The following is a 71414-nucleotide window of genomic DNA, read 5'->3' as shown; positions in this document are numbered from 1 at the left end:
GGCTGCAACCGCCATTGATATAGACGAGAGAGTTAGGCCGAGTCCAATGCGTTTCAAAGAGAAGCTTGATGTTCTGTTGATATTTTTGCCAAAGAGTTCATATAAGGGTATGGAAGCGAGAATGAAGATGATAGTGATGGCGTTGAGTGAAGGTACGGGTATCTCGAACGAAGGAGATATCTTTCGATTCATGGTCATGCCTTGTTGTACTGTGAAGGTCAATAATTGTGCCACACAACTATTCATGACAATCGTGCTCAAAAAGATTGGTAGGAGACCGAGAAATGTTCTTGTTTCTTCAACTTGTGTTCTTGAGATGTTTTTGTTCAGCAATGCTTTATCTAAACACCTGAACCAAAAAGAAAAGGAATACTTATATATTAGTACTGGTCCGTATTGTTAGTACAAATATATTAAGTGACTTACTTTAACTTGTGGTGGTGAATGTTGTTGTCCGTAGATGTAAGACTTTGCAACATCTCTACATCCAAGAAAGAACCATTTCGATATCTTGCGGCAGAAATAAACACATTTGCAATTCTTGTTAACGGACTTCCACTAGGGCGTTTTAATCGGTAAAATGGTAACCCTAGTACGAAAATGCATAGGGCGACCGCTAGAAGCACGATTGATATATCGAATATATTTTTGATCCACGCCATAACGGTTACAGCCATGAGCCATCCAATGCAGATAGCAAAGTAGTACCAACTGAACAATTTTGAGATCAGTGTCTGGTGTCCTCTGTCAAACTGATCGCCTCCGTGTGCAAGCAACGTGGGTCTAGTACCACCCGTACCAAAAGAGATCGCATAAAGTCCAGTGATGAGAATCATTGATTGAAGAGTTGAAGGTGTTTTATTTCCTTCAGGTTGTAGATTAGGGTTATGAGCTTGGAGTGTCAACACAATCAAACCCTATATCAAAAGATTTAACTTTAAGTTGATTGGTTTGTTTCGTTTTCAGATTAATGGAGTTTTTTTAAAAAAAAAATTATATTACCAAGATATCAATAGAACAGAAGATAATGAAAGTGGTGGAGCGAGTGAAGAACGAATCGGCCACGAAACCACCAAAGAGAGTGACCAAATGCGATGTTCCAATGAAATTGGTCACCATGTTCGCTGCTTCGGCTGGAGAGTAATGCATTGATTCCATGAAATATAAGACCATGTTGTTTCCAATAGCTATGGACACCATGTTCTCCAATAGCCCCACAACTAATCAACACTCACCAAAACACATATCTCAACTTCTCTAATTAAAAGCATTATTATATTATATAAAAAAAAAGTTTTTATTGAGTTTCAAGAAGATTTAATTTACCGCAAGCAATAGAAGCAGCTCTAATCCCACCATGTTTGCCAGGAATAGTCTCCCTCCCTCTCCAATCTTCAAACTTTTCTTCCATCTCATTTTCCATCTTGACGTACGTTAGATTGGACCTTTTTTGAGTTGGTATTGTATTTGTATATGTTGAAATTTAGATGTTCGTTTTATATTGTACTAACAAAAACATTTATAAAAGCATAAAAATGTTGAGATGGTGACATATGTCAAATTTTGTTTGAAAATAAGGCAAGTTATATATAACAATTAAAAAAGTAATCATGAAATCATAAATTATATACAATATTTTTAAAATATTTGAGATACTAGATTACTTATCTTAATGATATGTCAATTATATACCACAATTTAATATTCACATCCATATTTGTGAATGGCATGTATATACATTATATAGATTATTAATGTATCATATCTAACAATGTTTAATTTTTATTTTATCAGAGGATTAACATATTTATGATACAGATATGAGGTGGGTTGACAATGCTATTTGATTTCTACCATTCAATTTATTTCATGTCACACTTTTATATTTATCTTCAATAATATTAATATACACTACTCATTTTAGAAGAAAAAAACAAACAAAATAAATCTTAAAAAAAAATTGGTCATATATTTTGTTTAAATTATTTAGCCCAAAAATCAATTTATTATTAATTTTTATTCTGTCAAAAATAATTGATTTAAACTTCACTTTGGACTTGGGAGGAATTGGATTTCAAAATTGTGGGGATACGCGGGACAATATCGGAAGCGGAGGAGGACATGGCCATGGAGATCACAGCTGTGGCTCAGAAGCTTCTTTTACAAGTAAGTCAGCCATCGATCTCTTCTCCTCCGTTTCACCCCCTCTCTGGAAATTCTCCGTTGTCATGTTTTTTCATAGGGTTTCCGATTTGCGCAGTTGGTCTCGTCTGCTTTTGAAAGATGCCGTTTATCAGAAGATCTCTGTAGATTATCAGTTCTTCTTGATCAATCTACTGCTACGGATCCTCCGATTACATCTATTTCGAGTAATTTTGTCACTCTCTTTTATCATCCCTAATTTTGTTTTCCGATTCTGGGTTCGCTCTCGATTGATGCTAAAATTGGTCTCGTTATCTAATCGATTAGATGCTTTTGTACAGTTGCGGATACGGGAATCGGATGCATTTTGGAGCAGTTTCAGGATCTGAGGTGTCCTAGAGACTTCAACGGAGCGAAGATTTGGGGTCTCTATTGATTTGATTTGATTTAATTCAAATTCTCTTTAAGTTTAAAGCGATTCTGACTGGTGTGAGTTTATGTGATGCAGATGGGTTACTCTCTGTCAAGACCACTTGTAAGTTTTGGTCCCTCTGATTGATTCTGCTTATGGTTTTTAGATTTGCAATTGCATATCATAAGTTCAATAAGGGGAAACATGTTGAACCACTGTGGAACTTGTTTATTGTTCTTTCTCTTATTTGTTTCCCCATGTGCTTGTTGGGAAGTGTAGGCTTTACTGATGATGAGGTATACTTTTATCATATAAATCTTGATGAGTATATATCAAACAAGAGACTCAAAAGGCAACCTTCTCAGTCTAAGAATGGTGTAAAGTTTAGGTGTGTAAACTCCTCAATCTATGTTTTTTTTTACTGATTTTAAAGCTGTTGTGAGTGTCTTGACTTGTTTGTATATTCGGTTTGTGTTGTTTTCCAGTGGGACGGAAGTATCCTTGAGTGTTTTTGGGAGTATGGATGTTCTTGTGGCACCGATACTTGGCTTCTTTCAAAAGGTCTTCCTTTCTCTTCTTATCTTTTAAATACTGATTTCAACTGCACTTAGGTATGCTTATTGGTAGTAAAGTGTGACCAAAAATACTGCTGACAACTTGTTATAGAACCAAAGATAAAGAGCATACATATCCCTTATTTATGGGAGAAAAATTCCAATGGCAGTTGGTCATTGTGAGATGACAGTTTATGTTTGAAGTCTTTGAAAGTCGCTCTTTAGTTAACCAGTTGTTAAATACTGCCTTAATTAGGTCAAACAATGACTCGGTGTCATGAATTACCAAAGCTTGTTTAGTTGTTAGATATATCCTGCAGAGCTTTGGAAATTGATGATCTCGTAGATCTTTTAAATTGGTACTGTCAGCCTCCTGACGCTATCACTTGAGTGTTGTCATCGTCAAGTTTAGTTCCGTCACGATTGCTTAAGGTATCCTGTAATGATATTTGTTTCCTGTTATCTTGCAGATGCTTGTTCTGCATATACCTGTAAGTTCATGTTTCTCCCTTTGCTGACAATTTCATCTAGAAATTATTTTCCGTACACATGATAAGTTAGTAACAGACTGACAAATCATGGAACTAAAAAGCTGGTTCATTCTTTCTCTCAGAATGTCACAATGGATCTAATGGTTAAACAAGGTGCTTCTCCTAGTACTCAAACTCAATACGTCTTTGCAGTGAACGCTGAGAAAACTCCATGCTTTACTGCCTCCAATCTTGAACGGTTAAAGTTTGGTCTTGAGGACTATGTATTAAGGCATGGGAACTGTTTGGATACAATGTGTGACCATTGCTTCTCTGATAGGTATATAATATGTAACACTATTCTTGTTTCTGGCACACTTAATACATAACTTAGTTCGTTTCTACTAATTGAAGTGTCTGTTAAGTTCTTCTACATGTTAAGTCTGAACAATCTGGGTATATTTTACTTTCAGAGAGCATCTAAAACTTGGAAGTGGAACTATATGCCATGAAGACAAACAGAAGAGAGTTGGAGGGACGGTTGAAGTGGTGATTGTGATAAGTGACTTGCTAGAGACAACTCAGCATTGCAGCAGATCATGCGACGGCAAAACAAAGGTTTGTTTAAGTCTCAAAAAAATACAGTAGCTCATAATGAGATGTAACGTACGATTGGCTGATCTTAGATGATGAATTTCCCCAGGTTTTATACTTCGACAACTTCGCACCTTCCCCTGTTCCACATTTTGTTCTGAGTGCATTGAAAAAGATGGACTGGAAAAGTTACGGTTTGATCCTGGCGAATGTGAATGATCAAGATGGACATGTGTTTCTCGAATGGGAAAATTTTCCTTCATTTGTGCAAATAGAAATAGCCCTCCATTGGTACTACAGTCAACATGCAACAAGACAGAAGAATGGGCCTGGTATAAATCTTGTGAAAAAGGGAATTAAAAACGCATTGGATGAATTGAAGGCTAAACATGAGGGTTTTCTTCTAAGCTCACATGCTCGTAAGGTGCTCTATCGGTCAATCTCTTTTGAACTGTTAGTGTCAATCGCTTAAATTTCGACAGGTGTGACCAAAGATTTTGCTGTTGTTGGTGTTTATCTTTCTTAGATTTGCAGCTATGTCCCTGACCTTGCAAGATCAATAGCTGGCCTAATATTCTCCTCTACTGACTTGGACTTCCAAGGAGATTGCTTATCGGTTCTTGGCTTTCAGCCTCAAGAAGTTGAACGTGAGGCTGTTGAAGACTGTATCCAGAGAAAGATCGTTACGGTTATAGGAATGAATGAGAGGAAACCTCAGAAAGACCAAGAAGCTGCTCCTTTCCTGTTTTTCGATGGCGATTCTGAGACATCATACTTTGAAGAGGAGGAAGTAGAAGGTGAGTATTACTCTACCTCACTGGAATGATACATCTGATTTTGACAACGGATATATACTAGTTAGTCGATGTGTGAAAATTGCATCTGTTATTAGCTTCAGCCATGGTTACAAATTCTCATGGTTTTGAGAAGAGCTGTTCATAGAAACCTTACATGATCTGTTTAAGAATCTGCAACTTGTTATGTTCTTGAGATAGTTTGTCCAAAGCCAATAACAGTTATTTACATCCCTTGCTGATCTTTTTGTTTTCAATTTATGTTCGGATCGAAAACATTCCCCGGAAACTAGAACCAAACTTTATGCAGTTCAAAAGTCAATAGTCAATAGGTCACCTTGTAATTACTAGGCTTAACAGATTGGACATGTGTAGTGTTGTCTGTACACAAATATAGCAATACAAATACTTCATTTCATTAGACATTAGTAGTATAACACCTTACACACTTTAGCAAATAATATTGAAAACCTCTCGGGTCGAGAAAGGGCAGCTAAGAACTGTGATTCCAACTCACCAAGGTTTCTATATCTTCTTATACTATTTCAAACTATGTTTACGTGTACAAACGAAAATAGATAGAGGAACAAACCAAGTCTTGTGCCCTCCCCTGCAATATATCTCAAGCAGCGGAAGGTGCAGGAAAGTAGGTAATTTCCGGTTCGAGTACCGAAGCTAGGATGCTTGATTTTGTAACGGTTTCTTCCACATCTGCAGGGATTTTCGATTTGAAATCGAGAGTTTTATCATTATATACATCCCACCATTTATCAACTAACATCTTGATGTCTTCTCTGTCCATGTTAGTTTCTTCTCCAGTGTACCTCCATGGCTTGGATCCCTATATTATTATCGCCATCCAACATGAAAAATATCAAGTTTCAGCAATAAGCTAAACCGGATTTGTGAGCAAAGAGAGAACTACTTACAGCTGCACAGTAATGAACAACTTTGACCTTCTCAAGCTCCACGTTCTCAGGGTGACGCCAAAGCATAGCCAGAACCAGATTGTATACTAAAGGGATCGGTTTGTACACTTTCTCAAAGAACATATTGAGAAAATCCTGTCCAATCAAAGTTACAAATAAAATATCATCAAAACCACAAAACCAGGTCTTGTTTTGGATTTGAAGCATCATAAACCGATGAACTAATGTAACTCACTTGTTCTGCAAAAGGTGAAGGCGGTGTGATCTCCAAGGTCTGAAGGAGACTCTCATAAGTCAAAGGACTAGGCTCAAACACAAACATACCGGCGTTGAAATACAGAGGTGGAGGAGGAGATTCCATATCTTCCGGCCATGTGACCTTCTCCGGGCACTGTTGACAATACCCAATCGAATACTGCAGCGAGTGGCTCCATGTTTTCTCACAGAAACAGTCCATCACTGCATGAAAGTACCCATCAGGCAAATCGAAGAGGTTATCGATATTGTCAAAGACTTGGATATCTGCATCAAGGTATATCATCTTGTTGTACTCTTCAAACTGCAAGAAGTTTCAAAGGTAAGAAAAACCATAAAGAGCTTTAAATACTTAGCTAAGTTTTGTGAAGAATCGAAATACTTTTTTTTTTTTTGAATAATGTTAAAATATATTCAAAAAATAAAATAATGTTTTGTTACATATGAATGCCTGCCTACGTGTTTTATTTTATAAAAAAAGATCCCCTAATATTCTACTTGTTATTCAATCGTGATGCAAACAAAGTTTGGATCCCACATTCGTACTTCGAGCCTCCAACCTCCCGAATAGTGCTTAACCGGTTCCTGATATTCTTGTCTATGAGTTTGAGATCGAAATACTTACGTTCCAAATACGCAGTTTTGAGTAGTTGAGAACGTAATACGCCATGGCAAACTCGACTTGGTTGTCTGGAGGATGAACAGGCTCGATCTCGCGCACAATGCAGCCTTGAGACCTCAAGATCTCCCTATGTTCCTCAGGCACATCAGGCAGCATAGCAACAACAAGAGGATAAGCACTTTTGACCTTACGCAAACCCTTTGCTAATCCCACCACTCCTTTCACGTAGTCTCCATTTCCTGCCAAAAACGTCACATAAGCTCTCGTTGGAGGTGCTTGATACGCCTTTTCGGATACATAGGTCGAGTTTACGGGAATCTCCGGGGCCATTTTGGGCAAAGAAAAAGTATTAGGATGGGTTAAGAGGATAATTTGAAAAGTTCTCTTGTGTGTTTGAGAAGTAAACTTTTAGTTTGGTTACTTCGGCCTTTGGCTTGTGAGTAATTTCATGAAGGCTACCACAACGGTTGATTAAATAGACGTAGCAAGGAGGGTAAATCCGGAACAAATTAATGAATTAGTCTTTTTTTTTTTAATAATTGTTTTCTGCTAGTTGCATTTTTATAACTTTTACTATAGAAACTAATAATTTCACTTTCAGTTATGAAACTTTAACCTTTCTTGTATTTGCCATTTGTTTTTTTAATCGTGGGGGTGACGAAATGAAAGCGCAACTATTAGTTTAAGTAAATTTCAAAAGGAAATTTTTAAAAAGTTGATGTGAAAATGAGTTAAATATATAAAATCTTTGTGCAAATCGCTTTCGCAGATTTTAAAAATATATATTTAAACGTAAAGGCAGATTCAAAAGGGGTAGTAATATAATAATTTTGGAAGACGAGCATGCATGAAGTACTCGTGGAAGGTAGTTACCTCCAACTCCAAGGATGTGGCATATGTATGTGTCAGGCAAACGTACGTAGAACTTGGCAATTTATGTTAAGGTAAGGGTAAATGATGATTTTTAGATTATTCTTTAATCGATTTACCAGTTAAATTATATTTTGTTTTGTTTAGTTATTCAACTTCTGTTTGTTAAACTAATGTTGTAAATTTTAACTTTTAGCTCTGGATTAAACGACTTAATAATGTTCATAATGTATGTACACGGTACACATCCCATATGTATGTACATTTCACTTCATGTCCGACATGGCAAAATGATAATTTAATACGTACATGCAAAAGTGATAAACCTGAAACATTTAGCACAAATGCACAATAATGTGATATTCCATTACATATCAAAAATATTGAAATTGCTATTTTCCTAAAATTCTCATTTTGTTATAGTATCCTTTTTTTTAGCCTAAAATTCATATTCAAGTATCATTCAAAGATTATTGAAGTATTTTCATATTTTTTCAAACTTTTTGAATTAATTATTTTTAACAATTATGAAAATGACTACAATTAAATAGCTTATATGTAATAAAATCATTTGATGAAATCAACATATTTCTAGATAATATGTAAATAACAATTTTAAAGTTTGTGAAGTGATCTTAGTATAGTGGTCAATGGTCAGTCCAATTATAAAAAACACCATCACACAAGAGATCGAGACCTTGCTCCTTACGAATATAAGGATATGAGTTCGAGTTACACTTGTAAACGTAAATATTTTTAGTACATTAAACTGTTAAAAATAGATGGATGCTATTTACTGTTAAAATATGTTGTCCCTCATGCCTTGCTTTGAGCAATCTCCTAAGGCAGAATTTCATCCCTACTATGGTGTAAGTAGTTAAAGTAGTTAAGTGGACGTCTATCTCGAGGATTCAACTATCGATCTCAAGGTTTAAACAAGATAAATAGTTTCGTCCACTTAACTACTTAGATTATACTTGATTATATTTAACGAGATAAATACTTGATTATATTTTTTATAACCAAAGTTATACTTTGTAATATTTTTAATTTGTTAAATTCTTCAAATTAAATATAAAAATTAATTTTTTTAAAAAAGTATGTGTTTTAGCTAAAAATATTAAAAATTTGGACACTTCTTCTAGATAAGAAACAAACAAAAACGTTGTATTCAATCTCAGTATTTTAGTAGGTAACCTTTTCTATCTTTTTATCAACAAATGAAAACAATGTGCCCAAATTCCACAATTATAATGCTATTTATATAAACGCTCTTGTCGGATTGGCCAAGTCTTTCTTCTCTTAGACTACTACTATTTTTTATGTCGGCTGGCTTTCCTATAGCTATTTTATATTTTTATATAATCTCAACGTATGGCTGTCTGTCACGTAGCTCTTTAGATATGATTTTGTATCATAGTGTAAGATAAAATAAAATATCACTATTTAGATTTTGTAATTATAGAAAAGATAAAATGAAATATCAAAAAAAGTAGTATTGGTGTGGAACTTGTGGGTAAGATCTACAATCTCTTGCAAAAGAGAATAAAATATATACGTAGGCGAAAAGAATAATTAAGTGCTTTATGACATTCAAGAAAATAAACAGGATCATCTAATTCTAACGTCAACATGGCGTGAGAGAGCTTGAAAGGATAAGAGTTTGAGGCATGATAGCCCATAACATGAGAGCCTGCTGAAAAAAGACTAAAAGAGTGTACGTAGGAGAGCCATTATATTTGGACTAAAATGGTGTAAGAGCATGAGGCGTGAGAGCATGTATCTTTAGAAACTAAAATGGCATATATATGATGAGCGTGCGACGTTTAGAGCATGTGGCATGCTCATATGACGTAACGGCCAAGTTTTAAAGGTTGTGAAAGTGATCCTCAAAAGCCATATATGGTTGTGAATTGTGACCATCGTCGAGGATATGTTGATGGTTGTGAAGCACTCTAACCGACCAGAGAATAAATTTTACCCAATATCAATACATCATCACTTTTTATTAAGACTTTTCCGAATAATATATAGGGAATTTATCCCAGGTTAATAAAAGATATAGAGAGACACCATTCTGCCGTCAAAGAAAAGATAGAGGACCATTCAAATATTTTACAGTTTCAACAAGAAAGAATTGAAAAGAAAAAAATAATTCGTTTAAGTGTGTAAAAAAGCTTCGAGAGACTCCTTTTGCTTACAACATCAAACACATAGTGCCTGATTCGGTCATGATCATGACCTTGATATATACAATACAACAGGAATTTTAATTGGAAAAATATCTTTAATGTATGGTTAAATAATTGGAACTTTGTTTTCTACCTATCGACATCCTTTGATTAAAAAATTTATAACGTAAAATAGTAATTTAGAACCCTACACCTTGGCATCACGTATTACACGCGTTTAGGGTTATGGCTTCTTACCATTTTATTAGTGCATCACGTTAAAAATTAATATATAAAACAATTATTCTTTCTATTTTATTTATAACCATAAAATTCAATACCAAAATGTAGACTACCTAACTAAGACGTTTACAATGAACAAAATCGTGATAAAAGTCATACAAGGTGAGGGTGGTTTGTCTCAGAAAATGACACTATTGCAGCAAAACCTCTTTAACCGAAATGAACTTAGAAAAACTAAACATGAAAGTTTGACTTACTTTTACAATTTTTGTAATGTAGAGATATGTAGATTGTGAAACCTCTACTTTGCTAAAACTAGTTATACAACTTTTTACTGAAACCTGTTTTTCATCTTAGATGTGAGCGTAGTTTAGAGTGTATTGCATAGCAGATCTACACCAAATGAGGGATAAATTAGAGCATCAACCACTTAATATGGTTTTTGTATTCAACTGTCTCTACATTGAAACTTCAACAACAGAAGCTCTATATATATATATATATATCAATCTTTTCGTTATATCCATAAATTTTTAAATCAAGAATAAACGAGAAAACGAATCAATTCCAATATACAAGTAAACATGCATTTTGTTTTGTGACTATCAATTACCGAAAGATATGAGGCAATTCCGTAATTATCGAAAGATGTGTGGAAATTTCGTAATTACTGCAAGATGTGGGGAAATTTCGTAATCAGGGAAAGATGTCGGAGCAAATTCGTGATATCCAAAATATCTGGGGCCGTTTCATAATTATCGAAAGATGTAAAAGCATTAAGTTTCAAGGTTATTAACGAGATTATTTACAGATACAGTTTTCACAGCGGGTGTAAAAGACAAGAACAGAAATCAAACCTTCTGGTGTATTAACGTGAGGAAAGTAAATGCATCTACATTTTTTTTTGATGTGTTAAACACGGTATCAGTTAAACTCTGTGGTTTCAACGCCAGTATTGAGCCCATCTGTGTATAGTTTCAACCATTTGTGGGAACAGCGCGCTTACACTTTCATTTATCAGGTCTTGAAAGAAGTGGATGCATGCTTCGTCGTCCATATCAAGCCTAAACTTTTCTTGGAGCTGTATAAAATGACAGCATTTACGAGAATGACAAAGGAGATAGCAAGAGCCAATCTATTTGTGAGAAGAATGGTGGGTTTCGTTTAGTTTATATAGTTTAAGGTGAGAGAGATAGTGAAAGAAACTTACTTTGAGAATGCCCTTTTCCGGGTCTGAAGCTATATCGGGAATAGTAGAACCCGCCATGAGATGAAACAGATTCAGAATAAGGTTGCTCGATTTCCGGAGAATGTTGTATGCTTCACAACAGTAGGATTTGAACCTTGTGTAGTATTGGCTGCAACACAATGATAGCCAATGATAGCCAAATATTTCAAGTCTCATTTTACAATTCTCAGAGCAAAATATTCATGGAATTATGTAATTTCCTGGTACCTCTCTGCTCCGCCCATGGCTTCCACCATCTCTTTGCAGAGTTTCATAGGTGGAGGGAATGGTTTAGGATCTCTACCGAGAATGAAAGCGAAATCAACGTGGAAAAGACGACCATCATCTGTAAGGAGGAGGTTGTCCAGGTGTCTACACATCAAAATCAGGCCATCACAATTGGATTCAGAGTTAGATTTATAAAGCAAGAAAATTGGAAAAACTCCTCGAACACAACCACTAGAAAATGTTTTGCACCCTACCTGTCTCCAATCCCAAGTATATATGTGATCACAGAATAGCCAGCACAGCTTTTTATAAATGTATCAAGACAAGTGGCTGTTATCCCGAAAGGTGCATGCTCATCAGGATGAAACTTCTGCAGATAACTTGTTATGCTTCGGTGCTCTGAGAGGATCTGAACATGCAAAGGCATATATCTTAGGATAACTAGATTATTTTGTCTCAAAATTATAAGAGAGGGAGACCTGCGGGGAATGAGTTTAGATCATACACCTGAGCCAAAGAACGGGATGGTATGAATTCCAACATTCCTTCGTCGTGTCCAGTTGCTAACACCTTATAAGGCGTTAGGCACAGATCAAGATTTTCCAGCTTAAGCAGTCTATCCATGAGCCAAACCATTTGAACAACCTATGGAGGAAATAATTCAAAAAAAACACAGTGTCAACAAAATAACTAGATAATAATATGATACAATGAACCTCGATTTACCAGTTGGTCTTGCCGGAGATCATCTCCCTTCTTAAATATAATTTTGCAACTTCCTTCATCTTCTGTTCGGAAAGTAAGGCGCAGAGGATGCATTTGACTTTTAAAGAGTGTTGATTCTCCTGCCACAATACCCTTTATGATAACACTAGGGGTAAGTGGTGATCGAATAGGCTGGACGAAAACCAAATACAAAAAGGTTAGTAGACACTTCGAAACAGAGACACAGAGACACTTCGACACAGAGATTCTTGGATAAACATCACTTTTAAAAACATTAGTTACCATTTAAACCATAGTGAAAGTACCTCTTCAAAGTAGGTGAGTTCGCTAAGAAGTCCACCTAAAAGCTGCCTGAGCTTCTCAATTTTTTTCTGGGTGTTTCCACGTACATTTCTCACTTCTCGTGTAATGGAACATAACTGAGCAGTCACTTCTGTTTGACGCACCAAACTTTGCCACAATTTGAAACCATCTTCTCCGTTAACCCCAGGCGGCAGCTGACATTAAAGAAAATATCATTCTCAAGCAGCTAAATACATCTCACATGATATGCTGTAGCTGCACAATCATATATATGTAGTTTGAGCACCACTACTCCTCTAACTAAAAGTTAGGACTAGCGTATTCTACTCGCTGGGAAACCTGACAGTGCTAACCATAACCCACATCCCAAGTTCAAAAGGCTTGATTTCACACTATTACAAAGAAACTGAGGCAGGAGAAAGATCCATTACGTATTCATCTTATCTTAAGTGAAATAAGGGGGGGGGAGAAGGAAAGAAAGATAAATATTATGTCCACACCTTGATCATGTTCTCCTCGAGTAACTCATATGTGCTGTAAAATCGCTTGGCATAGACATGGTCATGAAGTTCCACAGCGACATACCAACGGAGAAAACTGGCCAACTCAATATTCTGTAATGCTAGAAATTTGAAAGAAAATAGCAGAAAACAAACAGTCAATTAACCAATATATAAACCAGTTTTAAACAGAAAATTCAACATGATTTCATGTCTAGATGTTCAGCACATACCCCGTTGGACAAGAAATTGAGAAAGGCAAGATCTATCAGAGCGTTCAAAACGGAGAGCCTGAACCAGTTGAAGCAAGTAACACTGAAGCTCTTCATCGTCAGCTCTTTCCAATACACTAACAGCATAAGCTCGAACCTATCAGTATGTGTAGTGAGAGATTAGCCTACATTTCAATATACCAGGACGCCAGTACGGAGATCGAGTACACAATTAGAAGACCAGAAGGGAAGTAAATTGGGTACTCGTAGTACCTCTTCACTCTCAAATAGAGGAGACAATAGCTCCAAAGCATCACATACATCTATCATTTCCCATTTGTGCATCAGTTGAACTGCTTGCTTTGCTTCCTGCCAACATCGGAAGCTCATGCAACTTGAAAGAATAAGAACCATGAAAATAGATCTCCAAGCAAAAGATGTACACTTACCTGAACATCACTCCACTCCACACAGCGAAGAAATTTGGTTAGAGCTCTCTTTTCAGACATTAGAGAGAAACGAAACTTCCAAAGAAGTTGTCTTTCATCTCCACTCAATGTCCTTGTTGGCGGATATTTCAGAACTCTTTGTATGGATCTTTAAACAATAGGGGCAAACAAAGAAGAAATCACCTACCCATGAGATTATAATTTTATGACTATAATTCATACATACAATCAATAATAAGTGACAGGAAACTGTTTCTCTAAAGACACTTACTTCCGCTCGATATTGCTTGGCTTGAGATCCCTGTCAATTATGCCACGATCCAAGCTCCTTGCCAGCTTAAGTTGTTTGTTCTCTGAAGGATTAGTCTTTCCGAGTTCTGTATCCCAGACAGTAACAAATTCGTTTGTTGAACCAATTGGGGCAGTTATGAACAAATTGGCTCCAGACTCCTTGAAATCAAAAGCAGATCAACATAAATCCACTGGTCATTTCAGTATAGCAAGACACACATGGAGACATTTTCATATTCAAATATATGAGGTCACAGAGAGATCTAACTGCAGTAAATATCGCACCTGAAACACAACTCGATGCTCAAAACTACAGAAATCAATAACCACGAACAGATGCGAGCTTCCATGTTTGGAGCTTTCTTGTTCCTTGATCTTATCCAAGGATTTCAACATAAGTCGATCCAGCCAATCAATGCTTTTGATCTGCCCCCTCTCATACTTATTCATGAGCTTCTCCAAACGCTCTAGCTCCCCGCGCTCATGCCGTGGAACCTATAGTATGAAAAAAAAATCCAAGTAAGTCGTCGTCAAAAACAATATTTCGGATTATATATCCAGAGTTGAGAGGTATGAGAAACCTTTCCAGGAGTAGAGGTTGGGAATGAACCATCCGCTTCTTTCCCCTGCCAGAGCCTGAGCTTCTGCTTTCCTGATTTCATTTGGCCTTTGCTATTAAATAAAAGGACTGTTGCTCCACCAATGAGTCCCTCAGTTTTACCACACGAAACATCCCATACCTGATAAAAACAAAAACTTTCTGATAAGCATAAAAAAGGAAGAAGAAACCAAGAAGGTACTACCATAAAAACAAGCAACGGAGGCAGAGCTCTATTTACAGTGATAGCAAGTTGTGAATGGGCAGTCAAGTCCCGATATTTAGAACTGAGAGTAATGAGTTCGTTCCAGCAGTATGGTGGTCCTGTAGTTTTCAATCTGGGAATTAAGAAGAGAGCTAGTATGAAAAAAAAAAACACAATAAAGCACTTGGACAAGAGTCATCAACATCATCAAAACAGAAAGAAAGAAAGAAAGAAACCTTGTACTCATGGGAAGGCCAAAAGGAGCTCCATCAATATACAATGCACACTCAATGTAAAGTTCTGGTTTTTTCTCCTCTGCCACTGAGACAACACCTAAAAACACACACACAAACTCATCTCAAGAACTAAACCCATTTGCAATTTTTGGGTCTTCTCCTAAAGCAAGATTCTAAAATTCCCACAAAGCAATCAACCAAATTAGAAGAGATTCAAATTCGTTTACCCGAATCCGTAGATTTGTTGACGGGGAGGTTACCATCAAGCTTCTCGATACGAAAAGTGACGGGAGAATTGATATCGCAGGAGAGGAAGAAACGAAACTCGCTCGCGCCCATGTGCGATTTTTGTTTCTTTAAGGATCAACAAAAAAAAATTAGGGCTTTTCAATATCTGTTGGAGAATTTGAAAACCTGGAAAATTCGAATCCGTAGAATATGTGTTCGAGTCGTCGAGAGGAGTACACGAACCGACTGAAGCCTTTCTTCTTAAATTTTGTCCCGAGTCTTAACAGTAGACGACGGGCTCAGGCCTCAGGGGTAACTTTGGCCGTAAACATAAATTAAAAAAATATTTTACTAAATATTAAATTAAATAAATAAAAATTTGCAGCAAAATACATTTTAGAATTTTTCTAAAAAAAAAATGTTGTTCAATTTTAGAAGTTCTAATTCGTGCTTTCCTATAAGTACATCATTCCTCAGAATATTAGTTTCATTTTTTTCTGGGGCATGTGCTCTTATTTTTACTTTGAGATTGTTTCGAGACATGCAAATTCTTACATTAATTCAGTAACAAAGATATAGTAGAAGCACCAAACATAAGTATATAAAAGGTTTTGTGAAACAAATCATTCTTGAAACCTGAAAAGCTTTGTTGTGAGAAAAGATTGAGAGCTTGTACTTGTAGTTCCAAAATACCTCCAAGCTCTGTTAGGATCTCTCACCACTTACCTTTCCGATTCAAACAATTGCACTAAGAAACTTACCTTTCTGATTCCAATTGATACAAGAACGGGATCGATTAAATCGACTCCATATTCAACCCGCATCCATCTCCAACTGTTAGTCGATTCTTTCTTCGACGATTGGCTTCCAAATCACCGTTGCTACTTATCTCTTTCTCTCCAGTCCTTTCAAATCCATACCCTTCCTTTGATTCCAGGTCATTCGATTCAAACTTCAAGCTTCAAGCTTCAAATTCCATATTCATCGATCGTTTCGTCGATTAATCGCAACCGCGAGAGAGAAAGAGAGAGAGAGAGAGACGAAAAAAAATAAATGAGGAAATGTTTTTTTTTCTCTTTTGATTAAATCTTTCAGCCAATACAAAAGCGACACGTATCGCCTCTTACACAAAGAATCGGTCTCTTATATAATGGGAGATCTTACATTTTTCCCCAATTCTGATTAATTTTTTTTACCCAAAAACCTAAGAACTCTATCATCATCTCCCCGATAAACAAGGTCTTATCTCGTTTTCTGAGAGATCCATTCCAAACACAGTAATTGGAGATTTCCCACCCATATATGCATGTAGGCATCATATCGATGTTTTGTTGCAAATTGGGTATCTGCCTTGTAGTCGATACTAAGCTGATCTAACATTGAGAAGAGATTTGTGTACATATACACCTACCTATATTTTCTAGCAGAATTGGAGTCATGTTCCAGATTATTAACTAGAGAAGACATCGGTGAGAGCAATATTAGAATTATAAGTATATGACATATCCTCTGTCCCCATACTAAGACATGAAGGAATGGATCTCCAGGTTTCTTAATCTCTTTAGGCTTTTATATATAACCTTCAAACAAGATTCTTCTTGGTAAACAAGTAATGATAACATGATATACAACATGGCAAAATATGACAACATATATCAACACGTTGATGGAAAATCAGAGAAAATCCTATATATATCCAAATGCAATCATATCAAAAAACATATTGCTTTCGAGATTTTGAAAAGATAAACAGAGAACCACAATCATGAACCAGTCTACCAGATAAGAATATCAAAGAGAGTCGATCGACACCTTCAACTCAATCGAGTTTATCTTTATTAACACTTATGAATTGCAGCTAATTATGATTATAAAGATTATACAAGTAGACGAAATTTTTTGTTTTAATGGGCAAAATGGGGAACTCTACTCAATCAATCTTCACTAAACTTGGAACATAAGAGGAGCACTCAAGTGGGAGCACAGGATGTATCTGAACTCGTTCATTATTCACAGGTTTAATGTATCCATCTTGTCCAATGATGTGAGCTGTTTGGTAGCAAAAATTCCCGGTCGATATGTCTCCGACAAGATCGAAAACAACAGCGACTCTCTCCTCCTCATCAATGAAAAAGCTCCGAAGACAAGGGTGTAGCAGAAAACGCCCAGTGAACACATTCGTCATGTCCACTTCCAAGAAGTTGCTCCACGACACTTGACCGTGATGAATCTTATTCGTAACCCAAATCTCCATTATATCCCAACGTTCATGTAACACAGCAAGTTGCTCGTCTCTGACACAAGACATAGACAGAGGCTCTCCATCAGAAGAGTAAAACGGAAGAGACAGACGTGGTCCAAATCTCTCTGATGTAAAATCAAAACAGAGCAAAAATTCTCCAGTCTCTGCTACTCCTCGTTGCATGATTATCTTCTCCTCAGCACAAAAGTAAGCATTCTCATTCAGAGACTGGCCATGTCGATCGTCGGTGAGAGACCGTATTTCCCAGTCGGGAGTGACATCAAGAACCCTCCACGATTTAGAGCTAAACTCATAGATCTCGGACCCAGAAACAAGCTCGCCGCATCGATAATAATCAAATATCCTCAAGATTTTGTGGTTACGGCTCTTGTCATACCCAAGAGCAAACCAATCATATTGGTCAAAATCGTTTCTGGGTTGGATCCAGCTGGTGTGCCCCAGATATGGGTTCCATACCAAGAGCCTCGAGTAGTCAGTCCTTGAGGATGCATAACAATAAACCATCACATTGAAAGGTTTGAGATACCTCGATGTGGTTAAGTAAACTAACATAATTTTAAAAGTTTTAACGTCAATATCGATCGTTGACTTAATTATAGAGACCATTTAAACATATCGATATCCTACATTAAATACGAATATACAAAGTTTCATGAACAGTTTTAGTGATATGTCGCTACAATGAGGTTGTCCAAATGCATTATCTGCCATAATAGAATTTCCGACTAAGTCAAAAATGCTTAAATGATGAAACGTTTAAACCCCACAATGAATATCTATTCACTAATCCAAGTTACATATTCTTTTAAAATCTCATATGTTATTTGCAGATATAATTTTGTGATGCAACCCCACCTTTGTCTTCTAAAAAAAAACATAGTGTACTTTAAATATGTTGTTTTTGCCAATGTTTTGGGTTAAAAGAATTTGATAATATATATATATATATTTATAATATTGTAGCTCCACTTGATAATATACCTTATGAGATATGCTACACAAATCACATGCCATTCTTTTGTAATGGCTTATATATAATTTTTTCTATATTTCCTGACCATTGATTTTTTTTTTTTATAGATTATTTTTTCAAAATTCTTTCATAGTTTTCCCAAAATAAAATGTGTCCCTTACACTGTTTTTGTTTTAGATCAAAACTTTTAAGTTAAGTTAAGTTTAGTAATTAATTAATCTTTTCTTTCTTATAAGTAAAATTTAATAATAAATCTTTATGGTATATGTTTCTTAGAAACTAATTTTCACTTCCATTTTATTTTCATGTTTTGATTTTATAAATACAATTACATAACTTGTTTTTTTTACTCCACCATGCATTAAAATCTTACTTACATTTTAAAACTCATTAACTCATTCTAAATTTTAGTATATTAATCATTTTTTGGTTATAATTTTAATAATAACATTATTACTAAAACAAATTTACAGTATTATTTTTACTATTTTAAAATTTTCATTTATTTTACTTAATTCATTTTTAGATAGTTATTATTTTTATTATTTACTAAAAATTATATTATTGTTTATACTATTTTAAAATTTAATTAATTTTCGTTTATTTATTTATTTATTATTATTAATTATAAGTAATAAATATGCGATGAATGAATATTAAAATTAATATCTTTTATGCAAAAAACAAAAAAAAATTGATTAAGTGGATGCTGATGTGGAGAAAGGATAAGTGAGAAAAGTTAATTTTATATATATAAATATATGTGTGTGGTGGTTGTTATATCTACAATTTATAAATTTTTTTATTTATATAAACGAATCTTTTCAGACATAACTCAACTCATAAAAAATCGAGTTGACGTACGGCAGGCAATATATATGTACCTTCAACATCGTAAATCCTAGTCCTTCGTTTAACAAGAATCAAGATCGAAGAGTATCTAAAACTGGAGCTTTTACATTTTTTTTAAAAAAGGTTAGAAGCCTGAACCAAAAGACATGAATAAAATTTAATCGATACATATAACATATGTTCATCTATAAACATGTGTTATGTGTATATATTTTAATCTATGATAAATTTTATGTAAAAGCTACTCTGAACCAAAACACATGAATTAAATTTGATCGATACACGTTCATCTATAAATACCGCCATTTGGCTTCAACCAATTAATTTCTATAACTTAAATGGATTGTTTCTTCATCCCAAACTCAGTTTTAAGGTGCAATTTCTCCTAATTTCTGTCAAAGAAGAAGCACCTGACTACATTTTTTTTTTCCATCAAACACTCCATTATATTAGATTAAAGGTTTACAAGCTTCCGTTGGAGAGGAGCCAAATACACCAATAAACTTATACAGGAGGACAAGATAAACTACAACCAATAATCTTAAAACGTACATAAAACAAGTTCTAAAACTTGACTTGAAACCATAAAAGTTACAAGATAAACAAAGAGGACAACAAGTCCTGAAGGTAAAGAGTTGTCCCACAAAGTGAGGCCACTCGTGGTGAAGGATGACCGACCACTGCCACATAGTCAGCCACTTTGATAACTGTTGCCGCAGACGTTGCAAAAGAACGAACACGGTATTTGGATTCCATACGTGCGCCAAAGGTCTCTGGAAAGAGTGGTCACACGTTGGACAAGACGAGAGTCTTGAAAACCAAGAACCTAAAAGGACACTTGGAAAAAGTGTTGTATTGCATAATTGCCATTGTATTGCATAAAGCTGTAATTGCCATTACTAGGCCTTCCATAAGACACAATCGGAGAGGAAAAGAAACAAATTCCTTAATTAGTTGTAAAAACCATATGTCTACCATTATAGTGGCTTTCTTGAAGTTTTTCCTAAAAAGATGGATACACGCTCTTCCACCTGAGGTATAGAAGAGGTATAGAGGCACCCGACTACATTTAGCCAACCTTTTTCTCATACAAATCTGTCACGCCTTGTTCTCTCTTGCAAGACTAAGTAACAAACTTCTAAATTGTAATAGAGGAAAAATACTTCTTTCTATACAACCCACTAATTCCATATTTTCCAAATATCCATGACTCATTTTCTAATGTTTTATCTTTTCGAAAGCATCTTCCTAGATTTCTCTAAGTCGCACACACAAACTCATCAAGATTTATTGTGAAATACGCGTATGTAGTCACGTCGATTTTAGACCATGTTCTAACATGTTATGTTCCCACATATTCATTCCATCAGCTAAATATATACTTTAGAAATTCCCCAAGTTAAAGTCATCATAAATTATCTTCAATTCTTCATATGTTATGTTGTTTTTATAGTTAGTTATAGAAATAAATTAGATTTGTATAGTAGATTTGCAAAGTTATAGAAATAAATATGTTGCAAAGTAGATTTGTGTCCAAGATATCAAAATTTATACTCGATAATTATCAAGACCAATCTTTCAACTCATAAAGTACCTGAGTGTTTGGTTTCATGTCAAAAAAAAAAAAAAAACCCAATCTTTAAATACTGTACCGGCCCATATATCTTTGAATTTGCAAAGTGACTAAATTGGTATAAAAAAAAATGATAACTATGAAAAATTTAGGCAGTCCGTTTATGTATCCCTAATCTTTGTGGAACATGAAAAAATCCCAAAAACCTAAGTTTTTAGGAGAAAAAAAGATGTATTATTTTTCGTTATGTTTTTATTCGTTTATTTCTTCTTTTTTTTTGCCTATAATTCTAAACACCTGTTGTTAAAAGAAAAAAATATTTATATAGCAAGTGTTTGTCATAAGTCGACAATCAAGTATACAAAAATAAAAAAGAAAAAAAAAATTGTTGGAATAAAAAAGAAATCAAAGTTAGAAAATGTCAGTATCAAAACAATGGAAAAAAGGGAAATAGTATCTAAGGAATTATCCAAAGCTTCAAATCCCGAAAAGGAAAAGATTATTTCAACATACCTCTCGGCTCTATATACTCTTAGCCCCCTTCTCAACTTCTCACCAAACAAATTCATTACATACTTTCATATCTCTCTTCAAAAAACTTGTTTCTCTCATTCCGAAGTTAAGAACCAGAAACACGATCATGCTTTGATTAAAAACAACATGCTTTTCACTTCATTGTTGATTTTTGTAGCTCTTTTTGGAGTTGCGGTTGGAGGAACCATTCACAAGGTCGGCGATTCGAATGGATGGACTATGATGGGAGATTACGAGGCGTGGGCTTCTTCAAGAACTTTTCAAGTTGGAGACTCTTTGGTGTTCGCATACAACAACAATTTCTATGATGTCACTGAAGTCACTCACAATGGTTTCAAGATGTGTGAATCGTCTAAACCGCTTATGAAATACACAAGTGGATCTGACTCAATCACTCTAACCAAACCGGGACTCCAACAGTTCATATGGGGAGTTCCTGGACATTGCAAGTCGGGACAGAAACTTCAAATTCACGTTTTACCGACCTCGTTGGGTCCCGTGACTGCTCCGGTTTCTAGACCAGTCCGATCACCGAGCTCTTCCTCGTCTCCTTCACCAGCCAATGCTCCACAGTATCAGCATCAGATGGCTCCATCACCTCTTCAAAGTGGTGCCTCGAAGTCAGCTTCTTGGATCGGCTTTAGCTTGTTAGCCTTGATCTTAGCATTCTAGTCTTGTCTTTTACTATTACATCTTTGTTTTTATTAGCGAGTGTCAACGTCAGTCTAATTGTTAAACAGTGAAACAACAGATTCTTTTTTAATTTTTGCATTACTGTTAGGTTTTGCTTCTTTGTAATATTTAGTTTATTCATTAATGAAATACTTCTTGGGATAGTATCACCACTAATTCACCAGTATCGATACATACACATCCAAATTTGAATTTTCAATGAATTATTGAAACAAAGGATGTATATATGAAACATTCACGCAGATGAACTAAAGATGTATCTACGAGCTTCCCTCTGCCAGCTAAGTCTTTCGTTATAGCTTTCAAGCATACTACCTGAAAATTTATCAAACGTCCCCATAGGAGAATTCAGCCAATTAAAGGCAGCCAAATATTGATAAACACACATATAATATAGGTTTAAGATAGACTTTTTAGCTTCAACTATGTGCTAAAGAGGTGCAATTATGGACTGGATTAGGGATTTTTATAGTTCCAACGTGCACACGTTACTTACATCCTCTTATCTCAAACGTTTAATTCTTTCGTATATGTACACTCACTACTCATTCACAAGACCTTCTAATCATATATATAAAAGTAGAATTTCAGTCTCTCCTTATTGGTCCACTTGGCAATGCAATTTTAACAAAAAAAAAATTATATTAAAACACAAATTTAAAACAATTAATTTTCACATTTAACTCACATAATATAAAACTGAAATCTTTATAACTTCTCCCTATAAATTATGCATTAACTTTATTTCTCCACTAAGTTGTATTAATCAATTGTAGTAAAACAAAACAATAAATTAGAATTGTAACTCTCATTTTTCTAAATGTAATTTTTCATCATTTCTCTTCCTATAAATACTCATTATCTTATTCTCTTAGTCTATCACTCATTCATTCTCTCATCTTCTTCCACTACTCTCAAATCTCTTTTTTGTTTTGTTTTGTTTTGTTTTGTATCTTTTTTGTTATTGTTGTTGTATGGGTTATAAAAAATCAAATCAAATATCATTGTAAAAGCTTAGTTTTAGAGTTTGTATGATATGTATATCTTATATATTTATTTTAATCTTTTAAAATGTTTATCTCCATTTTCTATTTTATATTAACATCTTATAAGTCATTATTTTTATACTTCCTTACAATATTCACCACACAATAAGATCATAAAGTTGAAATAATCCATATATAATTATCTATTATGTCTATGGTTATCTCACATATTCATATATCATTTTAAATAATTTATAAAGATCAATATAATTATCCATTTATCCATTTATAAAGACGATTTTGTTTTGTGATCCAATTGTTAAATATGCAGAGATCAATATAATATATATATATTTTTTTATGATTTGGGGTTTTTGAAAACAAAAAGAACATAATTAAACAATTGGTTTTTTTGTGTCTTTAATCAAAATAAAAAATGATCCAAAAAACAAAACATATTCAACTGGAACTTAAATATAAAAATAAAATATAATTTTAAAATATCAATTCACTAAATTCTCTAAAGATGAAACCATTAGTATGAAATCTAGCACTATAAATTAAATTGATGAGTGAAAACCAAAAAAATATAAGTTATCCTTGGGATTTTAAAAATTATTGAGATTGAAGAATTCATATAATTTTATAAGAAAAAAAAAATTATACTAAAACACAAATTTAAAACAATTAATTTTCACATTTAACTCACATAATATAAAACTGAAATCTTTATACCTTCTCCCTATAAATTATGCATTAACTTTATTTCTCCACTAAGTTGTATTAATCAATTGTATTAAAAAAAAACAATAAATTAGAATTGTAACTCTCATTTTTCTAAATGTAATTTTTCATCATTTCTCTTCCTAGAAATACTAATTATCTTATTCTCTTAGTCTATCACTCTTTCATTCTCTCATCTTCTTCCACTACTCTCAAATCTCTTTTTGTTTTGTTTTGTATTTTTTTTGTTATTGTTGTTGTATGGGTTATAAAAAATCAAATCAAATATCATTGTAAAAACTTAGTTTTAGAGTTTGTATGATATGTATATCTTATATATTTATTTTAATCTTTTAAAATGTTTATCTCCATTTTCTATTTTATATTAACATCTTATAAGTCATTATTTTCATACTTCCTTACAATATTCACCACACAATAAGATCATAAAGTTGAAATGATCCATTGTAATTATCTATTATGTCTCTGGTTATCTCACATATTCATGTATCATTTTAAATAATTTATAAAGATCAATATAATATTTAAAGATCAATATAATTATCCATTTATAAAGACTATTTTGTTTTGTGATTCAATTGTTAAATCTGCAGAGATCAATATAATATATATATATATTTTTTATGATTTGAGGTTTTTGAAAACAAAAAGAACATAATTAAACAATTGGTTTTTTGTGTCTTTAATCAAAATAAAAAATGATCCAAAAAACAAAACTATGATTTCACTAAATTCTCTAAAGATGAAACCATTAGTATGAAATCTAGCACTATAAATTAAATTGATGAGTGAAAACCAAAAAAATATAAGTTATCCTTGGGATTTTAAAAATTATTGAGATTGAAGAATTCATATAATTTTATAAGAAAACTAATTTAGTTTGTCACTTAAAAAGTAATATTTTTAATTTTAAAATATTATGTGTAAGTGTTGAGTTTATATCAACAAACAACCAAATCATGTGAATTTTGATTCAGCCACTTGGTATTCCTTTTATTTTAAGTTACAAAAAATTAAAATATTTATTTATAATTAAAGACATGTAACTTCATTTAACTCAAATGTAACTCCTATCCAATAATTGTACATTAATTCATTCCTCCTACTAACTTATTATCTTTCAAGAGAAATTATTTTTGGTTAAATTTTAATATTTTTTATTTATTTTTGTTGGCTAAACTTATATTCATATTTTGGTTGTTCTCATGTAAAATTATTGTTTATAATATATTTCTCATTTCAAAGTTTAAAGCAATGTATCATATATATAAAAGTAAGGTTTCGGTCTCTCCTTATTGGTTGATTTTCATTTAATGTTTTTTAATTTTTTTTTTATTTTTTTATTTGCTTTCTAATTGCTTTAAACAATACTAGGTGCTTCCCCACGCAACGCGTGGGTTGTGGTGTAGTTGGCACTTTCTTGTTTTTTTTGGTCTTTATCGTATTCTCTTTTGTATTATTTTGTTTTAATTAGGCATATACGGGCTTTGCCGTCACTTTTATTTATACACTATATGTTTATACCATTTCGTTCAGATGTGTATAATTGTGGCATTTATTTTTTATGAATTATGAAGATGTTGTTTCTTGCTTTTGAGGATCCAATCTTATCATTGACTGATATTGTTTCCAATACATTTTTTGTATTATAGTTTTTCTAATTAACTGCTTATGTAAACTCTTCATACGTTGATGTTGCAATAATAAGTTATTTTTTTAAAATATCTTCCGTGTAAGTGATTATGTTTGTATGCCCATGTTTTGGTCTAATATCAATAAGATCGTTTCTGTTTTTCTTTAGTTGGCTTTGAAACCAATATTGAGTTAAGCAAATAATGGGTCGAATTATGGTGTTAATAAGTAATATAAATTCTTATGTATATATATTGTATATATGTGACTATAAATTTAGCTAACTAAAAAATTATGTAATATTTAAATATAATTTTGAACATATATATATATATATTTATTTGTGGGAGGAATGTATGAAATTATTGGATAGAAGTTATTTTTGAGTTAAATGACCTTTAATGTCTTTAAAGTGAGTTAAATATTAATAAATTTTTATATGTGTCTTGACTTTTTTAAAAAGGAATACCAAGTGTTTCCTTCCAAATTTGAAGTGATATAGTATTTTAGTTTTCTAATATGATTTTATGAACTTCAATGTAAAAGTTTTTCAAAGTAATAAGTACACTCACTGATTGAATTATAAAATTTGGAGAAATGTTTATTTCGTTTAATCATCTGCTCTTTTAAATAAATTAAATAAGTATGTTGTTATTCCTACAAATAGGACAACATATATTATAGTTTAACCATGAAGTTAAGCAATGGAAATGAAACTTATGATTGCAAGACAAAATGCTTATATGTTACACATTGATCGTTTAAAAATGAATAGGAACATCTAATTCTCAAATAAAGTTGATTGTTTTGTTAAAACCAACATATGTGAATTTAAATTTAACTATGCAAATTTAAAAAATAAATATGAATAGATTAGAAAGGCAAGAAATATAAAAGAAATATTTTTTATATAAATAAAAGAAAAATTGAAAACAATGTTAAATATATATAATACTTTCTACATTAAAATATAGAATCAAACTCTTACAAGTTACAACACATATGAGATATAATAACATTTGATATTGGTAGGAGAGGAGGAGAGAATGTTTACTATAAGATGGTAATCCAAATTAGATAATGGAGATGAATCTTTAAAAAATAGAACAATGTAATATCTATATATATATAATACTTTCTAAATTAAAATATATAATCAAACTCTTACAACACATATGAGATATAACAACATTTGATATTGGTGGGAGAGGAAGAGATAATGATTACTTATAAGATAATAATCCAAATTAGATAAAGGAGATAAATCTTTTAAAATAAGAACAATGTAAAATATATATCATGTAGTCTCTAAAATTAAAATTTAGCATTAACAATGATATTTCATTTTTTTTACAACCCATACAACAAAAATAAGAAATCAAAAATAACAAAAAAAAAACAAAAATGATTTGAGGTATTGTAGAAGAGAATGAGAGAATGTGAAAATGAGATAGTAAAAGAATGTCAATATGAGAGAATGATATATTGAGAGAATGCTTATTTATATGATAACAAATGATGGAAGTTACATTTAGAACTATGGAGTTACAATAGTAATTTACTGTGTTTGAATAAAATTGAGTGGTAGAATATGATTAATGCATAATTTATTTTATTTTCAGTTATAATTTTATTTTAATGTGTGAGTTAAATGTATTGTGTTTATTGGATCTTAAATATTTTTTAAAGCAATTAGAAAGCAAATAAAAAAATAAAAAAAAATTAGAAAACATTAAATGAAAATCAACCAATAAGGAGAGACCAAAACCTTACTTTTATATATATGATATATTGCTTTAAACTTTGAAATGAGAAATATATTATAAACAATAATTTTACATGAGAAATATATTAATTTAGCCAACCAAAATATGAATATAAGTTTAGCCAACCAAAATAAATAAAAAATATTAAAATTTAACCAAAAATAATTTCTCTTGGAAGATAATAAGTTAGTAGGAGGAATGAATTAATGTACAATTATTGGATAGGAGTTACATTTGAGTTAAATGGAGTTAAATGTCTTTAATTATAAATAAATATTTTAATTTTTTATAACCTAAAATAAAAAGAATACCAAGTGGCTGAATCAAAATTCACATGATTTGGTTGTTTGTTGATATAAACTCAACACTTACACATAATATTTCAAAATAAAAAATATTACTTTTTAAGTGACAAACTAAATTAGTTTTATTATAAAATTATATGAATTCTTCAATCTCAATAATTTTTAAAATCCCAAGGATAACTTATATATTTTTTTGGTTTTCACGTATCAATTTAATTTATAGTGCTAGATTTCATACTAATAGTTTCATCTTTAGAGAATTTAGTGAAATGATATTTTTAAAATTATATTTTATTTTTATATTTAAGTTCCAGTTGAATATGTTTTGTTTTTTGGATCATTTTTTTATTTTGATTAAAGACACAAAAAACCAATTGTTAAATTATGTTCTTTTTGTTTTCAAAAACCTCAAATCATAAAAAAATATATATATATATATATTATATTGATATCTGCAAATTTAACAATTGGATCACAAAACAAAATAGTCTTTATAAATGGATAAATGGATAATTATATTGATCTTTAAATATTATATTGATCTTTATAAATTATTAAAAATGATACATGAATATGTGAGATATCCATAGACATAATAGATAATTACATATGGATCATTTCAACTTTATGATCTTATTGTGTGGTGAATATTGTAAGGAAGTATGAAAATAATGACTTATAAGATGTTAATATAAAATAGAAAATGGAGATTAACATTTTAAAAGATTAAAATAAATATATAAGATATACATATCATACAAACTCTAAAACTAAGCTTTTACAATGATATTTGATTTGATTTTTATAACCCATATAACAACAATAACAAAAAAATACAAAACAAAACAAAACAAAACAAAAAAGAGATTTGAGAGTAGTGGAAGAAGATGAGAGACTAAAAGAGTGATAGACTAAGAGAATAAGATAATGAGTATTTATAGGAAGAGAAATGATGAAAAATTACATTTAGAAAAATGAGAGTTACAATTCTAATTTATTGTTTTTTTTTAATACAATTGATTAATACAACTTAGTGGAGAAATAAAGTTAATGCATAATTTATAGGGAGAAGGTATAAAGATTTCAGTTTTATATTATGTGAGTTAAATGTGAAAATTAATTGTTTTAAATTTGTGTTTTAATATAATTTTTTTTTGTTAAAATTGCATTGCCAAATGGACCAATAAGGAGAGACTGAAACTCTACTTTTATATATATGATTTAAGATCCAATAAACACAATACATTTAACTCACACATTAAAATAAAATTATAACTGAAAATAAAATAAATTATGCATTAATCATATTCTACCACTCAATTCTATTCAAACACAATAAATTACTATTGTAACTTCATAGTTCTAAATGTAACTTCCATCATTTCTTATCATATAAATAAGCATTCTCTCAATCTATCATTCTCTCATATTGACATTCTTTTTACTATCTCATTTTCACATTCTCTCATTCTCTTCTACAATACCTCAAATCATTTTTCATTTTTTTTTGTTATTTTTGATTTCTTATTTTTGTTGTATGGATTGTAAAAAAAAATGAAATATCATTGTAAATTGTTAATGCTAAATTTTAATTTTAGAGACTACATGATATATATTTTACATTGTTCTTATTTTAAAAGATTTATCTCCTTTATCTAATTTGGATTAATATCTTATAAGTAATCATTCTCTCTTCCTCTCCCACCAATATCAAATGTTGTTATATCTCATATGTGTTGTAAGAGTTTGATTCTATATTTTAATTTAGAAAGTATTATATATATAGATATTACATTGTTCTATTTTTTAAAGATTCATCTCCATTATCTAATTTGGATTACCATCTTATAGTAAACATTCTCTCTTCCTCTCCTACCAATATCAAATATTGTTATATCTCATATGTGTTGTAACTTGTAAGAGTTTGATTCTATATTTTAATGTAGAAAGTATTATATATATTTAACATTGTTTTCAATTTTTATTTTATTTATATAAAAAATATTTCTTTTATATTTCTTGTCTTTCTAATTTATTCATATTTATTTTTTAAATTTGCATAGTTAAATTTAAATTCACATATGTTGGTTTTAACAAAACAATCAACTTTATTTGAGAATTAGATGTTCCTATTCATTTTTAAACGATCAATGTGTAACATATAAGCATTTTGTCTTGCAATCACAAGTTCCATTTCCATTGCTTAACTCCATGGTTAAACTATAATATATGTTTTCCTATTTGTAGGAATAACAACATACTTATTTAATTTATTTAAAAGAGTAGATGATTAAACGAAATAATCATTTCTCCAGATTTTATAATTCAATCAGTGAGTGTACTTATTACTTTGAAAAACTTTTACATTGAAGTTTATAAAATCATATAAGAAAACTAAAATACTATATCACTTCAAATTTGGAAGGAAACACTTGGTATTCCTTTTAAAAAAAGTCAAGATACATATAAAAATTTATTAATATTTAACTCACTTTAAAGACATTAAAGGTCATTTAACTCAAAAATAACTTCTATCCAATAATTTCATACATTCCTCCCACAAATAAAAAAATATATATATGTTCAAGATTGTATTTTAAATATTACATAATTTTTTAGTTAGCTAAATTTATAGTCACATATATACAATATATATACATAAGAATTTATATACTTATTAATACCATAATTCGATCCATTATTTGCTTAACTCAATATTGGTTTCAAAGCCAACTAAAGAAAAACAGAAACGATCTTATTGATATTAGACCAAAACATGGGCATACAAACATAATCACTTACACGGAAGATATTTAAAAAAAATAACGTATTATTGCAACATCAACGTATGAAGGGTTTACATAAGCAGTTAATTAAAAAATCTATAATACAATAAATGTATTGGAAACAATATCAGTCAATGATAAGATTAGATCCTCAAAAGCAAGAAACAACATCTTCATAATTCATAAAAAGTAAACGCCACAATTATACACATCTGAACGAAATGGTATAAACATATAGTGTATAAATAAAAGTGACGGCAAAGCCCGTATATGCCTTATTAAAACGAAATAATACAAAAGAGAAAACGAAAAAGACCAAAAAAAAAACAAGAAAGTGCCAACTACACCACAACCCACGTGTTGCGTGGGGAAGCACCTAGTATCTCTATATACTAGAAAAAATCTTAAGCGATGCGTTGGCAAAAAAAAAAATTATACAATATTTTATAATTAATATATATTAATATATATTTAGTGCTTTTAAGATTCATTCAAAGATAATTAGCAAAAATATTGTAGCTAAGATATATTAATTTTAAATTGAAATTTTATCAGGTTTTATGAATGATTATCTAAAACTAATTAGTATATTAAATTTTTATCAAAATGATCAAAGAAACAACTTATAGTATGAATATACAATATAAACCTTGTGTTTTATTTAAATCTGTGAAAATCATATGCAACATTTCTTTGATTGTTAGATTTCAAATTTTAAATTGTATATATTTTAATGATTATAGTATGTGTGTAAATTTTAAAACTGTCAATACATTCAAAGTTATCATTTTGAGAATGTTTTGATTAATTAGTGAGTTTAACATTTATGAATGAGTTATTTTTTTATTAAAAAACATACAAAGATGCGAAGTCACGTATATATATTTAGTACACTTTCTTCTCACTCTCTCCATAGTTTACTATTTAACACATAAGTTTTTTTATTTCCTTTTGTGAGGAGCAAAAGTACATATATATGTTATCTAGATTTGCAAAGATTAAATCTTTTAAAACTTGACCAAAAAGAAATCAGATGTGTACATATATGAACAATGTTTGTGTATTAGAATTTTAACACTAAATGAAAAAGATAAAAAGAAGTAATCACACATTAAAATAAAAGTGAATCTGATATTAAGCAGCGCCAACCTAGAAAGAGTTTGTGTGTCCAATAAACATTTGGTTGTTTATGTTTATCAATTGGTTGAGTACTCACTTTCTGCCTTTTTGATTTGGAAACTAAATTACTTCTAAAAACTAATGTGAATTTTAGCAACTTATCAAAATAGACATGCTAAACAACATTTGCAAACCATAAAACATGAATAAGAAGTTAAAACTAAAGGTAAAGAAGATAAACATATCTTGTGTTATACATTCTTCATCTAGCCATATCTAAGGGCATCTCCAACCCCACTCTATTTTAGAATCAAAACTCTATTATAGAGCAACATTTGCTCCAACCCTACTCTATATTTTACTCTAAAATAGAGAAAATGATAGGATTGCTCTATATATAGAGCAACTCTATTCCACCTCTATTTTTTTACACTAACTCTATTTTCAACTCTAAAATAGAGTAATACATTGGAGGAAAACAATGCTTTATTTTAGAGTTACTCTATTTTAGAGAAAAAAATAGAGATATACATTGGAGATGGTCTAAAGACAATCCACATTTCACATGTTCAATTATGCATATGCTAAATATAGAAATTGTTATTATAAAATTAAAAAAATTACTGGAATGATAGAATATGATGTTTGATGGAGACTTTTTTTTGATATTTATAGAGAAACTTTTCATGGACTAATACTTCATTGGTATCATGAAAGATTTTTCAATTTTTTTTGTCAAACATCATAGGAACTATGGTTACATTTCCAATATTAAATATAAATTGTGTTGCAATTAATACATTAAAGTGTATTAGTATATTGAGATTTTTTCAAATATCAGGGGGTTACATTTTAAAGAATTAATATGCAATAAATTGTGTTTATAATTATTATTAAATCTTGAAATGATTTTAGATTACAAAATAATTTTTTGGCTCAATATTGTGACATGTCATATTTTTAATATCTTGGACTTAATTTATTTTCTAAATTGAATTCAGTTTAATTTGAATCTTTGGTGCAAAAATTAAGAAATATCATTTCAGTTCAAAATGAATTGATCTTTGGTGCAAAAATTAAGAAATATCATATTCTTTTATATTTTTAAATTATCTTTAAAATAAAAGGAATTGATCTTTTTTTTTTTTTCAACAAATGAATTGATCTTTTGACGTAAAAAGTTGTGAAATATTTTGGAATTAATTTAGTTTATATATTGAATTCAGTTAGACTAAATGAGTCGATTTTAAATTATCTAAAATTAAATGAATTGCTCTTTTTAACGTAAAAAGTTGTAAAATATCTTGGAATTTATTTATGTTAGATATTGAATTCAGTTAGACTAAATGAGTTGATCTTTTGGTGCAAAAATTAACAAATATCATATTCTTATATCATTAAATTATTTTGAATAAAATGAATTGATTTTTTGCAGTAAAAAGTTTTGAAATAAATATTATTTTTTTACCAACGAAGAAATATTATAATATTATAATATATTTATATCTTGATATTATTTAGAGCGAAATTAATGAATATTTTGAATATTAATATTTTATTATTTAATTATATAACTACTAAAATGACATTAAAAATAATGAGAGATTTTTTTGGTATGAAAATATAATTAAATTTAGTAATTACAAAATAGTGTATTTAAATATGAGAGAAATGACACATGTTCAAAGAAGATAATATCACTTGTCAGTTTATTAGAGCATTAGTTTAAAGAAAATCTTACTTTGCATATCGCTAAAAAGAAAAGCAAGTGTTTGTCATATAATTAATTACTAGGTAACAACGCTCATTATGTGCAGGATAAATCGATTTAAAGAAAATTATTATAAGTAAAATTATTATCCAAGAACCAATATCTGTTTGGGTCAAACATAATATGTAACTAAAGTTTTTTATTTATTTATTCAAAGCTGCGTTTTTTCGTATAAGAAATACGTTTCACCTATGAATCTTTGAATGTGTAAGAGGTTTTATGGTAGAGAAAGTATTGATAAAATGTTACTATGTATTGCAATATGTCTTTTGTGTGGTTTAAAAATCAAATTCATATCTTCTTGTTTTATCTTGTAATCATAACAATTTTGCATGTTTCTTATGTAACCATAACAACATATACTAAATTACACGGTAGTTTAATTATTTAATTTTATTATATGTTAATAACAATCGGATTCTAAACTAAATTTTCTGAAGATAATTGTAACATCCGTGAACCGGAATCTCGGTTTGGGAGTTGCATCGGTCGATGCATAGGGTGCATCGGTCGATGCATGTTCAATTCTCTACGTTTGGACTTAAGTCAAACGCTGCGTTTTGGGGTAAAGAGAAAGGGAAAACCCTTAACTCGATTCTTTTTGGTCTCATTCGTGTTTTAGCCGTTTTTGGAGAGAAACGAAAAGAGAGAAAAGTTCTTGAGAGTTCTTGGTGATTTCTGGAGATTTGAGGCATTTCTTGGTGAGATCTGTAGCTAGGATCGTTGTAGGAGCTTCCTAGAGGCTTGTTCTTGTTTGTTTGAGGCTTAGTTCTTCTGTGGCAAAGGTAAGTGCATGACCATGGCTTATCTAAGCTAGAGATGTCTCTGATTTGCTTGTTATGTGTTGTTAGGCTGGTTAGATTGTTGTTTGGGACGTTAGGAAGCTTTCTTGTGGCTTGGGATCGAGTTTCGTGGTTGCAGGAACGAAGATCCGGTGAGAAGCTTTGGAGGAAAACGATGCTCGGCATTGCATCGGTCGATGCACTTTGTGCGTCGGTCGATGCAGATGCGAGGACGGCGCGTAAACTCTAGGGTTTTCGTGTTATGTCGAGCATGCATCGGTTGATGCATATCTTGCATCAATCGATGCATATCTTGCATCGGTCGATGCATATCTTGCATCGGTCGATGCAAGTTAACCTTGCATCGGTCGACGCAGATCTTGCGTCGGTCGACGCAACCTCCATCTGGTGTCGGTCGATGCATGTTGGTATCGGTCGATGCAGAGTCCTGGTTTGTTACCGTTGATTGTTGAATGTTGTTTGATGGTTAGAGATGTCTCTATTGCTTGTGTGTATAGCCCAGTAGATGGGAGGATTGCCTTACTGAGTGTTTATAAAATACTCATGCATTGCAATATGTGTTTGTGGTGCAGGTAAAGGCAAGGTGTGATCGTGGAATCAAGGCAATGAAGAGGAGGATGTTCCAGGGACTCGGTTTTATGTTGTCTGGCTTTGCTAGGTTGCTAGAGTTGGGTCATTAGAACATTGCTAGGTTGCTGGTTCTATGATTCCTGTTGTTTTGGATATTGATTATGTTAGAATATGGTTATATTTTATTATTGGATTATTATTGAATATTAGTTGGTTATTTCTGCTGTTGAATGTGTTTGTGGTTAGGTGGCTAGTGGGTATGAGACCACTAGATGTAGTTTATTTTATTATATTATATTTATTATTTATTTATTATAAAAAAAGGGTCGGTCGTTTCAATAATGTAATTTATTGATTTAATATTTTCGATTAGGCTATTTAAATCTTTTGAGTTAGTCGGTTTGTTAATATTACTATAAATGACTGATTATTACAACAAAAAAAAACCACTATGAAAAAACTAATGAAATTCCAAAATCAACGTATTCGTGTAAGAATACATTTCACCCATGAAATATGTGAACGTGGTAAAGAAAATATTTATAAAATGTTATAATTTATGGCAATATATATTTTTGTGTGTTTTAAAAATCAAATTTATATTTATGGTTTATCGAGTAACTATAATTTTTTTGCATAATCTAATAATCTTTCATTTTAAATATATTATGATTTTTTTGGGTACTAAGTTTATTAATAATGATAAGGGTTATTGTTTCATTCCTTTTTAATAGCACATAGATGAATATACAATTAAAACGTATATTCATATTTGGTTATCAATATTTTCATTTTTAATGAATAATCACACTAAATGTTGAGATTAACTAATTTACATACTTAGATATATATAAATAATCACACATCATGATATCCCCTAATTTATTGTCTTTTTATATTTATTGGGAATTAAGTTTCTTTTAATGAGTTGGAGATAATTCAGGGGTAATATACTTCTTTTTATAATCAATTATAATAACTATTGAAAGTTTGTTATTTATATTACTAGGATGTCGGCCATGCGTTACCGCACGGAAAAGTGAAAACTTGAAATGATTAACATTGTTAATTTCACATTTCGAGTGAAATTTTTTTGGTAATTTTTAAATGTATAATATAAAAGTCATAAATAATGACTAAGATGAATTAACCAAATTAGTTAAATAAAATATTTGTTATATATGAAAATGAAAAATTGATTCAGTGAAAATAAGAGAACAATATTAAAGATATAAAAATTTTGGTTTACTGAATAATATTCAGATACTCAATTTTAAAAGATATTCACATAGAATAAAATTTGAATTATTATGGGGCATTCTCAAAAATGCCCCTTTTTCCATATCTCTTTTTAAAAATACCCCTTCATGTTGACCATTTTTAAAACTACCCCTCTTTATATAGAAAATGACCAAATTACCCTTTTTGAGTGACAGCAAGAATGTACAGTCATCAAAATCGAAAATATTTTCCCGCCAAAAAAATTTCCCGCCAAAATTTTTTTTCCCGCCAAAATCGAAAATTTTTCCCGAAAAAATTATTTTTTCCCGCCAAAAAAAAAAAATTTTCCCGCCAAAATCGAAAGTTTTTCCCGCCAAAAATATTGAAATTTATACCTTTTAAAAACCTTGTAAATGCTTTTAAAAAACTTTTAAAAGCGTTTACAAGGTTTTTAAAAGGTTTTTAAACACATTGTAAACGCTTTTAAAAACCTTGTAAATGCTTTTAAAAAGCTTGTAAATGCTTTAAAAGGTTTTTAAACACCTTGTAAACGCTTTTAAAAACTTTTTAAAAGCATTTAAAAGGTGTTTAAAAACCTTTTAAAAATTTTATAAAAACTTTTACAAGGTTTTTAAAAACATTGTAAAAGGGTTTAGAAGGTGTTTAAAAACCTTTTAAAAATCCTTTTAAAAACCATTTGAAAACCTTTTAAAAACCTTTTAAAACCTTTTAAAAATCTGGTAAAAGCGTTTACAAGTTGTTTAAAAAACCTTTTAAAACTCTTTAAAAAATATTGTAAAAGCCTTTACAAGGTGTTTATAAGGCAGAAACCTTATAAAACCTTTTAAAAACCTTGTAAATTTTTTTTGGCGGGAAAAATTTTGGCGGGAAAATTTTTTTTTTCGAAATTTTTTATCAAAAATTTTTTGACAAAAAAAATTTTGGCGGGAAAATTTTTTTGAAAAATTTTTGGCGGGAAAATATGTCGGAAATTTTTTGGCGGAAAAATTTTGTTTTTCTTTTTATTGAATAAAATAATTTTCATCTAAGGGTAAAATGGTCATTAAAAATTAAAAGAGGGCATAAATAAAAATGGCCAGAAAAGAGGGTATTTTTGAAAAGGGGTATAACAAAAGGGGCATTTTTAACAAATTCTCAATTATTATTCTATCGAAATTTATAAAAAATAATAAGAGAATGAGGAAGAAAGAGCTCATAGCTGCAACTGACACCAACCAAATTGATTAAAAATATAAATCTATGAAAAATTAGAAATCATCATTAATTACCTAAATTAATACTTGAAAGAGATGATCAATACAATTAGATGGAAAACGGCATTAAACAAAAGTTAGATGAATGAATCAATAAATAAAACAATCCAAATTTTTTAACAAAGATGAGTGAATTAATGTCGATAATAAATTGAAAGAACATAATACTCAGAATTTTTAAATTTAGAGGTATTTAACAATAGTCAAATAACAAAAAAAACTCTTTTCAAGGTCCATAAATATAAAAATATATATATATATATATATATATATATATATATATATAAAACAAAGAGGTGTGAAACAAAAATGTGCGAAAACTAACAAATGTGAACATTGAAAGCTGGGAGTAAGACGAAGAAACACAATTGTTGGATCAAAATATTGCAACTTTTAAGATCATTAACAAATCTAAACAGTTAGATGAGATAATAAAAATAATCTCATTTGTTATATTTAAATTTACCCCTAAATGTGAATTTGTTATCTTATTATATAAAGTTTGATGTCAAAATTACTCATTAACAAGATTGTGACATGTGTCAAATATATTGATTAGATGTTGACATGTGTCAAAAAAAAATTCGTTTTTTTTTATAAACGTAGTAGGACACCTAATTATATTTACAGAATTTTACATTTCTATATTTCAAAAAATTATTTTTCTAAATCAAAAAGGAAAACAAACAAAATCAATATATTTTATGTTGTATGCTAATTCTCATTAACAAGATTGTGACATGTATCAAATATATTGATTAGATGTTGACATGTGTCAAAAAAAAATCTTTTTTTTTATAAACGTAATAGGACAGCTAATTATATTTACAGAATTTTACATTTTTATATTTCAAAATAATATATTTTCTAAATCAAAATGGAAAACTAACAAAATCAATATATTTTCTGTTGTATGCTAATTATATTATACATGTGTTCTCAATAAAATTTGACATGTGTAACCAAAAACTTAACTTATTAAGCATGTATATTAATCAATAAATAATGAATAACAAAGTTAAAAAGAATATCATAAGTTATTTAACATAACTTTAGTCGGATATAAATTGTATTTATCGTTGTAATATAAATTTTTATTGTAAGTAAGTACACAAAACCATGAAAGAATAATGAACTTAAAAAGAAAAAATTGCAATACATGATGTGTATTAGTATAGTTTTACATGTTTTATTTTAAAGATTTTAATGCATGTAGTAATATAAGAAACCTTAAAAAAATAGAAAAAATGAGTTTGTAGGAGTGAATTTTTGGTTAATTGATGAAAATTGACAAAAGTATTACTTATGAATTATGACATATAGAAGAATAATATTTAGGATATTTTTGGATTTCCAAAACTTTTGTGGATGTTAACTGATTATTTTTATTGTTAAATTTAAAATACTAACCAATATACATATGATTCTCATATTATTTTTGTTATTAAAATTTTATCTCTAATCCAATAAGAAGTGAATTATAGTTTTAGGATGAAATAGATAGTTAAATGTGATTACTAAATTGAATGTCTAACGACAAAAATTATTTTAGATTAAAAATTTTTCAAATATTAATATGTATCATTTCAAAAAAAATATATTTAAAATATTAGTAATTTTTTATGTTTGACATTATAATTTCAGCACATGTATTTTTGTAATGCATATGTTAAAACATAAGATAATTTGTAATAAATTATAATATATAGGAAGAAATCTTCAGTCATTTGACGAGAATATCTCTATATCTTTATATATGTTTTCATTTTATAAACTTCACTCATTTAAAATTGATTTGACATGAGGTAAAATTAACACTTATGAGAAAACAACATAACAAATATCTCTTAAATAATGTTGATTCAGTTTTTCTGCAAATTATATTTGTTAATTTTTATTTGATATCATGTATTAATTATGTTGATATAAAATATTTAGTTCTATGCATTACGATGAAATGTGTAATTAAACTTAAAATATAGTTTATTATGATGGTATAGATATTTAAATGGTAATCTCTGTCCTATAAATGTTTTTGGGTAAATCATCAAGATTAATAAACAATAAATATTATCTCTTTCATAAAACTTCAACCAAAAAGAAAATATACTGCATAGTTCAAATAGTCATAAATTGTTATATTAATAAAATTTGTACATAGAAATTTGAGAAAATATTATAAAATAGAGCAAAAAAAACCTTAAAAATCTTACATATTGAAACTGAGAGAGTATTAGGATGAAATATAAGAAACCATATTCAATATTAAAATGTTACAAGATAAAATCTAAAAACATGTATATTACTACTTAATTATTATCAATAATTTTTTAAAATTTTTATCTGCGTAATAATGCGGGTCTTATCTAGTAATATATAAACATATAAATCTATGATTTTATTTAGGTATTGACTGGTTCTCCCGCTATCTCCCGCAAACGCAGCGTTTGCGGGAGATAGCGGTTGCTAGCGATTGGAACCAATCTCACAAACCGCTTCCAATCGCTCCCAACCGCTTCAAACCACTGAATTCCAAAAGCTGCTTCCCGCAAGCGTTTGCGGTTGCGGGCGATTGCGTTTGGAAATTTTTTTTTTTTTGTAAAAAACTTAAAAAAACTTAAAAGAAACCCATGATAATTAATTTTTTTTTGTTATATCTTCTATCTAACCATTTTACTCATTAAGGATGAGAGAAAATGAAATACGTATACAATTGCAGAGATTATAAAATAAATAATTAGAAGAAAATAATATTCCAATTAACAATAACCCGGAAAACTTGATGTAAATTTAATGGCACATTGCACATAAGTTCAAAAAAATCTAAATAAATATAATATTTCATCAGAAATTTAAGAAAATAAGATTATTTGTGAAAAATATTTAAAAAAATCACCAGTGACTCTTCTCAACTCTCATTTGACCATTCCTACCGATGCAACTACTGACCCACGATCTAAGAGAAAAGAGAAAAGATCTACGATCTAAAGCATATGTTTTATCATTTATCAAATTATTTGATTAAATTTTGGTGAAAAACCAAACGCATATAGAATAAGTATTTCAATATGAATTTTTTTTTTTTGAATAATTATTTTAGTATTTTTTCAATAAATTTTAATAAAAAAATTTGTGTTTTTAAACATTTATATATTATATATCACATTTATTTAAAATACTAACCAATATACATATGATTCTCATATTATTTTTGTTATTAAAATTTTATCTCTAATCCAATAAGAAGTGAATTATAGTTTTAGGATGAAATAGATAGTTAAATGTGATTACTAAATTGAATGTCTAACGACAAAAATTATTTTAGATTAAAAATTTTTCAAATATTAATATGTATCATTTCAAAAAAAATATATTTAAAATATTAGTAATTTTTTATGTTTGACATTATAATTTCAGCACATGTATTTTTGTAATGCATATGTTAAAACATAAGATAATTTGTAATAAATTATAATATATAGGAAGAAATCTTCAGTCATTTGACGAGAATATCTCTATATCTTTATATATGTTTTCATTTTATAAACTTCACTCATTTAAAATTGATTTGACATGAGGTAAAATTAACACTTATGAGAAAACAACATAACAAATATCTCTTAAATAATGTTGATTCAGTTTTTCTGCAAATTATATTTGTTAATTTTTATTTGATATCATGTATTAATTATGTTGATATAAAATATTTAGTTCTATGCATTACGATGAAATGTGTAATTAAACTTAAAATATAGTTTATTATGATGGTATAGATATTTAAATGGTAATCTCTGTCCTATAAATGTTTTTGGGTAAATCATCAAGATTAATAAACAATAAATATTATCTCTTTCATAAAACTTCAACCAAAAAGAAAATATACTGCATAGTTCAAATAGTCATAAATTGTTATATTAATAAAATTTGTACATAGAAATTTGAGAAAATATTATAAAATAGAGCAAAAAAAACCTTAAAAATCTTACATATTGAAACTGAGAGAGTATTAGGATGAAATATAAGAAACCATATTCAATATTAAAATGTTACAAGATAAAATCTAAAAACATGTATATTACTACTTAATTATTATCAATAATTTTTTAAAATTTTTATCTGCGTAATAATGCGGGTCTTATCTAGTAATATATAAACATATAAATCTATGATTTTATTTAGGTATTGACTGGTTCTCCCGCTATCTCCCGCAAACGCAGCGTTTGCGGGAGATAGCGGTTGCTAGCGATTGGAACCAATCTCACAAACCGCTTCCAATCGCTCCCAACCGCTTCAAACCACTGAATTCCAAAAGCTGCTTCCCGCAAGCGTTTGCGGTTGCGGGCGATTGCGTTTGGAAATTTTTTTTTTTTTGTAAAAAACTTAAAAAAACTTAAAAGAAACCCATGATAATTAATTTTTTTTTGTTATATCTTCTATCTAACCATTTTACTCATTAAGGATGAGAGAAAATGAAATACGTATACAATTGCAGAGATTATAAAATAAATAATTAGAAGAAAATAATATTCCAATTAACAATAACCCGGAAAACTTGATGTAAATTTAATGGCACATTGCACATAAGTTCAAAAAAATCTAAATAAATATAATATTTCATCAGAAATTTAAGAAAATAAGATTATTTGTGAAAAATATTTAAAAAAATCACCAGTGACTCTTCTCAACTCTCATTTGACCATTCCTACCGATGCAACTACTGACCCACGATCTAAGAGAAAAGAGAAAAGATCTACGATCTAAAGCATATGTTTTATCATTTATCAAATTATTTGATTAAATTTTTGGTGAAAAACCAAACGCATATAGAATAAGTATTTCAATATGAATTTTTTTTTTTTGAATAATTATTTTAGTATTTTTTCAATAAATTTTAATAAAAAAATTTGTGTTTTTAAACATTTATATATTATATATCACATTTATTTAAAATACTAACCAATATACATATGATTCTCATATTATTTTTGTTATTAAAATTTTATCTCTAATCCAATAAGAAGTGAATTATAGTTTTAGGATGAAATAGATAGTTAAATGTGATTACTAAATTGAATGTCTAACGACAAAAATTATTTTAGATTAAAAATTTTTCAAATATTAATATGTATCATTTCAAAAAAAATATATTTAAAATATTAGTAATTTTTTATGTTTGACATTATAATTTCAGCACATGTATTTTTGTAATGCATATGTTAAAACATAAGATAATTTGTAATAAATTATAATATATAGGAAGAAATCTTCAGTCATTTGACGAGAATATCTCTATATCTTTATATATGTTTTCATTTTATAAACTTCACTCATTTAAAATTGATTTGACATGAGGTAAAATTAACACTTATGAGAAAACAACATAACAAATATCTCTTAAATAATGTTGATTCAGTTTTTCTGCAAATTATATTTGTTAATTTTTATTTGATATCATGTATTAATTATGTTGATATAAAATATTTAGTTCTATGCATTACGATGAAATGTGTAATTAAACTTAAAATATAGTTTATTATGATGGTATAGATATTTAAATGGTAATCTCTGTCCTATAAATGTTTTTGGGTAAATCATCAAGATTAATAAACAATAAATATTATCTCTTTCATAAAACTTCAACCAAAAAGAAAATATACTGCATAGTTCAAATAGTCATAAATTGTTATATTAATAAAATTTGTACATAGAAATTTGAGAAAATATTATAAAATAGAGCAAAAAAAACCTTAAAAATCTTACATATTGAAACTGAGAGAGTATTAGGATGAAATATAAGAAACCATATTCAATATTAAAATGTTACAAGATAAAATCTAAAAACATGTATATTACTACTTAATTATTATCAATAATTTTTTAAAATTTTTATCTGCGTAATAATGCGGGTCTTATCTAGTAATATATAAACATATAAATCTATGATTTTATTTAGGTATTGACTGGTTCTCCCGCTATCTCCCGCAAACGCAGCGTTTGCGGGAGATAGCGGTTGCTAGCGATTGGAACCAATCTCACAAACCGCTTCCAATCGCTCCCAACCGCTTCAAACCACTGAATTCCAAAAGCTGCTTCCCGCAAGCGTTTGCGGTTGCGGGCGATTGCGTTTGGAAATTTTTTTTTTTTTGTAAAAAACTTAAAAAAACTTAAAAGAAACCCATGATAATTAATTTTTTTTTGTTATATCTTCTATCTAACCATTTTACTCATTAAGGATGAGAGAAAATGAAATACGTATACAATTGCAGAGATTATAAAATAAATAATTAGAAGAAAATAATATTCCAATTAACAATAACCCGGAAAACTTGATGTAAATTTAATGGCACATTGCACATAAGTTCAAAAAAATCTAAATAAATATAATATTTCATCAGAAATTTAAGAAAATAAGATTATTTGTGAAAAATATTTAAAAAAATCACCAGTGACTCTTCTCAACTCTCATTTGACCATTCCTACCGATGCAACTACTGACCCACGATCTAAGAGAAAAGAGAAAAGATCTACGATCTAAAGCATATGTTTTATCATTTATCAAATTATTTGATTAAATTTTTGGTGAAAAACCAAACGCATATAGAATAAGTATTTCAATATGAATTTTTTTTTTTGAATAATTATTTTAGTATTTTTTCAATAAATTTTAATAAAAAAATTTGTGTTTTTAAACATTTATATATTATATATCACATTTATTATGTTCCAACCGCTATTGCACCCGCTGGTCAACCAGTCGTAAACCTCCCACAAACACACCAATTTTAAACTGCTAAACCAGTAGTTCAAAACGCTTAATAACGCTTGAAACCGCAATCGCCCGCTTCCGCAATCTCCCGCAACCGCAACCGCAACTGCAGTGTTTGAACCAGTCAGGCCCTTATTAACTTGTAAGTTTAAAAAATACTTAGAAAACAATAAATTCGAAACTTGTTTTTGTATTCCATAAAAGTTTATATATAATAAACAAAGAGGTGTAAAATATAAAGGTGGAAAACATAAAGGGGTGAAAAAATTATTAGGTGCGATTTTTGAAAATAGGGTTATGACGAAAAGATGCAAAAATATAAAAAAAAAAGACGTGTGAAATAAAAATGTGTTAAACAAAAAGATGCAAAAACTAACAAGTGCAAATATTGAAATCAAGGGGTACGACGAAGAAACACAATTGTTGGATCAAAACACTGCAACTTTATATAAATAAAGAGGTGTAAAACAAAAGGGTGTGAAAACTAACGGGTGCCAATATAGAAAGCTAGAGGTGCAACGAAGAAACACAATTGTTGGACTGAAACTTTGCAACTTTTGAGATCATTAACAAAGGGTGAGATCAGAAATCATACTCAAACAACAAAAACTCTTTCAAAGTCCATAAACATAGAGTGTGAAAACAAAGAGGTGTGAAACAAAAAGGTGTGAAAACTAACAAGTGCAACCATTGAAAGCTAGGGGTACAACGAATAAACACAATTTTTGGATCAAAACATTGCAACTTTATATAAACAAAGAGGTGTAAAACAAAAGGGTGTGAAAACTTACAGGTGCCAACATGGAAAGCTGGGGGTGCAACGAAGAAACACAATTGTTGGACCAAAACTTTGCAAATTTGAGATCATTAACAAAGGATGAGATCATTAATAATACTAAAAGAACAAAAACTCTTTTCAAAGTCCATAAAAATCTGTATATATATAAAAACAAAGAGTGTGAAAACAAAGAGGTGTGAAACAAAAATGTGCGAAAACTAACAAGTGCAACCATTGAAAGGTAGGGGGTACGACGAAGAAACACAATTGTTGGATCAAAACATTGCAACTTTATATAAACAAAGAGGTGTAAAACAAAAGGGTGTGAAAACTAATGGGTGCCAACATGGAAATCTGAGGGTGCAACGAAGAAACAAAATTGTTGGACCAAAACTTTGCAACTTTGAGATCATTAACAAAGGGTGAGATCATTAATAATACTCAAAGAACAAAAACTCTTTTCAAAGTCCATAAAAATCTGTATATATATAAAAACAAAGAGTGTGAAAATAAAGAGGTGTGAAACAAAAAGGTGCGAAAACTAACAAGTGCAACTATTGAAAGCTAGGGGTACAACGAAGAAACACAATTGTTGGATCAAAACATTGCAACTTTATATAAACAAAGAGGTGTAAAACAAAAGGGTGTGAAAACTAACGGTGCCATCATGGAAAGCTGGGGGTGCAACGAATAAACACAATTGGTGGACCAAAACTTTGCAACTTTGAGATCATTAACAAAGGGTGAGATTATTAATAATACTCAAAGAACAAAAACTCTTTTCAAAGTCCATAAAAATATGTATATATATAAAAACAAAGAGTGTGAAAACAAAGAGGTGTGAAACAAAAAGGTGTGAAAACTAACAAGTGCAACCATTGAGAGCTAGGGGTACAACGAAGAAACACAATGGTTGGATCAAAACATTGCAACTTTATATAAACAAAGAGGTGTAAAACAAAAGGGTGTGAAAACTAACGGGTGCCAACATGGAAAGCTGGGGGTGCAACGAAAAAACACAATAGTTGGACCGAAACATTGCAATTTTTGAGATCATTAACAAAGGGTTAAATAGGTGCGATTTTTAAAGATGGGGGTACGACGAAGAAACAAGATTATTGGAAGAAAGAAAATTTGAAACTATTGGGATCATTAATAATTTTAAACCGTTAGATGAGATAATAGAAACAATTTTATCCGTTAGATTAAAGTTGACCTTATTTAGTACTCAGAAAACAATTTTTTGAAACTTGTTTATGTAGTCAAGAAAAGTCTATATATAATAAACAAAGAGGTGTAAGACATAGAGGTGTGAAATGTAAATGTGTAAAAATTAATAGATGTTAAACATGGAGGTACAACAAAGAGGTGTAACACATAGAGGTGTGAAATAAAAAGGTGTAAAAATTAATGGATGTGATTTTTGAAACCAAGAGGTACAACAAAGAGATGCAAAAAATTAAGAGGTGTGATTTTTGAAAGATGGGGGTGCGACGAAAAGACACGATTAATAATTTTAAACCGTTGGATTAAAAGTGGAACTAATCTTATCCATTGGATTAAAAGTTGACACAAAAAGTGGGTTTGCTATTATATATAGATTATGGTAATAATACTAACGTAAAAGTAACATTTAGTTTTATATGATTTTGTTAATACGTTATTTTTATTAACTATATATTAATTGTTATGTTTAAAGCTTTTTTAGAATATTTTACTTATATTGATTTTAAGAAATCAATATAACTTTGACTTGTATATCTGTAAGTAAATTTTAGTGAAATTTTGCCTTAAAATAGTATGTAATTATTTTATTAGTTTTAATATGTGATATTGAAATTTGTGTAAGAATTGATGACATATCTAATTATTATTCAGTTAATTATTTTTTTAAAAAATACAATAGCATGTTAATGTAATTAAGTAAAAAAGTTAAGAGTATCTTGCTAAAAGGTGCACCGAGTTCTATGGCGGCGACACATCAGTTTTGTCAAGAGTGTGCTTCTCTATTAATATATAGGAGATAAATTGAACCGTCAATTATACAAAAATCTGAAAGAATTTTTTTTTGTTGGAATAACAAAGAAATCCAAGTTAAAAAAGGTCATGGAAAAAAGGGAAACAATACCTAAGAAATTATCCAAAGATTCAAATCCCAAAAGGGAAAGGATTATTTGAACCGATCTCTTGGCTCTTCTCTATAAAACCTCTTAGCCCCTTCTCAACATCTCACCAAACAAATTCATTACATACTTTCATATCTCTCTTCAAAAAACTTGTTTCTCTCATTCCGAAGTTAAGAACCAGAAACACGATCATGGCTTTAATTAATAACAACATGCTTTTCAGTTCATTGTTGATTCTTGTAGCTCTTTTTGGAGTTGCGGTTGGAGGAACCATTCACAAGGTCGGCGATTCGAATGGATGGACTATGATGGGAGATTATGAGACTTGGGCTTCTTCAAGAACTTTTCAAGTCGGAGATTCTTTGGTGTTCGCATACAACAACAATTTCCACGACGTCACTGAAGTCACTCACAATGATTTCGAGATGTGTGAATCATCTAAACCGCTTATGAGATACACAAGTGGATCCGACTCAATCACTCTAACCAAACCGGGACTCCAACAGTTCATATGCGGAGTTCCTGGTCACTGCAAGTCGGGACAAAAACTTCAAATTCACGTTTTACCAGCCTCGTTGGGTCCCGTGGCTGGACCGGTTCCTAGACCGGTCCGATCACCAAGCTCTTCCTCGTCTCCTTCACCAGCCAAGGCTCCACGATATCAGCATCAGATGGCTCCGTCACCTCTTCAAAGCGGTGCCTCGAAGTCAGCTTCTTGGATCGGCTTTAGCTTGTTGGCCTTGATCTTAGCATTCTAGTCTTGTCTTTTATCATTACATCTTTGTTTTTTTTAGCGAGTGTCAACGTTCGTTTAATTGTTAAACAGTGAAACAACATATTATTTTATTTTTCCATTACTCTAATTAGTTAGGTTTTGATTCCTTGTAATATTTAGTTTATTCATTAATGCAATACTTTTTTTAATAAAGAATATCAGGGATAGTATCATCAGTAATTCACCACCATAAACAAGTGACCCCTTTTTTAAATAATATTAATCGATATATACAACAAATGCAAATCTTCAAATTTGCTGTACCATCCAAATTTGAATTTTCAATAAATTAAATTCAAACAAAGGATATATAAACATTCAAGCAAATGAGTGAGTCTGTTTAGCTATAATTATGAACTAAAGATGTACCTATGAGCTTCCCTCTGTCAGCTAAGTCTTTCGTTATAGTTTCAAGCGTACAAAGTGAACTTACCAGCAATCACTTTTCCTATCAAACGTTCCCATAGGAAAATTCAGCCAATTGAAGGCAGCCAAATATTAATTAAACACACATATAAAAACGTCCGTGTCTTTTTGGCTTTCAACTAAGTGCTAAAGAGGTTTAATTATGGACTTGATTAGGGATTTTTATAGTTCACACGTTACTTACATCCTCTTATCTCAAACGTTTACTTCTTCGGTATATTACTCATTGATACACTACAAGCCCTTTTAAATATCTCAAACGTTTGCATATATCTCCAAAAGAGTCTCACTTAACCTTAAAACTTCTCTTTTCTGTTTCTATCTCCTCCACTCTTGTCTTGTCTCGAAAAAAAAAATGGTAAATAATAAGAAGAAAGTTGTAACTAAAACCCCTCCATCTCTCGCAGTTGTCAAAGAAAAGTCCCGAGGAAACAAAGATGCTGTTCCTGTTGAAGCACCGACTGTGATTTCGTATAATGATCGGATCAGGCCGTTGCTTGACACTGTGGACACACTGAGGAACCTGAATGTGATGAAAGAAGGGATACATCTTCCCACCATTGTCGTAGTTGGAGACCAGTCCTCAGGGAAGTCAAGTGTTCTTGAGTCCTTAGCAGGTATCAGTTTGCCTCGTGGCCAAGGAATCTGCACTCGGGTTCCTCTCGTCATGAGGCTTCAGCGAAGCTCTAGCCCTGAACCTGAGATCTGGCTTGAGTATAGGGACAAAGTGGTTCCTACGGACGAGGAAAACATTGCTGAAGCTATCCGTGCTGCAACAAAAGTGATTGCTGGTAAGCTCTCTCTCTCTCTGTTAAGTGTGTTTTTGCTGCAAACCTGCAAGAGAGATGACTGAGAATGAGAGGTTTATCTGAAAGACTGAAACTTGGAAGCTTGAGAGGAGTTAATTATATACTTTTCATAGAAAAACCTGAATTCCTAATTTGGTCTTTACTCATCTAATTTTTTTAAGCTGCTTAAACTAGTTTTGCTATATGATGGAACTTTTACAGTGTTATTATATGACAGAGGCTAACAAGTACTGACTATGATTACTGATGAAGTACTACAAATATACCTGTGCCGCAGGATCTGGTAAAGGAGTCTCAGATGCTCCCTTGACCCTTCATGTAAGGAAGGCTGGTGTTCCAGATCTTACCATGGTCGATCTTCCAGGGATAACTCGAGTTCCAGTGAATGGACAGCCAGAAAATATTTATGAGCAGATTTCTGGGATGATTATGAAGTACATCGAGCCTCAAGAATCGATAATCCTCAACGTTCTGTCAGCTACGGTCGACTTCACCACGTGCGAATCCATCCGCATGTCTAGAAAAGTTGACAAAACCGGCCAACGGACTCTGGCTGTTGTGACAAAGGCAGACATGGCTCCAGAAGGTCTCCTGCAGAAAGTAACAGCAGATGATGTGAGTATTGTACTTGGTTATGTCTGCGTCAGAAACCGCGTAGGAGACGAGACATATGAAGAAGCAAGGATACAAGAAGAGTTACTTTTCAAGACTCACCCACTACTGAGCCTGATTGATGAAGACATTGTGGGCATCCCTGTGTTAGCTCACAAGCTAATGCTTATCCAAGCAAGCATGATTAGCAGATGTTTGCCTGATATTGTACGCAAGATCAACCAGAAGTTGGAAACTGCTGTCCTTGAGTTGAACAAGTTACCAACAGTAATAGCTTCTACAGGGGAAGCATTGATGAAACTGATGGAGATCATTGGTTCTGCCAAAGAATCTCTACTGAGAATTCTCGTCCAAGGAGACTTCTCTGAATACCCTGATGATCAAAACATGCACTGTACTGCTCGCTTGGCTGATATGTTAAGCCAATTCTCAGATGATCTACAAGCAAAACCAAAGGATGCAACCGAGTTCTTGATGGATGAAATCAAGATCCTTGACGAATGCAAATGCGTGGGACTGCCCAATTTCATCCCTAGGTCAGCCTTCTTGGCTATACTCTCACAACATGTACATGCCATACATGACAAGCCAGTAGAGTTCATCAAGAAGATATGGAACTACATTGAAGACGTTATCTCATCAGTCATTTCTAAACATTCTGAAAACTTCCCACAGATTCAATCTTCCATTAAACGAGCAGGTCGGAATCTAATCTCCAAGATCAAAGAACAATCAGTGAACAGAGTGATCGAAATCGTCGAGATGGAGAAACTCACAGACTACACATGTAACCCTGACTACATGACGTGTTTGACTCAGAAGACAAACCAACAAGAGAGCTTCATCTATGCTGTTTTGATGGATGGGAACAAACCTGAATACTTCTCTGTGACTGGATTCGGGAATTTGAAGATCTCGCATCTGCGAAAGTACCACGCTCATCTGCTACATCCGGCGTTCGATATGAAGATGAGGATCACATCGTACTGGACGATCGTCTTGCGGAGGATCGTGGACAACCTTGCGCTGTATCTTCAGCTATCTGTGAAGCATCTCGTGAACGGTCAGTTTCAGAAGGAGATTGTGGCGGAAATGGTGGATGCAAAAGCTGGCGGAGGAGTTGAGAGGATGTTGGAGGAGTCTCCGCTGGTGGCGAGTAAAAGGGAGAAGCTGAAGAACAGTATCAAGCTACTGAAAGAGTCTAAGGATGCTGTAGCCGCCATTGTTGATCAGAATTGATGGTCGATTGTTTCTTCTTTGGTGAAGATCGGGTCGGGTTATGGAGATCGTTGATTGGTTTGCTTCTGTTAAGTCGGGTCGGGTTTATTTAGGGCCTCTTATGGGTTTTATTTTGTGGAGTTGGGCCTTTTGTGTTTCTTTTAACTTTCAGATTTTCAAGTTTATGTTTTTAACTCTTTTTTTTTTCTTTTCTTTTGGTATGGTAACCGATTGATTAAGCTTGCTTGAATTACTCTGACAAAGAAGATCTTCTACATTAAACTACGGCGACCCTCGAACTACTGTCCACAATAATATCTCAATCACTAATCATCAGAAGCGATATTGGCTGCAAAAAAGCCTACTAAAACATTTGTGATGGATATATGAGGCTATTTGCCTATTTCAAAACGCATGAGAGATGTATGTGGAGAACAGATAGGAGTTTGATGCTTAGTTAGTTAGGTTTGTGAAACTTGTAAAGCACGAATACATTTAGAATCTTGACATTATATTCTAAACCAAGCTAGGATAATGTTAATTCACTCTCTATGCATAGTTATATAAAACAAGAGAGTAGAGAGTAGACAACTTTCTACTTTAACATTAATGGGAACACTAGTTCCAAGAAATTATGTTCTGAACGTTGTCTACATAACTTAAATCATCTGCTACCATTCGAAATTACCAAGTGCTGAGCCCGACAAACGAAATCTAACAAGTATATTTATGAGCTTCCCTTTGTTAGCTTAGCCACGCCTTTAGTCATCATAATTCCAAATGTGTACATGAAAATTCCAAACGTCGACACCGGAGAATTCAGCCAATTGGAGTCAATAAAATATTTAAATACACACATATAATAAAGGATTTACTAGAGTTTTTAGCTTCAGCTATGAGCTATATAGGTGCAGTTACCGACTTAATTAGCTTTTTTCAATTCCAACATCAACATGCACGCTACTTGCATCCTTTCATGCAATTTACTTCTTTCGTATGTTCGTATATTCCTCATATACACAAGCCCTTCTACTATCTCTATATATATCTCTGCATATCTCTAAGTCAAATCTCACTTTCCCTTCAATTAAAGCTTCTCTTTGCTGCCTATAATCTCCTCTACTCTTGTCTTGTCTCAAGAATCAAAATGGGAGGAAGTAAGAAGCATGTTGTCACTAGAACCTCCACTTCACTCGCAATTGTTGAAACAAATACTCATCACAACAAAGATCTGGTTCCGGTTGAAGCACCCATTGTGTCTTCATACAATGACCGGATCAGGCCGCTGCTTGACACTGTCGACAGGCTAAGGAACCTGAATGTGATGCGAGAAGGGATCCAGCTTCCCACCATTGTCGTGGTTGGTGACCAGTCCTCAGGGAAGTCCAGTGTTCTTGAATCCTTGGCAGGTATCAGTTTGCCTCGTGGACAAGGAATCTGCACTAGGGTTCCTCTTGTCATGAGACTTCAGCGAAGCTCTAGCCCTGAACCTGAGATTTGGCTTGAGTACAGTGACAAAATTGTACCTACGGATGAGGAACACATCACTGAAGCTATTTGCGCTGCAACAGATGTGATTGCTGGTAAGTTTACTCTCTCTTTCTCTCTCGGTTGTAAGTGTGTTTTGCTACAAGAGGTATTACTGAGAATGAGAAACCTATGGTGTTTTATTTCTTATATTCTGGAACTACTAGTTGGTAACGTTCTGATTTCTTTTCATGCTGTTAACTATACTAGTTTGCTATATTTTGAAACATTAGTGTTACTTACTTACCATAGAAGTCCCTAACATTAGATATGAACAAAAGTTGTTAAATGATTCTGGAACTCCTTGTTTGGTTGGTCTTTATTCGTTTTGCTATATAATAAAACTTACACTCCTAGTTTAAGACTAACCAGTTTTGACTACTTGTGTTGCAGGATCTGGTAAAGGGGTCTCAGACGCTCCATTGACCCTCCATGTAAAGAAGGCTGGTGTTCCAGATCTTACCATGGTCGATCTTCCCGGTATAACTCGAGTTCCAGTGAATGGCCAGCCAGAAAACATTTATGAGCAGATCTCTGGGATGATCATGAAGTACATTGAGCCACAAGAATCTATAATCCTCAATGTCCTGTCAGCTACGGTCGACTTCACCACCTGCGAATCCATTCGCATGTCAAGACAAGTTGACAAAACCGGTGAACGAACTCTGGCTGTTGTGACAAAGGCCGACATGGCTCCTGAAGGTCTCCTGCAGAAAGTAACAGCAGATGATGTGAGCATTGGACTAGGGTATGTCTGTGTCAGAAACCGCATAGGAGAAGAGACGTATGAAGAGGCTAGGTTGCAAGAGGAGCTTCTTTTCAGGACTCATCCAATGCTCAGCCTGATCGATGATGACATTGTAGGCATCCCTGTTCTAGCTCAGAAGCTAATGCTTATCCAAGCAACTATGATTGCTCGCTGTTTGCCTGAGATCGTACGCAAGATCAATCACAAGATGGAGACTGCTGTCCTAGAGTTGAACAAGCTTCCCATGGTAATGGCTTCTACCGGAGAAGCATTGATGGCATTGATGGACGTCATTGGTTCTGCCAAAGAGTCTCTGTTAAGAATACTCGTCCAAGGAGACTTCTCTGAATTCCCAGCTGATCAGAACATGCACTGTACCGCTCGCTTGGCTGATATGTTAAGCAAATTCTCAGACAATCTGCAAGAAAAGCCTGAGGACGTGAGTGAGTTCTTGATGGATGAGAGCAAGATTCTTGACGAGTGAAAGTGTGTTGGACTGCCCAATTTCATCCCCAGGTCAGCCTTCTTGGCTATCCTGTCACAACATGTTGATAGCGTGCATGACAAGCCAGTCGAGTTCATCAAGAAGATATGGGACTACATTGAAGTTGTTCTGTCATCCGTGATTGCCAAGTATTCTGAAAACTTTCCGCAGATTCAGTCTTCTATCAAACGGGCGGGTCGAAACCTAATCACCAAGATCAAGGAACAATCAGTGGAGCGAGTGATGGAGATCGTTGAGATGGAGAAGCTGACAGATTACACATGTAACCCTGACTACATGACGTCTTGGACTGAAAAGACTAGTGAACAACAAAACTTCATACATGCTGTGTTATACGATGGGAAGAGGCCTGAGTACTTCTCGTTAACTGGATTTGGGAATGTGAAGATTTCGCATCTGCGAAATTATCACGCTCATCTGCTGCAACAGGCCTTTGATATGAAGATGAGGATCACATCGTACTGGACCATCGTCTTGCGGAGGATCGTGGACAACCTTGCTCTGTACCTTCAGCTATCGGTGAAGTATCTCGTGAACAGTCAGTTTCAAAAGGAGATCGTGGCGGAAATGGTGGATCCAAGAGCTGGAGGAGGAGTTGAGAGGATGCTAGAGGAGTCCCCATCGGTGGCAAGCAAGAGGGAGAAGCTTAAGAACAGTATCAAGCTGTTGAAGGAGTCGAAGGATGCTGTGGCCGCCATTGTTGATCAGAACTCTGGATATGGAGATCGTTAAGCAATTGCTTCTTTCACAAGCTTTTCGTGAAGTCGGCGGGTTTGGTTATTGGGATCGTTGATTGATTTGCTTCGGTTAAGTTGGATCGGGTTTTTAGGGCTCTCTGATGGGTGTTTTTCTTTTTGGATTTGGGCCGTTTGTGTTTTTTTTCTTTTGAACTATCTGATCTTTTATGTTTATGTTATTGTCGTAACTCGTAACGTTTTAAGCTATTTTAGCTTAAACGTATTGTGGTCTTTTACCGTTTGGAATGAATTCTAGTTTTATGTTTTATGAATTTTATTGCAGAATTTAATTTCGCCAACTTTTTTTTTATATTACTTTATGAATATGTTTTCATCTTTGTTCCGATTAAGTCCCAAAGAAACATATTTTGAGACTTGAAAATCAACAGTTACCAAAATTCAGATTCCAATGTCTTAACCACTAAACTAGACCATAGAACGCTTTGGCACAGATTCACCCATTTACTGTATTTATCTCAAATAAAATAAAAAGAAGTTACTTAGTAGACTAGGAAATGTCGAATAAAGTCAATAACTTCGTATGATGGGTTTGCTCGGTAGAGGAAAAGAAAAATAAAGAGCAAGTCCGTACAGAATTAAAGTAAAGTTAAAACCCTTACAAGAGCTTCATTGGCCTTGTGAGCATAATCAAAAAAGAAATCAGTATCATTCACAAAAGTGGAAAACATAAAAATAAACTATAAAAAAAAAAAAAAAATAAACTGTATGAACTCACCAGTATTACCCTATATTAGAAAAACGCTTTCATTCACAAAAGTGGATTACTAGTAAATCTTTTAAACTTTTATTGTTTTGTATTACCGAATGGGCTGAACAGTTGTTAAAGAAAGATAGGGATGAAGATAATACATGTGAATTAGTATTTTACATATACCTTCTTGTTCTAAAAACTAGGAGCAACTTTCAAAATACTTTGTAAAAGCTAAAACACCAAATGTCTAACATTAGCTAAAAAGCTTTTCAAACTTTTTCTTCACAAAAGTTAAAACACCCAACAAGGGCATCCACACTATATATGTCACCACCAACAAGAGCTTAACTCACTAAAAACCTTAAGTCTTTTTCTTTTTCTTACTTTCTCTGTCTCTGGTTTTCTTCTAATCTTTAGCAAAAATGGGAGGTAGTAAGATGCCGAATGTTTATGAGATTAACGTGCAAGGCGGGATGTCTTCTCTCTCAATAACCAACACAAATGTCCACGAGCATGTCCGTAATGAAGCACCAATCGTGTCATCTTACAATGACCGGATCAGGCCGTTGCTTGACACCGTCGACAAGCTGAGAAACCTGAATGTAATGAAAGAAGGGATCCAACTTCCCACCATTGTTGTGGTTGGAGACCAGTCTTCGGGGAAGTCAAGTGTTCTTGAGTCCTTAGCCGGAATCAGTTTACCTCGTGGGCAAGGAATCTGCACTAGGGTTCCTCTTGTGATGAGACTCCAAAGAAGTACTAGTCCTGAACCTGAGATATGGCTTGAGTTCAATGACAAAAGAGTTGATACTGACGAGGAGCATATCGCTGAAGCTATTAGCATCACAACTGAGGCAATTGCTGGTAACTTCTGACTTTCTCTATATCACAGTGTTAAAGTATGTTATAAGATATAAACCCGCAACTCTCAAGACAGACTCCTCACGCTTAGAAAACTAAGTATATTAGAGCCTATATGTGTTATTAGTAATCTGAATTTATTGCTGGGTACTGTAAATATGTTATATATCCATGTTGCAGGATCTGGTAAAGGGGTTTCAGACACTCCCTTAACCCTCCATGTGAAGAAGGCTGGTGTTCCTGATCTTACAATGGTTGATCTCCCTGGGATAACTCGAGTTCCGGTGAACGGACAGCCTGAAAACATCTACGAACAAATCTCCGGGATGATAATGAAGTACATCGAGCCACAAGAATCCATCATCCTCAATGTTCTGTCAGCTACAGTCGACTTCACGACCTGTGAATCCATCCGTATGTCTCGACAAGTCGACAAAACAGGGGAACGGACTCTGGCTGTCGTGACAAAAGCCGACATGGCTCCTGAAGGTCTCCTGGAGAAAGTAATGGCAGACGATGTGAGTATCGGACTAGGTTATGTCTGTGTAAGGAACCGTGTAGGTGATGAGACATATCAAGAAGCTAGGATGCAAGAAGAAATACTTTTCAAGACTCATCCATTGCTTTCTATGATTGACCATGACATTGTTGGCATCCCGGTTTTAGCTAAAAAATTGATGCAGATACAAGGAACAATGATTTCACGTTGCTTGCCTGATATAGTACAGAAGATCAAAGAGAAGATGGAAGCAAGTTACCTCGAGTTGAATAAGCTGCCAATGGTAATGACTTCAACTCAAGAAGCTTTGATGACTTTCATGAACATCATTGGTTCTGCCAAGGAGTGTCTCCAAAGGATTCTTGTACAAGGAGACTTCATTGACTATCAAGATGATCAAACCATGCACTCTACTGCTCGTTTGGCTGACATGTTGGGCCAATTCTCAGACAATCTACAAGCACAGCCAGTGATAGATGAGTTCTTGATGGATGAGATCAAAGTTTTAGAAGAGTGTAAGACTATCGGATTGCCTAATTTCATCCCAAGATCTGCCTTCTTAGCTATCCTTTCACAACGTATTGATGCAATTCATACGAAGCCGGTCGAGTTCATTACAGAAACATGCGACTACATTGAAGGTGTTCTGTTATCTGTTCTTACCAAATACTCTGAAAATTTCCCACAGATTCAATCTTCAATCAAACGAGCCGGTCGGAATCTAATCACCAAGATCAAGGAACAATCAGTGAACCGTGTGATCGAGATTGTTGAAATGGAGAAACAGACGGATTACACATGTAACCCTGAGTACATGACAGCTTACACACAGAAGATTGCTGCACAAGAAAACTTTATCTATGCTGTAGTAAACAATTATTCGAACGTCCACTCATTAACTGCATATGGTTTTGGGGAGGTTACGGTTTCGCATCTTCGGACGTATGATGCACAGTTGCTAAGGCAAGCGTTCGACATGAAGGTTAGAATCACAGCGTACTGGACGATCGTTGTAAGAAGGATTGTGGATAACCTTGCTCTTTACCTTCAGTTCTCTGTGAAGAATCTTGTGAACAATCAGTTTCATAAGGAGATCGTTGCGGAATTGGTGAGTCCTGGAGGTGGAGGAGAAGTTGAGAAGATGCTGGAGGAGTCTCCGTCGATGACGAGCAAGAGGGAGAAGCTTAAAAACAGTATTAAGCTCTTGAATGAGTCCAAGGAAGCCGTTGCCGCCATTGCTGATCAGAATTCTGGGTAAAGAGATTGTTAAGCGATTGCTTCTTGGTGAAGGAAGATCGTGTTTTTAGGGTTTTGATCTAATAATTTTCTTTTCAAAGTTTGGGATTTTGGTTATCTCTCTGTTATGTTTTAAAACTCTGTTTTTTTTTTCTGTTCGCTTAACGTCGTAATAATATATAGAATATATTATAGATTGTTGTATAAGTATAGCTGAAACCCAGTTTATAAATAATATGATTAAGACAAGAGGGATGATTAAAACTTACTTTATTTAAACTTAATTTAAATACAAGAGTAAAGGTACAAACTTTGAAAACAAACTTATAAAAACTAGAGAGTAAGATGTATAGGGAGTTTGTGAATGATCGCTAAAAAACACTCTGCCCTTTCCTACTACTTTCACTTTCTTATTTATATAAAGCTGTATGAAGTTGCATGAAGTTGCATAAATTGTTGTAGACGTGTCCTATTTTTGAGATTGCGATAGATGAGTAATCCTTTGTTGATTGAAGTCTTTGTCTTGTTATAGTCTTGAAGTTTTCATTTCTTGGTCTTGAAGTCTTGTATTGATAGTTGAGCTGTTGCATAATTGGGTTTTTGTCTTCATCTTGTCTTGAAAATTGGAGTCTTGATGGAGTCGGTGGAAGAGGTTGCTTCTTTTTTCTACAAAATTATATACTAAATATATATGTAGTTATATTACAAGCATGATAAAAATATTTAAAAGAGCTGTAGTAGCATACTTTCACGTTTTTTTTTTTTTTTTTTTTTTTTGGATAAAGATGTTTTAAAATGGATCGTCGTCTTGCGTATTGTTGTCTTGTGTTACATCATCTTCATCGTCTGAGGAGGATATTTGCATTGCAATTGTCTCGAAGAGTTTCTTGAGTTTTTCTTTGCCTTTACTTTTCTTGGATCCGGAGGACGAAGTTGTTGATTCTGTAGGACTTGGTGGTTTGCGGGGCGAAGTTTTCGTTTGAATAGGTGGTAATGCTTGGGATACTGTAGCTATGGATTGCTTAATTTGTTGATGTGTCTGGATCCATTTCTCCAAGTTGGATAAAGAGCAGCGGTCGAGGTTGTACTTGTCCCACCATTTGATTCTGAATTCTCGGACTAGTGAATATGGCATCTCCGGTAAGATGGGTAGAAGGTTGTAGTGCCAAGATAGTATCCAGGGTATTCCCATATCTATGTGGAAGGCTATCTTTGGTAGAGGGCCGATGAGTTGGTGCTTTTCGTGTTTAGTGTAGTAGGGTAGTGAAACCTTGGGTATTTGGGGAGGATATATGTCATCAGTTGGGCCAAACCAGTACCACAATTCGTAGAACCATCCTTTTATTGTCTTGGGGCAATGAAAGTCGAAGGAGAGGAACCAAGAGTGATCATAGGTTCGTAAGTAAAAGGTGTGGAGAAAGGCTTTCTGGTAATCTATGTAGGTAAATCTTGGAATATGGAACCCCGTGATGGAGAATTCTTTTGCAGTGTGCAGGTTTATGAATCCGAGATCTTGGGGATTGCATACTTTGAGAATTTTGCAGGTGGAGTAGGAAATGAGGTTTGGGTCATTCTTGTCGGTATGGTGGGTTATTTCTACTGATTTGGTGTCTACGAGAATGAATTCGTAGAATGTGCGGTTTTTGGTAAGGTTGTCGGTAAGATATTGGCTTTCTTCGTAAAATATGCGGTTGGTATATTGGGTTAGGTCTTTAAGGGATATTGGTTTGGTGAATGAGGTTGTAATAAGGTGTTGGCGTTGTGGTTTAACGAAGTAGGACGATTTTTGGTCTACGGTTTTTTGTGAGGTGGATGGATTGGATAGGGGGTTGACGGCTTTTGCATAGGATAGAGGAGGAAATTCCGCCAACGGAGAGAATTGGTTGCTAGTGGTTAATTGCTTTCCTTGTAAATGTGGTTGATTCTTGACGTAGTCTGATGCACTCATTGGTTTCTTTTGTGTTTCACTCATTTTGGTGATCCTGAGATTTTCCCTGTAAATACTCCCTTGTTAGAAAATCAGGTAAAGAATTATTTTCTCCTTTTATATATTGTATATCGAAATCAAAACAGATAAAATAGCTTGCCATCTAGCAAATATTTGTTTAGAAACTAAGTTTTTAACATCCTTTTGTAAAATCTCTTTCGCCGATTTGCAATCGACACATAGTAAAAACCTTTTGTTTATTAAATCATCTTGAAATTTGAAATACAATTTACTATAGATAAAACTTCCTTTTTAACTGTAGAGTAATTCTTTTTTGGTCCAAGCCAAACTCCTGAGTGGAAACGGACTATAGACTCTTGGGTAGACTCTGGCATTTTCTGTTTAAGGATCCCCCCGTAACCTATTTCTGATGCATTTGTTTCTACTATCATGAATGCATTGGGGTGTGGGATGACTAGACATGGTAGTGTTATAACCTTTTTCTTGATGTCCTGGACTAGTCTAGTATGCAGACTTGACCATGGTATGGGGTTCTTTTGTAATCTTTGAAATAATGGTTGTATAGTTTTTCGAAGATTAGGCAGAAAATCAGATATGTAGTTTAAGCAACCTAAAAATCTTTGTAATTGGGATTTCTCTTTTATTTCATCAGAAAATTTATTTGGAAATTCTATAGATCTAGATATAGGTGTTATAGTACCTTGATAGATGTTGTGGCCTAAAAAACGTATTTTTGTTTGAAATATTTGCATCTTTTTTCGGATACTACTAATCCATGCTTTTTTTAACAATGTTCAAAAAGGTGTATAGATGTTTAAATTGTTGGTCGATAGATTTTGAATATATTAACACATCATCTATGTATACAATAGAGAAGGTGGAGTAAGGGTTAAATATTTCGTTCATTATATTTTGAAATTCGGATGGTGCGTTTTTTAAACCGAAAGGCATAACATTCCATTCATAATGCCCAAAAGGCACTGTGAATGCTGTTTTATATTTATCCTTCTCAGCAATTTGTATTTGCCAAAATCCACTTTTCATGTCAAATTTAGAGAATATACAGGCGTCATATAATCGCTTTAATAGATCTCTTTTGTTTGGTATTGGGTATTTTATCCATTGTATTACATTGTTTAAGGGTTTATAGTTGATTACTAAGCGTGGTACTCTTTCTTTTTCAGCTTGGTTGTTTACATAAAATGCTGAACAACTCCAAGGAGACTTGGATTTTCTTATTAAGTTTTTATCTAGTAATTCTTGTATTTCTTTTTTGCAATGTTCTAGAAGTTCTTGATTCATTTGAATGGGTCTAGCTTTAGTTGGGATATTTTTTTCGTTAAAATATTTTTCGTAGAGTATTTCAACAATATATTTTTTTCTTTCTCAAAAGGCATTTGGGAGTTCAGAACATACTTGGTTTAGTAGTTCGACTTCTACTGTTTTTACTTTATTGGTGACTTGTGGATCACTTAGTTGTTTTTCTATCTGTTGGTATTTTATTTCTTGTTGTAAATATTGTATCTGTTTTTGTTTCCCATCTATTAAGTTTATGGATTTCTCTATTGTTGAATTTTGTAAGGCTAAGATTTCTTTTGTTTTCATTGGGGATAGAAATTCAAACATTATTTTTTCTCCTACAATTTTTGTGGTAATTCCTAGTTCTGTAACCTTAAACGGATAAATTTGTGTAAAAAACGGAGTTCCTAGTATAACTTCTTGGCTTAAGTTTTTTACAAGGATAAATTGAGTTTTAAAACAATAATTTTTGTTACAGATTTTTGCTTTGGGTAATTTATAGTTGACCTTCAAACTACTTCCGTTTGCGCCGCTAAGTTTCTCATATGTTTTTTCATATAATTTTGTAGGAACTATTCCTTCTCTAATACAATTATAGTCTGCTCCTGTATCTAGAAGTGCTATTGTTTCTAGTTTAAAATCATACCCTATTGTAATGTGATTTTTGTATACCATTTTTGATAGTTTATTTTGTTTATTATATGGATATATTCTTCTTCTTCTTTTGTTTGTTTATGGTTTTCAGGGTTGCTTGTGGAGGGTTGGTCCATTGTTGTGGGTGGAGATTCATGGAGTTTTGGTTCTATAAGGGCTAATCTAGCGTCTACTTGCAATTGGTGAAGCTGATGTTGGTGAACTATTTGTTGTAATTCTTTTATTTGTATTTTTAAATTTTTAACTTCTCCTTGTAACTCACCAGTAGTTACTTGTTTAAATAGTGTTGGAGAGGGATATTTTTCTATTATTTTGTTAAGACTAAAAGGTTGTGGAGTTAATAATTGATTTTCTCGTTGCACTAGATCTTTTAATTTTAATAAATATTCTTTTTTTGTTTCTTGATCATCTATTTTATCTATAATATCTATTAAAAATTGTTTATCAATGTCTTTTGTAATTACGTTTATTGTTTTACAATTGCATATTCCATCTGAGATATTTTCAGAATTTTGAGAGGATGTGTCACTTTCATCTTCTATAATGTCTAGAGAAGGGTCGCTACTGAGTTCTTCTGAATTTTCAGTTTCTGAAAGAAGCAATTTTTCTAAAGGGTCGCTACTGAGTTCTTCTGAATTTTCAGTTTCTGAAAGAAGCAATTTTTCTAATTTTTCTCTAATGTCTTGTTGATCGTGAAATATTTCATTGATTTTTCTTTTCATTTTACAATCTGTGGATTTATGTCCTGGCCTTTTACAGTTCCAGCATATAATTCTTTCTTTTCTAGATGGTTTTTCGTTGGTGTTTTTGTTTTTTGTATAGTATGAGTTTGAAAATTTCTTTGTAAATCTTTTCTTTTTATTATAAGGTTGTGGATAAAAAGGTTTATTTTGTTTGCATAGTTTTCATCTTTCCCTAGAAGGTGGAGTGAGACGGTTGTAACCATATTGTTCACAAAATGAACCCATAGTTTCTCCAAATTTAAATTTGTTACTTTGTTGTTTATCTTTGTGTTCTTGACATATTTGTAGTCCTTCATTTTTTAATAAAGGCAAACAATTGACTAGAGGTTATTGTATCCCATGGTATTGGTTGTCCTCCAGAATAGTCTTTTAGTTTATTAATTAATCGTTCTGCGAAAAATGATGGTAATCCTGCGATGAACCGTTCTTTCCAGAAGGCTTGGTTGCAGTCGTGTCTTTGAAATATGTTGGTTATAAATATATCTTTATACCATTTAAAGTCCCTTAGAGTTGGACATCTAAGATTTGTTAAAATAAGTTTTTTACTTGTTAGTTCTTCCGAAGGGTTTCCTACAAAAAGCATGGTCATGGTGTGGAGTAATACTTCTACAGCGTTTTGAACTTGGTCTTCTTCATAAAAACCATCTTCTCCTTCTACTCTTCTAGTTTCAGTATGGTTTAGAATAGAATTTTGAGTTTCTACGCCTAAAGCATTGTCCCACCAAAATTTTAAGGCTCCATTGAAGCCCGAGATTAGCATGACACATGCTTGGTGGTCTGACATTCCTTTAGCTTTATAGGATAGGGTTGCCATCCCCATTTCTTGAAATAAATTCATCATTTCATATTCGGATCTGCCATCTATATTCCATTCATATATGCCTTCTCCGTTGTAAAAGTTTGTTGAAGGAAATTTATGATGTTCTTCAAATAGTAAGTCGGGTGGTGAGTGCCTTGGGTAATATGGTTTTTTGGATGGTTGGAAGTTCCTTTTTATTCTATTTATTTCTATGTCGGTTTCAGATTGAATATCTTCATCAATATTATTTATTCCCTTAGCTTTGTCTAGTCTGTCTAGTCTACTTGAGATTGATTTTAAAATCTCATTTTCTGGAAATTTAATAGGTTTTGTTAATGGTTTGAAGAGAGGTGGTGAGATTGCGGTGAAGGGTGGTGATAACGGCTGATAGTTTGTTGTTATGTTTTTCTCGTCTTTTTCTAGTTTGTTATCAAGGTTATCTATTTGTCGTGAAATAATATGTAATATTTGACTTTGATAATTGTTTTGTTCATATACTATTTTAAGGTCAGCCATATATATTGAATCTTTATCATCTCGGTTTGCCCCCGTTCTAAAAGGTGTAGCTATTACTTGTCTTTGGGGAGTGTGAATTTTTATATCTTTCAAAGGTAGATGGACTGATTTGTGTATTTCTCCGTTAGTCATTTCCCATGTGTGATATAATGTGGAACTAGTGTTTATTGATTCATTTTTATATGGGTAGCATATGTCATTTTCTAAAGCGTATGTTTCAAACCATGTGAAAAATGGAATGTTTACTTCTATTTTTTCCATGTAGTTATACCATATTTCTCTAAAGGCTGTAAGTTTTTCTTTATTAAAAGCTTGAAAGTACCATTTTCTTTTATCCCCATTTTTATCTGATAAAAATTCTTAAAGGTAATCTTTGTCTATTGTAAATGTTTTTATGATAACATTTATTGATTTAAAATCTGAAGCTGTTGGGGAAGTAGGAAAGTTAGACGATCCCACTTCTGATTGTTGAACTGGTTCAGCTATTGGTGCTTGAAAAATAATAGGTTTTTTCCCTTGGCTTTTTGTTAAAATTTGTTCTACACTTTCTTATGATTCAGTGCTAGCTTAGCCAGTTCTGTACTCAGAGAAAGATGAACGTGGGTAGAATGAACTAAATTTTAATGATGGTGGATCTCTGAAAGAACCAAAGTTTAATAATATTTTTCCATCATATTGTTCTGTTATACTTGTAATAGTTCTTTGTTCAAAGTTTCTTGGTGGTTGAGTAATATTAATTTTCCATTGATCAGGAATTGTAATTTCTGTCCATTTTAATTGTTTAGGTGTGTATGTAGAGGTTGGTGTGTCTTTACCATGTGCAGCCAATATTGTTGTTTCGCCTTTATCATCTTGCAATAAACATCGTGGGTTGAACTCAGATGTAGATTGCTTAAAGTAAATTCGATACAACAACAAATAGCCATGTCTTTCTTGCTGAAATTTAATTTCAGGCAAGTGTAGGTTTAAAACTAAAGTATTAAATATTGTAGGGTCATGTAAGCTCACTTGAAAATTTGGTGCACAATTAAAGTATATAGTTCCGTTACATAAGTTAGACTGTACTGCTCCTAATAGGGAGTCTTCAAATTTTAAAAGTGTTTTATCTCTTAATAACATGAGTATTGGAGAATCAATCCCTGTTCTAGATAAAGGTTTAATTACTATTTGTATTAGACCAAAATGAATATAATTAAAGTTTTTTCTTTTATAGTTTTCTAAAGCCATAGAAGAAAGTAGTTTAATTTCTTCAAATTCATTTTGTAATGATAAAGTTTGTTCATGTTCTTTGATTGAATATGCAGTTTTAAAATCAAAAGCTCCTATTTGATATATATTTTGTGGATTAACATGCGGTAGATGATCTTTTGATATTTCTTGATTAAAGGTTGTAATTTTTGATATAATCTCTCTTGAATTAATTGTTTTTTGAGATGTAGAAGATGATGCATGCTTAGACTTAAATAACTTCCTAACCTTAGATGCCATGTTTAAAATATCCTTAAACTGATGCTAAAAATGCAAACTAACCGATCTTATCGATGGCGTCTGACGCATGGGCTTACCAACGGACTCACTGCCTCCTGGTCTTACAGCCTGGAACACCTATGCTATCAACGTTTTCGACAAGGTACTGGTAGCTTGGTTTCTAACACTAGGCTTAAGTATAGATAAAACAAGTATCTTTTGGCTTGGATGTTATAAGATAAAACATATATCATACTATAGGTAAAAATCTTTTGGCTCTGATACCAAGATACGAGAGGCATGATGATATGCAGTGATGCTAGAGCTACGGATAAACCAAATTTTTATAACAAACATGGTATAATTATAATTATAATATATATAATAGCAAACCCACTTTTTGTGTCAACTTTTAATCCAACGGATGAGATTGGTTCCAGTTTTAATCCAATTGTTTAAAATTATTAATCGTGTCTTTCCATCGCACCCCCATCTTTCAAAAATCACACCTCTTAGTCTTTGCATCTCTTTGTTGTACCTCCTGGTTTCAAAAATCACATCCATTCATTTTTACACCTTTTAAATCACACCTCTTAGTCTTTGCATCTCTTTGTTGTACCTCCTGGTTTCAAAAATCACATCCATTAATTTTTACACCTTTTAATTTCACACCTCTATGTGTTACACCTCTTTGTTGTACCTCTATGTTTCACATCTATTAATTTTTACACCTTTACATTTCACACCTCTATGTCTTACACCTCTTTGTTTATTATATATAAACTTTTCTTGACTACATAAACAAGTTTCGAAAAATTGTTTTCTGAGTACTAAAGAATTGTATTAGTGAAGTGTTTTTTAACTTTCAAGCATCAATCTCTAATTCAAAGTAATTTAATTTTTTTCTGCGAATGACCTGTAGTGTTTTTCTGTTAGATTATTATTACTGTTAGTCGACACTATTAAGTTCATACACTAATCTTAGTTTTGTTAACTTTTAGTCTCTTCAAAAATTTTAGCCTTTCCGGTTTTCATGTTTTTGCATGGCTAATGTTATTAAGTACGTGTGCCATATTTTTTGCATGGCTAATGTTTTTGATTCTCAATGTGCAGATTTTATTTTTTGACTTTCTGGAGAAACCAAAATCAAGATACGAGAGGCATGATGGTATGCAGTGATGTTAGAGCTACGAATATGCCAAATTTTTTTAACAAACATGGTATAATTGTAATTTTATATATGTTCTTATTTAACCTATTTATTTTTTCTAACAAACATGGTATAAATGTTATTGTTTTTTTTTTTTTTTGTAGGATGTCCATTAGATGTTCATGATCCAGGTTAGTTTACATTTTTTTGTAAGTAAAGTTTTTAAAAAATTTAGTTGAATTATAATTTCTTATACTTTCTGGGTATCAAACATTTTGATAATATATAGAAATATTACAAATGAGCATGGAAATAGAGAGTGCCGAAGAAAAAGCCAGACATACTTGTGACAACACAAAATCAAATTCTAGAAAGCTTAAACAAGACCAAATGACAAGTCAAGTTAGAAAGAAAATATCTACTTAAGGTAACTTATTTAGTCTTTGATCACTTTCTAGTCTGTATATACAACTTTTAAAAACATAATGTATAACAGTCACTTTTAGAGTGATCTGGAATCTGCCAAAAAAAAAAAAATGCAAGAAATTTATAAAATTAGTGTTTAACTCAAAGAAGAGAACATCAAAAGGTGATATATTATTATCACCTGTTTCACCACATCGACTTCGTTTTCGCTGTCGTTTATTGAAGAACATGATGGTACCGATTCATAGACATAAGTGGGAAATCAATTCCTAATATATGGTTGATATACTCACCACTACAGAGCTAAAGTTCTCCATAAGAGCTCTCCGCTTCGTCTCTCTCTCTCTCTCTTAATTTTTTTCTCTTGATTCAGCAAATCTGAGTAGTTTGTTTTTGCGTTTTCAGTTTTACGGTTTCGTGCGGTAATTAATAAACAAATTGGTTATCTGAATGTAGGTAAAAACATGTATCATCAAAAAAATTGAAACGGAATCAATTAATAAGGTGTGGGGATTGTGATGCGTTAGTATGGCCTAAGGAAAGTACTACAAAGGATCGGCAAACAAAAAGACCTCTATTTACAATATGTTGTAAACAAGGGCGTGTTAAATTGCCTAACATTCAAGAACCTCCATTTCCGTTAAAAAAGCTTTTGTCCGATCCATCTTTCCGAAGACACATTAGAGTATATAATTCTATGCTCTCTCTGTGCTCTATGGGTGCTGACATTGATTATTCAATTTTAAATTCACCAGGTCCTTTTTGTTTTAAAGTGCATGGTGAAAATTATTATAGTATTGGGTCACTTCTACCATTGGATGGGCAACAACCTAAATTCTTACAAATGTATATATTTAACACCGCTAATGAGTTGAAAAATAGGTTATCTATATTTTCAGATGGCAAAGAAATAGTAGATGAGCAAATTTTGTTAGCTCTAATAAACATGCTTGATGAAATAATATTCTAGCCAAAACATTTAGAAAATCTAGAGATAGTTATGAAAGCGGGAATGATGAGGAACTGAAAATCCATATGGTAGGATATGATAAGAGGAAACGTCAATATGAATTACCATCAGCTAATGAAATAGCGGGTTTAGTTGTGGGTGGTTTCTCAGACGTTGGTGAACGTGATGTATTACTACAACATAAAACAGGAAATTTGCAGAGAATTTTGGCTTCTCATTCTCTATACATGGCTTTGCAATATCTTTTGTTATTTCCTTATGGAGAAATTGGATTTCCTCATGCACATATTCTTGTATGGCTTAAAAGTGGACGTGATATTGGATCCTCACGAGATATTGATCAATTTGTGTCTGCTGAATTACCTAATAAATTAATAGATCCAGAAGGTTATGAATTAGTGACACAACATATGATGCATGACCCGTGTGGAATTGAAAAACCAAACAACTCATGTATGGAAAATGGTGTTTGCACTAAAAAATATCCGGAGCTTTTTGTCACTCATCATGTATTGATGAGAATGGTTACATAATATATAGGCGAAGAAATATAGAGTCTAGCTTTGTTATGAAGGGGAATATAAAATTAGAGCAGTAAATCTTTGTATTAATTTTTTTTATTAGATTTTGTAAAAGGAAAAGACATGAATTTTTTAGATTCATTAAAGGGTGGTAGCCGGAAGTTTAGGAGTCAAAAATAGTCGTTCGGAAATGCTGAACTCTTTTGGCTTTAGAGGAACATCAATATTAATTGAAATGCATACGAACAAACAGATAATACCATTAGAGGGACAACGATGAAAAGAGAAAAGCTATAGAAAACAAATTCGTAAATTGAAATAAAAAAGTGGTGCAGTTAGAAAATTATAATCAAGTTTCCACTCAAAAAAGTTGTTTAATAATGTCAGTCATCTCACTTTTTAACTTTCCCGTACGGCAACGCACGGGTCGACTTCCTAGTACCCTATAATAGCAAGTTTTTCTTCCAACATTTGCACACTTCTTTAAATTTTCCAAAAGTAGCATTTATATATTGAGATTATTATTTAATTTAAATAACAAAATTCATTTTCTCTAAACCAAAACTAACGAAATTTAGATCTCAAAGCGCCGACGAAGGTTGCGGTGAAGATTCTAAAGTGAGATCTTCATTTACGATCTCAGATCTTTTCAATTAAGTGTCAAATCGATCGATTGATTCCAATACAATAAAAATCCACATCAAAAGCATCTTCATTCACTGGATTCCGATCGAAGATCGAAGTTTAATTAAGCTAAACGGTGCTTCCGTCGTTTACGATAATGAGTGTGGCGGAGGAGAGTCTTCCGGCTACAATTACGTACGGCAGATGATTGGGGGAAAGTTTCAACGATTCTGTTTGATATGGATGGTGTTCTTTGTAATAGTGAGAAGCTTTTTAGACGTACGTGTTGCCATTGATGTTTTTGCTGAGATGGTAGTTGAAGCCATTGTGGATAATTTCATTCCTTTTACGGGAACAAGTAAAAAAACTTTGGCAAATCAATTTGTGAATCTGTTTTCATGTTAATGTGTGTTTAGATTGATTTTGTTGATTTCTTGGGTTGGGCAATGCAGAGCTGAAGCCATGTTTTTAGGAGGTGTTGCTTCAATCAAAGGAGTATAAGGATTTGATACAGATGCAGCTACAAAGAGATTCTTTGAGATATATCTCGATAAGGTGATGTTTATGCTACTTAATTAGAATACTTAGGAGGGGAATTTTCTTTACATTAGATATTGTTGATAATCTTGTGATTGATTGTACTCGAGCTTTGTTGTACTTTGATTTGTGTAATGTCTTGAGATAGAGGGGAAGAAAAGAGAGCAGCGACTTGATGATGAAGATGATGATGAAGTTTGAGTTCATGTCATTATGGAAGGCCTTCCTAAACTTCAAGAATCTCTTCCTAAAAGATATGGAATCATCCCTAGATTTTTGAAAAATGTGGTTTTAAATGTCTCTATACTATGTGTTTTGCCTTATTGTATCACATATTACTCCATTAGTGATGTATAATGATTTGATATTGTCTACATATTGGTGTTTTACTGTTTTATAAAGGTAGCAAATATGAATATCCAACATGATGTTTTAGAAAGACCTTCCTACACGTCAATGACTACTTATTAAATTTCAAGGAGTCCTTCCTAAATTATATTTAGACTACATATCAAGACAATGAGAAAAAGCTTTACTTTGTGTTAAGAATTGGTTTGCTCAACACAAAGAGAAAAAGATTTACTTTGTGTAATGTTTATGAATGTTTGATTTTGTATATTTCGAACTGTTTATGACGGACATCCTGAATTTAAAAGTGACATTCCTAAATATTATTGAATTCTTCCTAAATTTAAATAAATGTGTTTCTAACTCTCTTTTTGGTGTTTTGCCTCAATATGTCAAAGATTACTTCCATTGATAAGGGAATTTCTGCATACCCTGGTATTTACCAATATCTAGACTTTTTTTACAACCATCCTGAAATCCAAATTTTTTATGAAGCTCATCCTGAATTTCAAGAAATTTTTCATGAATTTCGTGTATTTCTTCCTAAATTTTCAAGGATTGCTGGGTGCTCGTTTTTCAAGTTACAAAATCAATAGAAGATTCTACCAGCTATCAACAAAAGTTTGAATTGAAATATATAAGGAGAAATATATAGTAGCAATACAACAAAAGAAGAAAAACCATGAAGCCATAAAAATCCTTAGTGTTTTATGACTATCCATCCTTGTTCATCGTGAAATCCAAATGGTTTATGAAATTCATCTTGAAGTTTAAGGAAGCATTCCTGAATTTCGCGGAATCCTTCCTAAGTTTTCATAATGGTCCCTTTTCATAGCCCGACAATCTTTCCCAAGACTCGAGTTGCATCTGCACAAAGACAAGTGAAATCAACTTACCATAAAATAGATTCAGGAAGGTTTACATCATGTTCTTTGTTCTCCTTCTTCCAATTCACTTGTACACTTTTCATCTTCACTGACCCCAAATAGCTTTGTACACACATACTGTAGTCTCTAATTTCACCAGCAACAATCTCATTAGGTATCAAAAAGATAAATTCTGCAATAAGAAACGAATGCTCCAATCCAAATCTAACAGCTTTCCATCTCCTTTTCATCAGATCCTTATGTTGTTGTCTCTGTTTCTCAATCAAATATGACTGTTTTTATACCCAAAACAATCACGTTTAATCATAATTAATTCTTGTTCAGCTCTTTCCAATATGACCACCACTGGAGTCATCTTCTTTTTCTCCCTAATATTCATTTTCTTCCTTCTCTTCTTATGCAACCTTAGAATATTTGACTTCAAATTCTCCATTAGAGATCCATGAAGAAATTCTTGTCTCTTACTTCTCAGCTTTCTCTCTTAACCTATCTCTTATTAGATTCTCAAGCGAGGCGAGAACAAATCGGCGAGAGAGCTGAACAAAGGAACATGAATGAGTTTTGATTTAGGAAATTTTTATTAATAATTTAGGTTTTTTCAAAATTAAGAATATATAAATTTGTGCTAGTTTTGGAACATTTGAAAGCATGTGCTAATTGTGGAAGAAAAACTTAAAATTGTGCTATTTTTGTCAATTGCTTTTGCTGATTCTGACTGGACTTCTTAGTGAAATACTATAATTAAAAGGACTAAATATATATTATTACCAGATGAAATTGTTTCAAAGTCCTTGCTAAAAAAAATTAAAGATAGAGATAAGAATACAGTGTACTCGACATTTTACATTTATTTCTTGTGCTAAAAATTATGAACAACTTTCAAACTTCTACTTCGTAAAATGTTTAAAGACCAAACGTCACCACACGTACAACTGTACAAGCCACACTATATATGTTACCACCCCATCATAAGAGTTTCTTACACCAAAAAAAAAGCCCACTGAAGTGATGTCTTCTCCTTCTTTAGCCGAGGAGCATGACTCTACTGATGAAGCGCCCATTGTG

At 32.1% G+C, this 71414-nt stretch overlaps 8 protein-coding genes and 4 pseudogenes across 9 annotated transcripts in view; 8 read left to right on the top strand and 4 right to left on the bottom strand.

Annotated features, from left to right (window-relative positions):
- The window catches only part of LOC104787126 (protein NRT1/ PTR FAMILY 4.2), a 2037-nt gene extending 541 nt beyond the window's left edge, over nt 1–1496 (bottom strand). The window contains exons 1-4 of the mRNA XM_010512646.3: nt 1327–1496; nt 1003–1220; nt 427–917; nt 1–349 (exon numbers count right to left, since the gene is read on the bottom strand). The exon at nt 1–349 is cut by the window's left edge and continues 541 nt beyond it. Of these exons, the coding sequence (XP_010510948.2) occupies nt 1–349; nt 427–917; nt 1003–1220; nt 1327–1423 (1155 nt within the window). The 5' untranslated portion in view covers nt 1424–1496. The remainder of the gene's footprint in view (nt 350–426; nt 918–1002; nt 1221–1326) is intronic.
- Nucleotides 1497–1852: 356 nt separating this feature from the next.
- On the top strand, nt 1853–5200 carry LOC104703635 (type 2 DNA topoisomerase 6 subunit B-like). Its single transcript, XM_019228072.2, has 11 exons — nt 1853–2166; nt 2261–2369; nt 2484–2567; nt 2651–2677; nt 2834–2942; nt 3040–3115; nt 3579–3599; nt 3722–3918; nt 4052–4196; nt 4282–4596; nt 4699–5200. The coding sequence occupies exons 1-11, from the start codon at nt 2122–2124 to the stop codon at nt 4996–4998; spliced, it is 1428 nt and encodes a 475-aa protein (XP_019083617.2). The 5' UTR covers nt 1853–2121; the 3' UTR covers nt 4999–5200.
- Nucleotides 5201–5360: 160 nt separating this feature from the next.
- On the bottom strand, nt 5361–7221 carry LOC147944129 (galactinol synthase 4). Its single transcript, XM_087450532.1, has 4 exons — nt 6776–7221; nt 6131–6454; nt 5896–6030; nt 5361–5807 (listed from the first exon to the last, which is right to left on the bottom strand). Exons 1-4 carry the CDS (start codon nt 7100–7102, stop codon nt 5589–5591), a joined length of 1005 nt encoding a protein of 334 aa, XP_087306658.1. The 5' UTR covers nt 7103–7221; the 3' UTR covers nt 5361–5588.
- Nucleotides 7222–10811: 3590 nt separating this feature from the next.
- On the bottom strand, nt 10812–15618 carry LOC104787123 (phosphatidylinositol 3-kinase VPS34). 2 transcript variants are annotated; one of them, XR_015557298.1, is made up of 17 exons: nt 15260–15618; nt 15033–15129; nt 14833–14929; nt 14575–14733; nt 14279–14488; nt 13974–14152; nt 13703–13850; nt 13527–13622; nt 13275–13410; nt 13042–13163; nt 12544–12947; nt 12239–12409; nt 12020–12157; nt 11767–11921; nt 11513–11656; nt 11267–11414; nt 10812–11137 (listed from the first exon to the last, which is right to left on the bottom strand). XR_015557298.1 is itself a non-coding variant. In XM_010512642.3 (17 exons), the coding sequence occupies exons 1-17, from the start codon at nt 15369–15371 to the stop codon at nt 11000–11002; spliced, it is 2442 nt and encodes an 813-aa protein (XP_010510944.2). In that variant the 5' UTR covers nt 15372–15618; the 3' UTR covers nt 10812–10999. The 2 variants fall into 2 exon arrangements, 1 of the variants encoding a protein (XP_010510944.2); XM_010512642.3 differs by having other exon boundaries at nt 12544–12735.
- A 1447-nt stretch (nt 15619–17065) lies between these two features.
- Nucleotides 17066–18053, bottom strand: LOC104789339 (putative F-box protein At4g17200 pseudogene; annotated as a pseudogene).
- A 3516-nt stretch (nt 18054–21569) lies between these two features.
- LOC104763057 (mavicyanin pseudogene) lies at nt 21570–22127 on the top strand (annotated as a pseudogene).
- Nucleotides 22128–46971: 24844 nt separating this feature from the next.
- On the top strand, nt 46972–47611 carry LOC104789335 (mavicyanin pseudogene; annotated as a pseudogene).
- A 623-nt stretch (nt 47612–48234) lies between these two features.
- LOC147944128 (dynamin-related protein 4C-like) lies at nt 48235–50656 on the top strand. Its single transcript, XM_087450530.1, has 2 exons — nt 48235–48787; nt 49083–50656. Exons 1-2 carry the CDS (start codon nt 48352–48354, stop codon nt 50654–50656), a joined length of 2010 nt encoding a protein of 669 aa, XP_087306656.1. The 5' UTR covers nt 48235–48351.
- Nucleotides 50657–51715: 1059 nt separating this feature from the next.
- On the top strand, nt 51716–54418 carry LOC104789334 (dynamin-related protein 4C-like). The gene is made up of 2 exons (XM_010515050.2): nt 51716–52218; nt 52556–54418. Exons 1-2 carry the CDS (start codon nt 51783–51785, stop codon nt 53392–53394), a joined length of 1275 nt encoding a protein of 424 aa, XP_010513352.2. The 5' UTR covers nt 51716–51782; the 3' UTR covers nt 53395–54418.
- Nucleotides 53854–54147, top strand: LOC147944127 (dynamin-related protein 4C pseudogene; annotated as a pseudogene).
- A 770-nt stretch (nt 54419–55188) lies between the features above and the next one.
- Nucleotides 55189–57704, top strand: LOC104787120 (dynamin-related protein 4C-like). The gene is made up of 2 exons (XM_010512639.3): nt 55189–55728; nt 55906–57704. The coding sequence occupies exons 1-2, from the start codon at nt 55287–55289 to the stop codon at nt 57480–57482; spliced, it is 2019 nt and encodes a 672-aa protein (XP_010510941.2). The 5' UTR covers nt 55189–55286; the 3' UTR covers nt 57483–57704.
- A 13632-nt stretch (nt 57705–71336) lies between these two features.
- Nucleotides 71337–71414, top strand: part of LOC104789333 (putative dynamin-related protein 4A) — a 1200-nt gene continuing 1122 nt past the window's right edge. Inside the window, exon 1 of the mRNA XM_010515049.2 lies at nt 71337–71414. This exon is cut by the window's right edge and continues 313 nt beyond it. Within this exon, the coding sequence (XP_010513351.2) occupies nt 71358–71414 (57 nt within the window). The 5' untranslated portion in view covers nt 71337–71357.

This window comes from Camelina sativa, chromosome 5 (assembly GCF_030686135.1).
Source record: "Camelina sativa cultivar CO46 ecotype springtype chromosome 5, ASM3068613v1".
Taxonomy (NCBI): domain Eukaryota; kingdom Viridiplantae; phylum Streptophyta; class Magnoliopsida; order Brassicales; family Brassicaceae; genus Camelina; species Camelina sativa.
The sequence above is the reverse complement of the archived record's forward strand: the minus strand, read 5'-3'. Positions and strand labels throughout refer to the sequence as shown.

Excerpts from the sequence above, each read along its gene's own strand:
- LOC104789334 (XM_010515050.2), top strand. The coding sequence starts at position 51,783 with ATGGGAGGAAGTAAGAAGCATGTTGTCACTAGAACCTCCACTTCACTC. Across the intron at positions 52,219-52,555 it reads TGCAACAGATGTGATTGCTG|GATCTGGTAAAGGGGTCTCA; the intron begins GTAAGTTTACTC and ends CTTGTGTTGCAG.
- LOC104703635 (XM_019228072.2), top strand. The coding sequence starts at position 2,122 with ATGGCCATGGAGATCACAGCTGTGGCTCAGAAGCTTCTTTTACAA. Across the intron at positions 2,167-2,260 it reads CTCAGAAGCTTCTTTTACAA|TTGGTCTCGTCTGCTTTTGA; the intron begins GTAAGTCAGCCA and ends CGATTTGCGCAG. Across the intron at positions 3,116-3,578 it reads TACTTGGCTTCTTTCAAAAG|ATGCTTGTTCTGCATATACC; the intron begins GTCTTCCTTTCT and ends GTTATCTTGCAG.
- LOC104787120 (XM_010512639.3), top strand. The coding sequence starts at position 55,287 with ATGGGAGGTAGTAAGATGCCGAATGTTTATGAGATTAACGTGCAAGGC. Across the intron at positions 55,729-55,905 it reads CACAACTGAGGCAATTGCTG|GATCTGGTAAAGGGGTTTCA; the intron begins GTAACTTCTGAC and ends TCCATGTTGCAG.
- LOC104787123 (XM_010512642.3), bottom strand. The coding sequence starts at position 15,371 with ATGGGCGCGAGCGAGTTTCGTTTCTTCCTCTCCTGCGATATCAATTCT. Across the intron at positions 14,734-14,832 it reads ATTCACAACTTGCTATCACT|GTATGGGATGTTTCGTGTGG; the intron begins GTAAATAGAGCT and ends TGTTTTTATCAG. Across the intron at positions 14,153-14,278 it reads AGCATCGAGTTGTGTTTCAG|GAGTCTGGAGCCAATTTGTT; the intron begins GTGCGATATTTA and ends TTTGATTTCAAG.
- LOC147944129 (XM_087450532.1), bottom strand. The coding sequence starts at position 7,102 with ATGGCCCCGGAGATTCCCGTAAACTCGACCTATGTATCCGAAAAGGCG. Across the intron at positions 6,455-6,775 it reads CAAAACTGCGTATTTGGAAC|TTTGAAGAGTACAACAAGAT; the intron begins GTAAGTATTTCG and ends AACTTCTTGCAG. Across the intron at positions 6,031-6,130 it reads CTTCACCTTTTGCAGAACAA|GATTTTCTCAATATGTTCTT; the intron begins GTGAGTTACATT and ends TTGATTGGACAG.
- LOC147944128 (XM_087450530.1), top strand. The coding sequence starts at position 48,352 with ATGGTAAATAATAAGAAGAAAGTTGTAACTAAAACCCCTCCATCTCTC. Across the intron at positions 48,788-49,082 it reads TGCAACAAAAGTGATTGCTG|GATCTGGTAAAGGAGTCTCA; the intron begins GTAAGCTCTCTC and ends CCTGTGCCGCAG.